Genomic DNA, 72,089 nt, shown 5'->3' on the forward strand with positions numbered 1-72,089 from the left:
AAACGGAGCCTTAGGCTATTTCCAATCGATATCCTTTTACACTATTTCAATATAAAAGGGACATCAAATTTCGGAGACCTTAAAATTTACACTAAAATGGTACAAGTATGGTTTATTTTAAATATAATATATTATTATATTAAATTTATATTTACAAATATTCTTAAATATTATAAATTAATATTATTTAATTTAATTGAATTTATTATGTAAATTTTATATATTATAAATTTAAATTAATTATTAACTTAAATAAGTATATGATTGTATATTATCTTTAAATATTAGTATGTTTATTAAATTATTTCTAATAAAATTATAAAAATACTAATTTTTATTTTCTTATAACTAAAAACATAATATCATAAAAATTAGTTATTTTGTACAATAAAATTATTAATTTTAATAATAATTATTATCGTAATAAAAAAATTTAATAAATTAATATATATATTAAATAATAAATTATAAGATGGGAAAATAGAATATTTTAAAGAATATTTTTTTCAATGTAGGAAATGATATATATTAATTGGAGTTAAAAAATTTTTTTAGTGCTTAAAAGACATTAAATTAATATTGAAAGTGCACCAAAAGTGTAACGGAAGAAATGGTTGTTACGTGCACTCCGTTACTAGCCCGCTAGTAACGGGCTGCCCCGATCCGGGATACGAATTAGTCACGATGATATATTAAACCCAACCATGGAAGATCGTGGACTCCTAGACTCGGAACTGAATCGAGGAAGGGGGAGGGGAGAGACGAACCTGCCTTTAAAACCCTTCTACCTCCTTCCTCTTTTGCTCTGAATCCCGTCTGGATCCCCATTTCCAGTTCTCTCTTCGATTGAGGGATCGATTGGCGTGATCTGCTTTGTTGTATCTTCAGATCGTTTCGCTCAGATGCCTCCTACTGGAAGCGGGTTTCTCCTCGTCCTCTCCCTGTCCTTTCTCCTCTGTTCGGGTCTGGACGCCCTCCGTGCGCTCGGGGATAGGAGCAGAGACGTAGCCGACGCCGCCGTGGAGCTCAACGCCTCCAACTTCCGGAGCTTTCTAAAGGAGTCCCCACTCAAGTTCGCCGTCGTCGAGTTCTTCGCTGGCTGGTATCGGATTACTTCTTTTTTTCCCCTCTTGATCGTTTTGTGGCTGTTGTGGCCGAAAGCGATCTTTTTTTTGTTATGTTCTTGTTGCAAAATTACGCCGACGGCTGGTAAAGATGTGGCTTTTGGGTTTTGTCTAGTGCTACACTAACGGTCATTGTTGATACTGAGTGTGAGTCTTGAACGCGAAAGCTCTTTAATTGGAAATATGGATTCCTGACAAGATGACCAAATTTTGGTTTATCGAGTGTAGTTGCAGTTTCTTCACTTGTCATAATCCAAATAATCCTTGCTGCTTAATTTACGGATCTATGTGATATTGGTCTATGAACATCGCTAATCTTCATGTTTCCTGCTTGATTGTTCAAATTTACTTGACTGCAAAATGATTGCCACTAAAATGTGGGCATAGCATTTCTGTTAAGAATAAGAAATATAGTAATATCTGTTTGGTTTATTACTGTTGTTTCTGGGTTTCAGCTGAGGAAGTAAAATGTTTTTTACTCTAGGACCATGAATGCGTTTTGGTGTCTTACAGTCTCCAACTCGTGGTCATTCTTGCCATAAAGGATCTCTCTGCAGAGATTTCCCTTGAGATAGTGCACGATTTTCAGTATTGTTTCTATTAACACTTCGAGGACATCTATATAAGTCAATTGACCATTCCAACAACATAGGATAATCAGATCTAGTAATAAGAAATCAACTTTTCAGCGTCAATATTGGGAGGACTTAGGCTCATCATCTACTTCTAGCTAAAGTTTTTGAATCACTGTTATTGGGTTTATTGAAATGCTCACATATCTCTCCTATACAGGATCCATAAATCTTTTTTCTTTGTGATAAATAGACACTTTCTCAGCTACAAACCATCTCAATACTAAGATGTTCAAATGCCATGGTATATATATAAAACAAATTAAAAGTTTTGAATTGGGTGGAGCCCATTCCATCCAAAACAACAAGTCATTTAGAAGGGAGGCACCCTCATATGGACATCATTGACAATTGCATCTAAGCATGTAGGACTATCGGAGTGGGGCATACTATCTTCGGCCCATCTCAATTTCAGTAATTCATTACGACTTGAGAATTATTTGTGCTCTCAAACCTTGTTTAAGTGACGTGAAGTCCATTCCATTCCCAAATGACTATTCATTAGGGTAGAAGAGACTCCTTTAATTTATAGATTATAGGCACAATAGACCCTGCATGTCCATGTTCAAGAAAAACCTTGAGCTAATTAAAAAGACTCAGTTGAAGATATCAATGAATGCAATGAAACTTGTATTCCCTGATCTAATTCTTGCTCATATTACTCCACTCCCTCATCAGCTTGGATCATTGAAACCAAAACCTTTAGTTGAAGGTCTACATCTTCTTGTTCTTCCTTATAGGGGACTATGAGGGTGGAGCATTCTATCCTCAACAAAAAGCACATATATTAAAATCAATTACTCTATAACAAAAAGTCAAAAACACAATTAGCTTTCTCAGCCGACATTCTTTTGTTCTAAGTTGTTTTATTGATGCTAGAAAAAATTGATGTCATCTTGTGCATATATACATCAGGATTTTGTGAATACTAATTAATTCTTTGCCTTTTTTTTCTGTCACATATAAAAAAAGTTGTTTCCTTCTATCTCTTCAGTTTTTTATAAACAAAAAATTGTTTTTACAGGTGCCCTGCTTGCAGAAACTATAAGGTGGGTGTGCATGTTGGTTGATTTCTCATAAATATTCTGTTTTGATATTCAGAATGTAATTACCACAGCCTCAATATGAGAAAGTTGCTAGTCTTTTCAACGGACCAGATGCAGTGCATTCTGGGATTATACTCTTGGCACGTGTCGATTGTGCTTTGGAGGTATGGTTTCTGCTTCAAATACAATCAGTTTTATAGTTGATTGAATAGAAGAAATTTCTGCTCACTATGTTGGGGATTCCTCTCATTTTTTTGATAATTATAATTTATGCTGACTAAAAAACTAAGGACTTAGTTATACAGTTTGTTGTAATGACATTTATGGAATTCGGGCGCGCCTTTGATGTCAAGTCTATTTTGTTTGGGTTATTTGAAAAAGTTTGTTCTAAAGATTGGGGGAGGGTGAGTTGTTAGAACAGTGAAAAACTATTGTTTAAAGAGCTTGAAATGATGGTAAATTTTCTCGGTTGTGACCCTAAGTTATTAGATTAGATGGAGAAAATGGATGGAGTATCTGGAAGACACACAGGAGAGCTTGTCTTCAGGTCATAGTCGAATGGTGAAATTCATTTTTTTTTTCCTTGTCAAATGGATTTTATAAACTATTCTGCTGGTAAAACCAAAGCAATGGTTAAGAACAAAAGGCTTAAAAAAATTAAATGAGGTAGGGCCAGGGTTTGAAATGTCGTTCCGTGCCGCCTGACACGGACGGTTTTTACTATTCCGCCGGGCGGCCGAAACCGGCACGGGAGGCGCTCTAGCGAGCCTTCCGGCGCCGCCGGAGGCGTCCGGCGACGCTTCCAGCACCGTTGGACGCTCCCCGCAGGATCGCAGGTGCGATCATCGCGAGCACGATCTCGTGTAATGTGTACGCGATTTTTTTATCTGTTTTTAATAATTATTTATTTTATTTAATTAATTTAAACAATTCCCAAGGAGGATGTGTGATATTTCGAAGAGGCTTTTAGAAACCCTAATTAAATTATCCTAATAAAATATATAAAAAATATATTTAAAATTAAAATAAATTAAATAAATTTTATTAATTAATATTTTGAAAAAAATAATATTTTAAATTTCATTTAAAATTTTTAAAAAATATATAATAATTCTTATTTATATTCTAATATATTTTTTACTATTTTAAATTTCATTTAAATTTTTAAAAAAATTCTAAAATTTTTTTAAAAAATTTAATAAATTATATTTATATTCTGATAATTTTTTTTATTTTTAAAATTTTTTTTACTTGATATTTTTTACTATTTAAAATATATATTATTTAATTAATAATTAATTAAATGAATAAATAGTTAATTTATATAATTATTATTAATATAAAGTAATATTTTGTATTAATTTATATACTTATTATTTGATCCTGTCCGAACCAGAAGTCAACAGACGCTGGGCACGTGACGCTCCAAGGCTCGCTGATGTAGGTCTCCAACTAGTGTCGAGATGCTCCGGCTATCCTGCACAGAAGTGGTTCCCGATGACGACCCTCCGACGCTCAAGTCGTAAATCACGATGAACAAGGTGGCTCCGAGTCTCGAGTACATACCATAATCCTCGTCGAAACCCCGAGGTTCTTTATATAGTGAAAGGTTTGGGCACGCTGCCAAGGTGCATAAGTGTCCTGTCTATCCTAGGTATCGAGCTTACCGTCCTTTCCTAGGTACGCTACGAAAGTTTACGACCCATATCGCTACCAAAGCATGCCTCGATGGGACAGAATCCCCCGTCACAAGATTTGGAGCACACACACGTGAAACCTACAGGTTGTCAGAGAAAGAAATCCTCTGGCCCTTTCCTTTGCTCCAAACTTGTAGTCCGAGCGGAAAGATACCTAAACATCCGACCGGACATCCGCAGTGGTTTACTTGTGCTTTGTGGAGACTAACAAACAGGGGTGCTTTATGACTGTGATCGGTCAAAAGGTCAGCTCGGTCCATGACCTTTTTAACTGAGCGTCGGAACCCCGATTTGACAGGGTGCCTACCAACTATAAGTGCAAACCGGCCGGACCCTTCCGGGTACTCGATTCCATCGGCCGGCCGGCAGTCCAGTCGGACCGGCCATCTATGGCCGTCCGTCCGGTCGGACCACACTCTCCTCTGGGTGGGCGGCTGTTCCGGTGACTTTGCAGGGGGGCCCGCTCTTACTACCGGATCACTTGCCTTCCCTTCAAGTCTAGTCGAAGGAGGCGCATAGTCCGACTGACTGGACTGTGAGTCTAGCCGAACGGCTCTTCCATGCTAATCTTCTCCGCCCGGTCAGCGGCAGAGGTATCCTTGAATGAATCAATGATGGCTTTCGCCGGATCTCCTTGCGTTCTGCGCCAATCTTCGACATCAATGTCGATCATACCTTCATACGGAGGCGGTTGCATGATATTTTGATGTGACCAAGCAATTCGAAATAAACGGCTAGATGTATGCATTGATTCCCGTGACTGATCCGACGGTGGAGGCCGACCGGCCCTCACCCTATAAATTCTTCGTTTCCTTCTCGCCTTCACACGCCTCCGTTACCTCTACTGTTGCTCTCTGCGCTGTGGAGCTCCGGCGATCTTGTTGCTGCCTTCTGACGCTCTCCGGCGCCTTTCCTCGATTCATCTCCCCTCAGTAAGGTTTTAGATCTCTCCTCCTTCCTTTCCGGTATCTAATCCGTATTTCTTCCCCTAGCTCGAGTCTTTGAAATTCCATTCCTTCGTCTTTGGAACTTCCTTTTTGATTTCTTCTGCCCCGATCATGGCCAGTTCTTCTCATCCCGAAGAACAATCCTTAGGCCCATGGTATACTACCATGCGATCTCGTTTCGAACAACGGGATTTTGATATTTTGGCTGACAATTTCGAAATCCCCGAGGATATCGAAGTTCGCCTAGCTGGTCCCGCCACTCGGCCACACAGACCGCTGCGCGGTGGTTTCTGTGTCTTCCGTGACCAATTTAGTACCAAACACCTTCCGTCTCCTCTGCGGCGTTGTCGTTTTGTTCAAGATTCACAACATTCCCCTCCGACCGGAGGTCTTCTTTTATTTCTATTATCCTAAGCAAGCCGAGCCGGGCACCTTTATGTTCCAAGCTCGGCCCGGTTTGGTCTTCTTCAATAAACTACCCACTTCCAATAAACATTGGAAGGACTATTATTTCTACCTCCGCATGCCCAGTCAGCCAAACTTTCCGACCCACTGGCAAGTCAGTCTACCTCCCCCTCCCGAACTGAAGAAATTCAAGACCCGACCGGACTATCTTCACGCCGCAAATGTACTAGCCGGTCTACGACTTGACATCAACAAGCTTCTTCACGAGGGAGTGATGTACATTTTTGGGTTGAGTCCTATACGGACCCCACTTCCGACCGGCTTGTAAGAACTTTGCTTTAGCACTTGCTTTAATTGCTAACCGATTTCTTCTTCTATGATGACATCGTCATGGACTCGGTGATGGCGTTAAAGAGAAAGGCAAGAATACCGGTGGCGACCAAAGAAACGAATACTGGTATTGACGGCCGGTTCTCACGAAGGAGAAAGCGGCACCCAGTGAATCGGCCGCTCGAGCCTCAACAAGATGTGGACGGCGCTACCCTCCAGGAACCAACGGCCCCGAGGAAGGGTCCGCTCGGGAGGAGGATCATGCAAAGAGACGCCAGTGGAGACCCCACGCCACCTCCGCGGTCCAACCCTCCGACCGGCCGCCTCATTGCGAAAGGAAGGCACCGGTGCACGAGACCATTTCATCGACCGACGGGACGAGCCGATCGGCCGAGGCCACTCCGTCGACACTCTCCCCGCCGCCGCTCACCCAACGCTCGACCATCCATTCGCGGTCTTCTGCGCCAGCTTCCGATCCGCCGCACCGTACGGGTTACTCTTCATCTTCCGATGAAGAGTTGCTGCCGCGCACGAGCACACCATTACTTTGAAAGGGCCCTCGCCGAGATGTGGGCTGAACTTAGCCAACAGCCACATGCAAGCGGCTACGGGGTAAGTTCTTCGTTGTTTTTTTTTGTTTTACCTAAAATATTTCCGCTCGGCTTCTAACAACTGCCTTCTCGTTTCAGAGGTGGGTGGAAGAGATAGCAGTTTCCAACCGTCTGGCTATGGCGGAAAAGGCGGCAGGTGGTCCGAGCGGCTCCCAAGGACCTTCCTACTCCGAAATGCAAAGAGTCAAGAAAACTCAAACTCGCGCGAGCGAAGAAAAAAGTGATCGGGCCCACGCCTAGCCGAGTCCGAGCGTGTCAAGTCGCTGACAAAGATAACTCGCCACCACTCGGAAGAACACACCATCTCCGATCCGGAGAAGAAAAGCGAGGCCCGGGCCCTGAGTTGAAGATAAAGGAGCCGACGAGCTCGATGCGGAGAAGGTGCCGATGCGGAGAAGATTGAACGTCTGAACGAGGCCCTGACAAGCTCCTGTGCAACCTTCAAGGAATACCAGGATGCCGAGCCGAGCCGAGTCGCCGCTCTCCGACAAAGTTACATCCGATCGCCCGAGTTCTCGGAGAAAATTTGCGAGCGGATGTACTCGGCTTTCGACCTGGCAATTACGGCCACTATGACCTATCTGAAGTCGAAGGGCCTTCTTCCGGAGTCCACCAATAAACCCACCGGCGATCAAGTGGAGCTCCTGAGCAACATTCCGAGGGACCTCTACGACTACATCGAGTAATTTTTGTAATTTCGCCGCTCGGCTGAACATGAACCTTTTTGTACTTAGGCCACTCGACCTAAGGTTCTAATTTTAATGAAATGCTTTCCTTTCGTGTACTCTATCTTTTTGCACTGTTCCCTGGCTAACACTTGTACGGTCCGCTCGTCTTCTATCACATCATACCTTGGGCATTCGAGGTGCATTCTTCCAGAATGAAGTGTTTTCCCCAGCTCTTCCGTCCGGCCGAATATCAATCTGGGCTGCTAGCCAGAATCGCTCGCTATAAGCCGATCCGAACCTTTTATACCTCGAGTCCGATCGGAAAATAGCTTCGGTCTGAATCCAGTTTCGACTATATTCCGCTCGGATTATTTATGGACGTCTCTTGATTTTAACGACGGAGCTCGTCGCCTTTCACGTTTATAGACGCCGGCTCGTCTCTTGATTTTTAACGACGGTGCTCGGCGGTTTTCCGGTGGCGCGCTCTCGATCTTTAACGACGGTGCTCGTCGGTCTTCCGCCCGGAGGGTTTATAGGCTCGCCTCTTGATTTTTAACGACGGTGCTCGTCGGTACGGATCGGCGCGGCGCTCGATCTTTAACGGCGGTGCTCGTCGGCCTTCCGGAGGTCGGCGCGGCTCTCGATTTTAACGACGGTGCTCGTCGGTCTTCCGCTCGGAGGGTTTATACGCGGCTCTCGATTTTAACGACGGTGCTCGTCGGCGGGGGTTCGGCTCGTCTCTTGATTTTTAACGGCGGTGCTCGCCGGCGCGGATCGCCGCGGCTCTCGATCTTTAACGACGGTGCTCGTCGGCCTGGAGGTTTTCGGCGCGGCTCTTGATTTTAACGACGGTGCTCGTCGGTCTTCCGCTCGGAGGGTTTATGCTCGTCTCTTGATTTTTAACGACGGTGCTCGTCGGTCTTCCGCTCGGAGGGTTTATAGGCCGGCTCGTCTCTTGATTTTAACGACGGTGCTCGCCGGTCTTCCGCCGGAGGGTTTATACGGCTCGTCTCTTGATTTTAATGTCAGTGCTCGCCGGTCGGCGCGGCTCTGCGGTTTAACGTCTGGGCTCAAGGCTAATTTTGACACTTCCGTTCGAGTTGCTCTTCGCCTTTCCCCAGCTGATAATGCCCTCCTGGCCGCACGGCTCAGGATCTACTTCATCGAGTATTTTGGCTCGGATAATATACCTCCGTTCGAAGGGTACGGGGCCTTCGATCTTCGAGCGTTCGGCTTGACCAATTTAATTCCTACCGAACGGCACGGGTTATTTACCACATAAACCTCCCTACCGATCGGCTCGGGGCCTTCGCGCTACGATGATAATGCCTTATATTCGCTCCTTTGACTTTTCATCTCTGCATTTCAAGTATTTAGTTGAAAATGATATACACAGGGTGATTCAATGATACACCTTTCACCCCGCCCGGTACGGCTGGCTACCGTCCGTCCTCATCCTCCAGATAATCCGCGCCCGAGCTTGACTTTCTTCCGGACAAGATCGCCGACTTGGAACGATCTGGGAATGCGCCCGTTGTAGTTTTGCTTCATCCCGTGACGGTACGCCATCAGCCGCCTTTGCCCTCTCCTCTTCTACCAAGTCCAGCTCCATGTTTCTTCGTTCGGTGTTGTCATCATCATAGTTCCGGATCCTGGCCGACTCAACGCCGACTTCGACCGACCTCACCGCCATATACCAAATGGAACGGTGTGACTCCGTCCCTTCTTTGGCGTCGTTCGGATAGCCCACAAGACGCCCGACACCAACTCCTCCCAAACGGTCGAGCCGAGCGAATCTGAAGAATTTCCGGTTGGCGACTTGACCGCCGTTGCCTCGAGGATAGCCACGGACGTGAAATGTTGCTCGATGTAGCTTTGGCACCAATCCTCCAACATCTTCCCTGTGAACTGCAGACGACACCGGCGAGGGATGCCGAACCGACAAATGATGTCTTGCCAGATGAATTTTTAACCATTTGCTCGATGATCTTTGCCAGCGGCTCCACCCACTTGGAGAAATAATCTACCGCCACTAGTAAAATTTCCTCTGCCCGCCACCGGAAATGGACCCACAATATCCATTCCCACCGATCGAACATGAGATGGTTGATGCCTTCATCTCCTCTCGGTGGGAGAAGTTGTGATACTCGGCATGAAAGGCATGTAGATACGTAAGGTTGGCCAAAAGTATCCGGCCAAGAGGATCTTCTTGGCTAACGAGGTCCGGATGACCTCCACATGATCCTTGATGTACTTCTTGGAGTTGAGTCCTCCGAGCTCACACATTTTAGCAGAGGACGCGAGAAAGAAAGCTGATCTCCGATGAGTGTAAATCGACCGGCTCTTCTTCCGAGGAGCCGGGCTGCATATTCATCGGATGGTGTGGTGCCCGACGGAGGAATTCTATAATAGGTGTCCTCCACTGGAAACGCGAGGCCTTGCATCCGGTCGACATGCGCCACTTTCAATTAATTGCTGAATGGCGACCGGCGTTATTGAGCTCGCGAGTTCGGCCAACTCATCGGCTTTCTCGGATAAGCACTTCTCGGAAAGTAGCTTTGAGTTTTTCAAAGGCCTCGTAGAGTTTAAGCCGAACACAGTTGATTTCAAAGGTGCCGGAAAGTTACTGAGCGGCCAACCGTGAATCCGAGTAGAGAGTTACCCGACCGGCCCCCAGTGCCGCCTGTAATCCGGCTATAAGGGCCTCATACTCCGCTTCGTTGTTTGTAGTCCAGTAGGACGGATAGGTGCATCTTTTCTTCTTGCGGTGAGATAAGTAATATCAATCCCGCTTCCGAGTCGAGTGGAAGACCCATCCATATATCTTCTCCAGCTCTAGACCTCGGTGACAAAATCAGCCAAGGATTGGGCTTTAATCGCCGAGCGGGCTGGTCGATGTCAAACCGCAATTGCCGTCCACTGATAAGCCGTCCGGACGCTCGATTCAACAGACTCTTCCGAGTGGACTGCTCGTCCAGACAATGATGGCGGCCGCAGGCGCCGAGCGGCTAGAACCAATGCCAACTTGAGCCGGTGTAGCGAGATTCAGCATCTTCAATACACCGGCTGCTCTTCGCCGTTCGCCCTCACAAGTGCTGAGCCTACAGCATGCTCGGATGACGACAAATACATATACAGTGACTCGCCTCCGATCGGCTTGGCCAGTACAGGCAGGGAATTCAGATATGTTTTCAACTCTTCAAATGCTCGGTCACACTCTTCGTTCCACTGGAACTTAGTAGCCTTGCGCAGGATCTTGAAGAATGGCAGGCTCCGGTCGGCAGTTTGGAGATGAATCTGACAAAGCGGTTATCCGACCGGTCAACCTTTGCACTTCTCTGCAGAGCTTTCACCTTGTTGGGATTTGCTTGATTCCCCGCTCGGTCACTATATACCCCAAGAAACGCCCTCCTTTAGCTCCGAACAGGCATTTCGGGATTTAGCTTGACTCCATATTTGCGCAGTGTTCGGAAGGTTTCTTCCATATCCTTGAAAAGATCGCCGCCCGGACGGATTTGATAAGAATGTCGCCCACGTAAACTTCCAGGTCCGATCTGCTCCTCAATACCTTGTTCATCCGATAGTGGCCCCATTCTTCAATCGAACGGCATCACATCAATATGCCGTTCTGAGCTCACCTTTCTTGATCTTGGCGGCAGCACAGTGATAGCCCGGTAGGCGCCGAGCATGCAATTAACTCACGGTACCGTAGAGTCCACCGGTGATCTATCCGGCAGAGGATAAAATCTTTGGGACATGCTTTGTTTAAGTCCCGAAGTCAATCCACTTGCCGCCCGGCCTGGAGACCAATACCACGTTGGATAGCCAGCTCGCGTATGTGGCCGGCCTCCATAAGTTTCTCTACTTCCCGGATTATGGCATTCGCTCGCTAAAATCTCTTTTTCGCTCGCCGAAAGCGTCGGTCGGACATGCAACTCATTCTGCGCCGAAATTCCGGCAACTCGTGTCGACCAAACAAAGACATCATGATTTCTTTGGAGGCATTGGATCAGCTTCTTCTTCTGTTTTTCCTCTAGATCCGAGGCGATGAAAGTGGTGTCCTCCGATCGGGTCGGATGGATCTGAACTTTCTCCTTTTCATCATAAATTAAGAGGTTTCTCGGTTATGGCGTGTACCTCGATTCGGGGACCTTCCGAGCGGAAGAAGCTTCTGCTCGGATCATCTCTATATAGCAACGCCGAGTCGCTAGTTGATCTCCCCGCACTTCTCGACTTTGTCCTCCACGGAAATTTTATCTTCGGTGGAAGGTTGAGACAACCGCTCGGAATTCGCCGGTCGTCCCAAAATGACGTGGTAGGATGCAACCACCACGAAGTTTGTTGTCCTGGTCCTCCTGAGCTCTTCTCCCGAGGTGGCCGATTGTCCGACCGGTGAACTTCATTGCCGTAAACCCGTAGGCGGGTCGCTATCGAAGCGGCTCGATCGATTCATGATCGAACGCCTTCTTGAATAGTATGTTGACCGAGCTTCCTGTCAACAAATACGCGATGAATGGTGTAATTTGCTATTACCGCTTTAATGAGCATTGGGGTACTTCTACTCCTTCCAAGTCTCGGGCCCGAAAGTGATTTCGGTCCACTTGCCCGCTCTTGGCGACCGTATGGATCTGCCGAACGCCTTTCTTGCTCGGTTGAGTCTCCTCCGGCCCACCAAAGATAACGTTGATTTCGCCCGGAAGTATTGCTCTGTTTTCTTCCTCCGAGTGGATGGTCGGGACCGTTCCCTGGACGTCCGGCGACTGTCTTGGGGTTCTATGCCGATGGGATGTATGGTTTTGTCTCCTCGCTATGCGTGGCCGGTCGGTGTCCTGTGTCCTTTGCCTCGTGTTGAGGGGAGGTGACCGTCGTTCGGTTCTCCGGGGAACAGGATTGGACACAAAGGGAAGGCTTCGCAATCCCTCGTGTTGTGCGTATCCGTTTGGTGGAATTTGCGAACATTGGGGTCCACCTCTTCTTTGGCGAGCGGCATCCACTTCTTGCACGTGCGATCCGGTGTGGGAGATCGAATTGCTTCGACCCTTGGTCCTCTAGGTGGTTCTTGAGCGGAGTGCTGCTCGGCATGAACAAGCTGCTCGGTTGGAGCTTCTTTTTCCGGGCTGCGCTTCTTCCACGCTTATGTATTCGTGGCCCGATGTAGCATGTGATCATAGTCTCGGGCGGCTTTCGAGAGCGACCAAGAAGTCCCCATCAACAAGGCCTTGTGTGGGCGTTCATCATCGTTTCCGATGTGGCTGTTGGGATGTCCATCGCCACTTGGTTGAATCACTGGATGTAAGCTCGGCGATTCTTTTGGTTCTTGCTTGATGGCGAACAAGCTCGCTGACTGCTGGCGAAGTGGTGGAGGAAGGCCGTTCGAAGTCCTTGAAGCTTGTGATGGATCCGTCCGGCATCTACGGAACCACCGCTGAGCCGATCCCGAGAGCGTGGTAAGGAAGACTCGGCACTTCACTCCATCAGTGTATTGGTGGAGCGTGGCGGTGTTATCAAACTTACCCAAATGATCATCCGGGTCCGTTGTTCCATTATACTCGCCGATCGTAGGGGCACGTAGTGCTTGGGCGGAGGATCTCGCAGAATGGCTTCCGAAAATGGTTGGTCCGCTCGGGGATGAGTCCGTCGGGAGCTTTCCCCTTCCTGTCATCCCGCCTTGGCATTTCATCCGAGGAAGATCCTATATCTCTTCGGGCTGGCGTGGCGCCGGGGTGCGAAATAATGCGACGGTGGCTGGAGGTGCTTCCGCTCGGCCCCGACGCGGACGTTGCTGTTGCTCCGGCGGATGCTTTTGCTTTGCTCCACGAGTTTGGCGGCCCTTATCTCGACGAGGCGTCGAGTTCCTCCTAAAGCGTCACGTGTCTTGCCGTCCCCTCGTCCATTGTCTTTGCTCGGATCGGAGGCGTTCCCACGACGGCGCGATTTGATCTGTCCAACCAGTCACCAGGGCACGTGACGCTCAAGGCTGATGTAGGTCTCAACTAGTGTCGAGATGCTCGGCTATCTCGCAGTCGAGGAAGGGATTCCTGACGACCCTCACGCCAAGTCGGGTAAATCACGATGAACAAGGTGGCTCCGAAGTCTCGAGTACATACCATAATCCTCCGTCGATGAAACCCGAGGTTCTTTATATAGTGAAAGGTTTGGGCACGCGTGCAAGGTGCATAAGTGTCCTCGTCCTATCCTAGGTACGGTCGAAAGCTTACTGTCCTTTCCTAGGTACGCCGAAAGTTTACGACCCATATCGCATCAAAGCATGCCTCGATGGGACAGAATCCCTGTCACAAGATTTGGAGCGACACACACGTGAAACCTACAGGTTGTCAGAGAAAGAAATCCTCTGGCCCTTTCCTTTGCTCCAAACTTGTAGTCCGAGCGGAAAGATACCTAAACATCCGACCGGACATCCGCAGTGGTTTACTTGTGCTTTGTGGAGACTAACAAACAGGGGTGCTTTATGACTGTGATCGGTCAAAAGGTCAGCTCGGTCCATGACCTTTTTAACTGAGCGTCGGAACCCCGATTTGACAGGGTGCCTACCAACTATAAGTGCAAACCGGCCGGACCCTTCCGGGTACTCGATTCCATCGGCCGGCCGGCAGTCCAGTCGGACCGGCCATCTATGGCCGTCCGTCCGGTCGGACCACACTCTCCTCTGGGTGGGCGGCTGTTCCGGTGACTTCCACTTGGCGTTGACTTTGCAAGAGAAGGGGGGGCCCGCTCTTACTACCGGATCATTATTATTATTATTATTATTATTATAGATACATCCATTTTAATTTGAATTATTGATATATCAATTCTATTTAAATAAAATTATTTTTAATTATTTTTTCTAACAATATTAAATTATTCAATAATTGAGAACTTATAATAAATCAATATACAACTTATTTTTATATACACAATAAACATATTTATCTTATACTTACTATAGATAAATAAAAAAAATACTGAACTGTATCGGCACGGCACGATACGATATCAAAACCGTATCATTCCGGTCTGAGACCGAAACCTCGGCACGGGTCGAAATTTTAAACCTTGGGTAGAGCTACATCAGACTTTTTTCTCCTTGCATGAATCAACTTTCTGGTCACTAATTGAACAAATTATAAGTAAACTTTCTTCCTTGTCTTCATTTGAACTCCAATCACTAGCATTATATTCTAACTTTTGGAAGGTATACACAATCACAGATGTTACCAAACCACCAAGCCTTTTTTTTTTGCTCCTCAAGTCTTTAACTTAGTTCATTTTGGATATTATCCCCATGTAACCCTAACAGACTTATTAATTATTTCATGGGGAGAAATGCGAGGAAAAAGATGAGGGTCAAGGTTGTAAAATCGAGGTTGTATAAATTATAATGAATTTGTTTTGATCAATTATCGAATCGTGAGTTTTATTCTAAATAGTTTTGATATCTCAAAGCATGGAAAATAATATAATATATTTCATTACATATAATAAGTTGGAAATGTTAGTTGAAATAACTTAATATAAGATAATTTGGTTGACAACAGGAAAATAGCAATTTGAAAATAGTAAGTTTTAATAATAATTTTACTTTATAATGCTATTATATATAATGACATAATAGAATAGATTGAATTTGTTGAAAATATATAAGTTCATATCCTTTTTGATGACAATGTACAAATTATTCTTTATTTCATTAATATTGAAACGAAATGAGCAAAAATTTTTCTCTTCTGCTTTTGATATAGAAAAAATTATAGTCGTCAAATAGAAGATAACTTATATATGGCATGGTTTCTAAGTTATTATCAATCTTTGCCTTCTTATTATTCTATGTATCAAGTGACAAGATTTACTCTTCTCTTTCATTCTTTGTTGTTGAGTTTACATTGATTATCATTAACTGTCTCCACTTGGCATATTTTCTTCTGTGTAATCTCCACCACTCCTTTTTGACTATCATACTTGTATTGCATAATATAAAATTCATTATTTGTTCTTTTATGATACATTTAGATTAACTTTTAGTATAGTGCTTTTGATATAATTTATTAGCGCGTCTGATTTACTTTCTAGTCGGTTAGATTTAAGTTTCAATGAAATTTGTTTCTTATTTTTAGAATCTATAAAATATGATTCATGTTGATTTGAACCAAATCATCATTGTTCCTTTCACTTCTGATGTATAGATAGAACTGTATTGTTTCGTATGCAAATTGTATGGGATCGTATGATATGAATTGTGTATCATTTAATTCATATGATACAAATTGTTACAGTGGCCTATAAGAAAATAATAGTAAATGTCATATTTGTAACAAGCGGTGTTTTGGCACTACATTATTTATTTAGTAGTTTAGTAGAGGAGGCTGATGAATAAATATTGCCTAAGGAAGCTGAAACAACTTGGATCAGAAAGTTAACAGACCCACATGCTGAGTTTAATTTGGGATTCTATCCGGCTTGTCCTTCTGAGCTCCCACAGAAAATCAGGGGAGTGTCTGGAAATCACTGGTATTAGTATTATAGATAGATTGTACTAGTCTAGTTAGTGATTAGTTCATATATATTTTTCTCTAAATTTGGTACGGGAATAGGAAATTCCCCTAATCTCTCTTTGCTGCTGCCACCCCAGCACCTCCATTGTTGCCACAAGCTCCTTGGTCTCTACCTATAAGTTTGAGGGAGTTCTAAAATGAATATTTTTTTATTTCACTTTACTTATTTACTATCAATTGCTATTCTGTGCTTGAGACTTGCCCCTGTATAAATCTCAAATCCTTCCTTTTCTGGCTTTGTACTGGGTCAAATCCAACTTTGTAATTGATCCCAAAATTCATCTTGTTAAAGGTGAAATTAGTAGCAACTTGGATCCAAGATGGTTGTAGCAGATCCTACACAAGCTCTGGGGCCCATGAGAATTGTCCTTCTGTGGATGGCTTTCTTTTCTTTGTTGCTGTTTTTGTAGTCATTGTCTTTTTTTACAAGTGGGTCCCACAAGGCCACAACATAATCAAATAAACATAATATGAGATTTGTCTTGGCTGGGGGTCTCCTTCTTTCTTGCTAACAGAATAGAATTCTAGCTCATTCTTGTTCCCGGTGTCTGTGCCATTGATGATGTAGAGGTGGTGGATGAAATGAACATAGGGGATGGTGAATGGCAGAGGGTGGGAGTATTGACGTAAGGATTCAGTTATACCAAATGACGTAACACAGAGTTGCTCCTATACTAGATTAATACAATACCAAAATCAAACTTTCAAATTATGCAGAAAATTTGAATGAAATTGAGGAAGCAAACAACTATCTAATTTAGAGAAGAAACAATTTCAGGCTAAGATTGACAGTAGAATATTTTAATGATTGAAAGTTGATTAATACATTGAGACATGATTCTTTTTTAGACTAATTCCAGCCAAATTAGAAAAGAAATAGACTGATTGACAAACACAATAATCCTAATAAACTCAACTCCTACCAAACAAAAAGTCTACACTACCAAATCAAAAGATACCCAATAAATCCATACCAAATTAAATGATGTTAAACTTTTGACACCTAAAATATAAAATTACCCAAATCAACTACAATTCAACTGATAAATCAATTCCTAATTTGCATTGCCTATGTAATAAAATCAGTAAATAAAATATTCTTTTTTCTGAGAACATTTACAACACATAATTGAGTTAGACATGATCTGCATGTATAGGAAAAAAAAAATCATAAAAGGACAAAAAGATGGCCTTTAAAGATATAGATATAATTATTAAATGTATGACCTATTGGGAAACCTTTAGCTGAAGAAAATGACAGAGATCATGATGATTAGTTCACTTTAGTTGATTTCTTGCCCAATGAACTCCTAATTGCCTCTTATTGCCTTTTTATCTAAAGGAGCAAAATTTGTTTCTTACCATACATGGTTTTGCAGTCAAGCACCATTAATTATGAAATTTCGAGTGGGCTGTGACCTCATTGCATATATGAGCTTTAGATGCTTTCCGCCTCCATGTTACCTAATGCACCCTCTCTAAATTAAGGTGATATAATCATGCTGATTAAAGATGCAGAGCCTCCTGAGATTATCTATTTAGACTTGATGTGAAAAATGGTGTAAAATACAGTTAACCTTCTGGACCCCATTGTTCTTTTTCCTGCTGATATGAGTACTCTGTTTGTCTCATTGATCTAAGCCATGTGAACTGAAGATCTGATGATCTCATTGACCTAAAATTCAATTTCTGAACACTTTTTTATCAGTTGATGCAGAAATAACAGTAGCCATCTGAATTAGCTCTGACCTTTTGGAAAGTTAACTAGAATAATTTTTTACCTAAATTGCAAGCCCTTCTTTTCAATAGTCATCTCTAATTCCACCAAATATATTTATGTTTTACCAGATTAATTTGATGAAACAAAATGTTTAATTTTTTAGAGCTTCATAGTGGTGATAGTCATGGAGTTCTGCTAGTTGGTGTTACTCTGAATCTACTTTCTGCCTTTTAGTCTATAACATCCTATTATCTGGTATCACTAATTTATTGCCGATCTCATTTTCTTCGGCAGCACAGACAAATACAGATCTTTGTGGTTCATTTTCTGTTTCACATTATCCTATGCTATTTTGGGGGCCTCCAAATAAATTCTCAGCTGGACGATGGGACCCTAAGAAAAACAATGAGATACAATTGATTGATGAGTGGAGAACAGCAGACCTCTTGCTCAATTATCTAAACAAGAAAATTGGCAGGTAAGTTGTGCTTGTGGCTTTCTTTTGTATTATATTTTTTTGTGCTGTTTCCTGAGAATAATTCTGAAATCAGTTAATGAAATAAAATTTAGGTATTGGTTATATGGAAATCAAGCCAGGGAAAGACACCTCCATAATTGTCTGAACTCTTAAATGGAAGTTTGTAGATGAAAAAAGGTGATGTATCTGCCTTAAAGACAGATAGACTAAAAAATCATACAAATAATAATGATGGCAAAAACAATTGATTAAGTGCAACAGATAATTAAGCAATAAAAAGATATTGGAAGGTGATTAGGGCAGGGAAGCCCAAAAAAAGTAAAAGAAAAGGGTGGTTATCTATAGCCCAAAACTGCTAAACCAAACCAAAGCAAATCAATAGAATAAATTCTATTTTTATCAGATTATTTGGTTGGCTTCGCTCTGTAAGCTATGTAAATTGTTTGTTTTAGGTCAGTTTTGATTCGAACCAATGCAAACTGTTGAAACCTTACTAAATCGCTAATGTGTTTGCATATATATAGGAAAAGTTATCGTGCCCACCTCCATGTGCGACAGGAGGGCCAGCCCCCGCGGGGCGCCCGGAAGTGATTCGGGTGCCCCGAAGTGCTGAGAGTCGCGCATGGGGAGGTGAGCATGAGATCACCTCCCTATATATGTGGGTGCGCGCCTAAGGGTGCATGCTCACGTGACCAGCGTTGACTACTGCCACGTGGGTGCGCCCCCTTAGTCGCACACCCATAAAAGGTTTATTGTTTAGCACCTTAAGCAACAATAATTTTATTGTCAATAAAAGTATTGCTTGTAAAGAATTTTTGTTGGCTTTTGATTTATATAATATTTATTTTGCAATTTTCAGTACCAAATAGACAATTTTGGTTTGGTTTTAAGTTTGGGTTCTGTGTTTTCAATCTACAATGTTTCAGTTTGGGTTTCAATTTCTCTTACCAAACCAATAAACCTAACCATGCCTTCAAATGAAGTTCAAATGTAGCACCCTAGGTTTCATTCTCCACAAGTAGTCACCATTGCTTTCACGCTTCACAAGTAGTCAAACAATGAATTTCTTTTTCCTCCTTTTGCAGTTCTTTTACATTAGGCGATGAGAAATATGAAAATGAGAACACACTTGCAAGGAATGCATCTGATCCTGCAGAGGTATTCTCTTATAGCTATTTCTATTAGATACACTTCTTTTTAAACTTGTAATCAAATATTTGTTTAGCAGCAAACTTATTGTGCATTTGGAGTTTTCTTGTTACTGATTTTTCATTGTCAGATTGCTAGAGCAATTTATGATGTTGAGGAAGCAACAGCACAGGCATTTAAAATAATTTTCCAGAATAAGGTATAGACTTCTGGTCCCTACATGGAAACGTGTGATCCATGTTTCAAATTTTAATACTGGATATACTACTCCTGTACAATTTCAGATGATAAAGTCAAATACACGTGGACCCCTTATTAAATTTCTCCAGCTTTTGGTTGTTCATCATCCTTCAAAAAGGTGAAAATATTACATTAATGTTTAGATTTTGCAAATAACCACTTACATTGGAGTTTAATCAATAGATGTAGGAAGGGTAGTGCTGAAATGCTGGTGAATTTCAACAATTTGTGGCCTTCAGATCTTCTTTCAATGAGCTCACAGGAAACTAATCTCTTGGAAGATGGAGATACTTCTACAAACTATCAGATCTGTGGAAAAGAAATTCCTCGTGGATATTGGGTTGGCTGTTTACCTTATTACTCTTTTTCAATGCCTCATACTTCTATTCTGGAGAAAATAATAAATTGGTCCGTTTAATTGCACAACATTCTCATGGTTTTCCTTTGTTGCTGTGTGCATATAACAATAGTGGACATGAATTTTTTAGTGGGTATGATCATGATTGATTGTAGAATATTCACATTATGAAGTGTTTGTGAATGATAAATGAATGTAAGAAAATATCTTCAACTTTTTTTCTTTCCCACCATCCATTTAGCCACCCCCATTGAAGCACAGTCAACTTTCTTTGCACATCCCTTTCTGCCTCTCTAAGTAGTGTTGCAGAAGCATTACAAATGTCTATGACTACTTCTGTACTCTATTTTTGCAACTTCACTAGATATATTGGCATATTGCTCGCTGTCTTAACATGGGAAAGGCTTGAGTCATCAGATTGTCTTTGCTATGTGAAGGTGGGATTCATATATTGAACTGTCTGATCCCTATGTCTGCAGGGTCTTGTACTTCAGCAGTACCCTTTTGACATTTTACACCTCGGACCAAACTATTTTGGGGCATGTTTTGTGTTTATAAACTACAAAGTTTCATGCTCACAATTTAATAACACTTTTCGGCATGTTTTGTTCATCCAACTCTTGTTCCATGGCCATGGTCAGTTACAACATACAATGTTATATTTATTATCATTTCACTGTATATACATTGCCAGAATATATCCAAGCAGATGTTGATGTTATACATTCTTTGATCAAGTTCATCATCCTTTCTTCTGATCAGTTCATTTGTTTTGATCATGAAATTTCTAGCTTTGGATTTTTCTCTTTTCTTGCCTAAATTATCATTATATCCTACTCTTTCATATTGACTTTGCTTTCCATTAACAACTCTTACAACATCTTGCATCTAATTATGGTCAAAATGTTTCTATCCTGTTGACTTAATCACAGAAAACAGCATTCATATAAATTCCTTAAATATGGGGAGAAATTTGATCAGAATGGCTATTGAATAGTGGCTCTTGTGGATAAAAATGAAGTGTGCATGTGATATCTTGTGCAGTATGTAATAGTAGGATCCATATATCTGTTATAATTTTATTTTATTTTATCATTAAGACTATATTAACTTTTTGTTTCCAACTAACTTGCTTGTAAGAGTAGATGCATATATATCTACAAATCATCAGCAATGGTTGGTATGCCTAGTGCCTTATGCGTAGAGTTCTATTTTGCAGATATTTTGTCGTGGGAGCATAAAGGGCACTAGAGGATTTAGGTACTGAATTATTCAATCCATATAGCTATTGATATTTATCATTTTAGTTTATATGACCATGATATTGCAAATGATAATACCCTCAAGAGTCTGAATTTCTTTAAGCATCAAGATCATTCATCTTTCTGACAATGATAAAGCTCAGCCAAGTTCTCAAGTGGAAAATCAAAACAAATTAGCTTTTATCATATTAGATCCATTTCCAATTTTCATAAATTATTTTTTTTCTTAAAAAGTCTCATAGAAGGGGAGCCTTGGCGCAACGGTAAAGTTGTTGCCATATGACCAAAAGGTCACGGGTTCGAATCCTATAAACAGCCTCTTGCAAAAAATAAGGTAAGACTGCGTACAATGGATCCTTCCCCGGGACCCCGCATGGCGGGAGTTTCGTGTACCGGGCTGTCCTTTTAAAAAGTCTCATAGACGAGCTCTTGACAGATTGATCCATTGGAAGTTCAATCTGACACCTTTTTCAAGTGTTGAAATACAGCAACTCTGTTTATGATTTCAAGATGTTCACTAATCGTTATCTATATAACATATACTAAAGCTATTTGCACAACTTAGTTTTCTACTTTGTTGACAAGAATATTTTAAGATTTAAAATCAATGGGCAAGATATCCATGTGTTACCACCATCCAATTAACTGGCTATGTATCTTTGCCATCTAAATGTATGCCGTGTTTCAACATGATTGCTAATTATTAAATGACTAGCTTTTGGGAACTTCTGGCAATCTTTTCATTCTCATTTATTCATGTAATTCCATCCTATTAATGTTTTATCATTGCTAATTTTGTCTGAAGGGGAGCCTTGGCGCAACGGTAAAGTTGTTGCCATGTGACCAAAAGGTCACGGGTTCGAATCTTGGAAACAATCTCTTGCAAAAAGTAGGGTAAGGCTGGTACGATGGATCTTTCCTCGGGACTTCGCATGGCGGGAGCTTCGTGCACCGGACTGTCCTATTTTTTAAGACATATTTTGTCTATACATGTGATTTTCTGTTTATTTTTAATTAAATTAAAATTATGTATTTCTGCATTATACTATTGCAATTTAATTGCACATATTGTTTTGTTCTAACTATTTTCTAATTTAAATATGGTATTATTTTCCTTAATAAAAATTTAATACTAATATTACTTATAAAGATAAATCTTATTCATTTTTTTAAAAAAATTACTCCTAGAATTTGAATGTAATTAACATTCTTTTCTTTGTATCATTTTTTTTTTTCATTTAAGCCAAACCAATTTTAATATAAAAAGACTTTATCAATATGAGAAATTATTCAAAAGTATTGAAGTTTTTGGTCATAGAAATGAGTATTTTTGTGAATCATTTTCATAATATAAGATTGTAAACACTTTAAGATGATAATTTTTTTTGCATTTAATGTGCAATGCGAAGGGGAGTCTTAGCGCAACAATAAAGTTGTTGCCTTGTGAACTCGATATCACGGGTTCGAGTCTCGGAAGCATTATCTTACAAAGCAGGTAAAGCTTAGTACAATAGATCCTTTCCTGGATCCACATTGACGAGAGTTTCATGCATCGGGCTACCTTTTTATTTAATGTGTAATGCATGTATCATCCACATATAATTTACTAGTCAAAAGAACTGCAAGAAACATGTCATGTTAACCCTATGTATTTGAGGTTAGCTAAATGAAACATGGCCTATTCTTATAGCAATTATAATAAAATTCCTTATATGGATTTTGATGCTATTTTATGTTAGTTGGCAATGTTGGAACAGGTTAGGTCGGCAAGAGGGGATGAATTGCTTGTTGAAAAATAAAACAAAATCCTTTTCGATCTTTCAACTCAGATTAGTAGCACAGTTATAAAAAGGAAATTAAACAACTAATAAATTAAAGACACTAAGGAGTTACTTGGTTACAACCTAGGTGGTTGTTAATCTAAGACAGAAGAAAGCATTGAAAAGATCTCCTTCATGTAGACGGAGAAGCCTATTACACTCTTTGAATGCTCAGAAATGTGCTAGGAAATGAATACAAGAGTTGCTGAATTATTTCTAGCTCCAGGGGTTATTTTGTAGCCTCTGGAAAATTCTATTCAAGGCTGGAAGGCGCCTTCAATAGGGTGGAAGGCGCCTCCAGCGTGGCAGTTTTATCCGTGAGAAGATAAAGTTTTATCTTCACTAACGGTCACTGGGAAGACGCCTTTGTTCATGGAAGGCGCCTTCGCACTTCATCGAAGGCGCCTTCCAAGCCATAGAAGGCGACTTCCATAAGGCAGTTCAACTTCTTTTCTCCTCCGTTGCTCCGATCGCCTGGGTGATTTCGTCCATCAGGAATTAGGCTCACCCGGACCCATCTTTTGGCTTTCTCTTCTAGCAAGCTTCCGCTTCGGCTTCTCGTCCCTCGGAAATGCCGCGCGCTTCCTTCTCGCCCGCCAGCTTCCTTCTCGTCCGCGGCACCTCGTCCCTCGGACACACCGAGCCCGTCGACTCTCTCTCGTGTCGTCCTTCTCACTAGCTGAGTCTTTGCTCGACCTCCTGTGCTCCTAAGTTCCTGCACACTTAGACACATGGGTTAAACAACAACTGGGCATAACTTGACTTAGTTGATTACAATCTCCCCTTTTTTGATGTTTGCAATCCTAAGTTAGGATAAAAAAAACAAATAATAATAAGGTAATTAATATCGCAAATAATAATGTTTAAAAAACAATGATACCCTCCCCCTAGATTTAATCTTCACTTCTCCCCCTTTGAAAGATTAAACGTCGAAAAATCTGGATTTATAAAAAAAATACTTTGAAAAATATTTTTAATTGCTGGAAAAAAAAATTTAATAGACATATATAAGCCAGATAAAAATTTTCATATAAAATTGAAATTATTGTAAGCAGAAATAAATCCTTTTCACATTAAGACATATTTTAAAAAAATGCTAAAAAATGGTTATTAATCACGAAAAATCTTTAACTGAGAATGCATTATAACAAGTAACTTCGCAATTTTTTTTTTTTTCAAAAATTTGAATTTTTAATATTAAAAATTTGTATTTGGATAGATAATTCATAAAAATTCAATAATGGTCAAAAAAATTTTTAAAATTTTTCTTATAGATAAATGATGAAATTATTTTTCAAAAAAAACTTTTAATTAATTTCTAACAGAATTTATGCAAAACAATTTATTTGAAAGCATTTTTATAACAATTAAATGCTTAACAATTAGTCAATTAAACATTCATTTCAGAAATTGACTTTCAGGCTGTGGCGAGGTACTAGACCTTCTTGGTTATTGGAATAATAACCACTTCTAGACAAAGCTTTTTAAATTTTTTTTTTTTTTTTTCTGAAAGCCTTAGGTCTAACTTTCAAAAATTTTAATTAAAAAAACAGGACATACAAAAAAAATTTAACCATAATATGATTTTAGAATCCAAAATAGATTCCTTCCTATAGGATTAATAAAAAATTTCTTAGGAATAATTTCTATGATATTTTTCTAATTTGACCCTTATGGTGTTTAAAGTGCTAATTTAATCCATTAGATCTTCTAACTTGTTGAATATGTGAGCATGCACGATTTTTCAACTCTTTTATTTCTGCATTCAATTTTTCATTTTTCATTTTTATCTTTTCGAAGTTTCCTAATCGACAAGATGTTGCTATAATTCCTTTTAATTTGTCATTTTCTTTTTCTAATTTATAGGAATTTGATAACATTTTTATAAACTGAAATAATTTATCAGAAGGTAGAGACCGTACCTGACTTACCTTGTCAATCCCGTAATCTGAAGCTCCCCTTGGAGTGCTGCTGTCTTCTGATGTCGCTCCCTTTTGATCGATGCTCTCGATGCTCATTTCGGACGAGTTTGCTTCGTCTTTATCTTCTTGGTGACTTGCCACTAGCGCAAGTCTGGCGAGGGCTTCGATCTCTGATTCGGACGACGTTTCGTCTCATATCACCTTTAGATTTTTATACTTGTTCTGGGCTGACTTCTTGTTTTTTTTCCTTGTCCTTGTCCTTGCTTTTCAATTTTGGACAGTTATCTTTCACGTGCCCTTCTTCATTGCAGTGGTAACATCTTACCTTTCTTTTTCTTCTTTTACCCCGCACTTGATTAAATTTATTGGTTTTAAATAACTTTTTAAACTTCCTTACCATGAACGTCGTTTTGTCATCATCGAGAGAAGATCCAGAATCTGGTTCGTCTCTTTTTGCCTTTAAGGCGATGTTGTGCTTGGGCTCCTTCAGATATACACATATCGTTTCATGAACTTCAAAAGTTGAAAACAATTCTTCTAGGGTACTTACTTCTAGATCCTTAGAGATATAATAAGCATCTACTAATGATGCTCATTCAGTAGTCTTAGGAAATGCGTTAAGCACGTACCTTAGCGAATCTCGGTTGGTTACCTTTTCTCTGAGATTCGTGAATTTGGTGATGAGTTCTTTTATTCTTGAGTGAAGGTGTGCAACGGGTTCGCCTTCTTCTAATTTGATGTTGCTGATCTGGTTCTGGAGCAAATCTAGTCTCGCAAGTTTTGCCTCTGAGGTTTCTTCGTGCAGTTCCAAGAATTTCTCCCAGAGCTCCTTAGTTGACTCGTAGGCTTCAATCCGATTGACTTTTTTGAGGGTAAGACGCTCAGTAGATGGAACTTTGTCGTTTTCCATGAAGTCGGCTTGCTCCTTCTTTGTCCATTGGTATTCTTCTTTGCCTTCTTATGCTTCAAAACCAAAGTTCATAATTAGTAATAAATCAAAATCGGTCTTAAAGAATATCTCCTTCTTTTTCTTCCAAATCGCGAATTCCCCCTCGAACTTAGGTGGGTTGATGCTCGATTCGGCCATCTCTTGTGCTTCGGTTAGTGGTTAGTCCTTCTAAAGCATCCTAGCTCTGATACCATTTGTTGGAACAGGTTGGGCAGGAAAGAGGGGGGTGAATTGTCTGTTGAAAAATAAAACAAAAATCCTTCTCAATCTTTCAACTCAGATTAGTAGCACACTTATAAAAAGGAAATTAAACAACTAATAATTTAAAGATACTAAGGAGTTATTTGGTTACAACTAGGTGGTTGTTAATCTAGGACAGAAGAAAGCACTGAGAAGATCTTCTTCGTGTAGGCGGAGAAGCCTATTACACTCGTTAAAAGTTCAGAAATGTGCTAGAAAATGAATACAAGAGTTGATGAATTATTCCTAGCTCCAGAGGTCTTTTTATAGCCTCTTGAAAATTCTATCCGAGGCTGGAAGGCGCCTTCAATAGGGTGGCAGGTGCCTTCATCGTGGCAATTTTTTTTGTGCGAAAATAAAGTTTTATCTTCGCTAACGGTCATTGGGCCATTGAAGGTGTCTTTGCACTGTTCATGGAAGACACCTTCCATGGCTTGAAGATGTCTTCGCACTGTTCATTGAAGGCGCCTTCCAAGCCATGGAAGGCGCCATCCATAAGGTAGTTCAACTTCTTTTCTCCTCCGCTGCTTCGATCGCCTAGGTGATTTCGTCCATCAGGAATTGGGCTCACTCGGACCCATCTTCCGTCCTTCTCCTCGAGCAAGCTTCCACTCCGGCTTCTCGTCCCTCGGAAACGCCGCGCACTTCCTCCTCGTTCGCCAATGTACTCTTCCGCAACACCTCGTCCCTCGGACGCACCGAGCCCGTCGGCTCTCTCCCGTGTCATCCTTCTCGCTAGCTGCGTCTTTCGCTCGACCTCCTGTGCTCCTAAGTTCCTGCACACTTAAATACAGGGGTTAAACAACAACAGAACTTAACTTGACTTGGTTGATCACATTAAAATTACCACGGGTGCTTACAGGCAAGACCTAACACACTTGTCAACCTTTCTCTATTGGGGCTTGGAATAAATATTGTTAACCACCAACATAATTGTCAACCTTTTCTAATGAGGCTTGGAATAAACATTATTAACAACTAACAAAATTCACAATCTTTTCTATTTGGGGTTGGAATAAACATTATTTAACAACCAGCAAAATTTTCAATCTTTTGTATTAGGACTTGGAATAAACATTATTAACAACCAGCAAAATTCTCAACTTTTTATATTGGGACTTGGAATAAACATTATTAGACATGTTTAAATAATTCATCCAATAATGACCTCAAGTTGTGTTTGGTTTGGTGGAACATATTTTTCTGTTCCTTGTGAATAGTTATGAAATAACAATTCTTATGTTTGGTTACAAATTAAATGGCGAATATCAACTACTATAGAATTGATATTCTCTTATTTTCTTGTATTTATACTCTATTCTATTCTCCAAGGAGTACATATTCCTACTGGGTTAGACAAGTCAGAGGGACAAAACTAGTCGTTCATAATAAATGAGTTTGATGGGCCAATAGGATAAACCTATCAAGCGATAGAGTGGGCATGACAAGCACCAAACTTAGCATGGGGGAGGCAAGCCAAGCAGGTTGTACAAACTAAGTGGGCCTGGACTATGAGGGTTGAGGTGATTGGGTTGGCTGGCTGAGTGGGCAGTATTAGTGGATTGGGTAGCAAGTGATTCAAATAGGCTAGTAGGACTGGTGAACCAAGATGGGTTAAGTGATTGGTGTATATTGGGTAGATTTAGCTGTAGGGCAAGCTGAGGTGTCTCGATTGACCAAATGAACTAGATGAATGTTACTTGTAATGATAATTTAGTCTCATGGAGATTTTTTCTTATTTGTTATCTGTCCCTTCCCATGTGATGTGACGGCAGTGATGTTAGACTCCTAGTGCAGTATGTGTTTGCATAACGTGCGACGCTTGTGAGCGAGACAAGGACAATGAGTGACAAGTGCAGGTCGCGTCTAAGCTTAGTGAGGGCGACATGTGGGCAAAGTGAGATCAACAAGGAAGATGAGGGTGATCTTGTTTTTTCTTTGCTTCTCATCCCCGTTTCCTCTCTTTCCTTTCCTTTGTTAATAGGCTTGGTGGATTATAGTTCTCTCCTCTTCTTTCTCTTCTCCAAGTAAATTAAGTGTTAAGAGTTAAATGATGTTTCTAGTACTAGAGACTGAAAAAGTGAAGATTTACATGTCCTTGGACTAAGCGTAACATGGGATTTAGTTGTTATTGAACTCTCTCAAATAAGGAATTGTAGATTTATTGGTTCCTCAACAGGTGGAGATATCGATAATGAAGAAATCATTTTTGAGGAAAAAAGTGAGTGTGGTGATGAGGAATTTAATGAGGGCATTTTTGATATTTTAAATTCTAAACTGTAATTTTCATGTGGTAACATGGCACTTTAGTTATTAAATTTGATTGTTATGTTTGGTATTGTTGTAGATTTTTGAATTTTGTGTTTACTTGTAACTTGTTTTTGGATTTAAATTGTTATACTATGTAGTCACATGTTTTGTTGGTTCTTGCAATGTGAAATCCCTTGCTTATTTGTGACTGAAATTAGTTTTATTTTGATTGATTAATACGCGCTGTCGGATGTGTATATTAATCATTTTAATTTAACCATTTTTTAAAGTACGAGTAATGTTGACTATATCTCTTGCATCAGACATGCAAAATGCAATAGCTTCACCACTTGCCATCTGAAAATGTTTTTTAAAATCTTGCAAAGTACAAAAGTATGACTCTTGCTACATGTGCGCTTATTTGGCTCAGAGTTAATTACTTAAGACCATGCTCCTATTAAGCCAATGAAGTAATTAGACAATGCTCCTAACAGCAACTTTTTGGCTTGTATAACTTTCTTGCAGCTGTGGCCTGTGGGTTTTGTTTCACTCTCTCTCAGTTAGAGTTGGAGATGAGGAGAGCAATTTGGCTTTTATGGCGATATGTGATTTTATTCAGAACTTTTTTACTTGTGATGACTGCCGACGGCATTTTCATGTGATGACCTCAAGGTAAAATGAAATTAATGAAATCAAATGCCTTATCATTGCATCTCACATTTAATTTTTTTTCACTGTAGCATCTCAGAGCCATTAAACAAAACGCGTGACCTAGCATTGTGGCTATGGAGTGCACATAACAAAGTCAACAAGAGATTGAGGGAAAAAGAAAATGAATTGAAAACTTTTGATCCAAGATTTCCAAAGATTCTGTGGCCTCCAAAGCAGCTTTGCCCATCATGCTATAAATCTTCCAACGAGAATAATGATCTTGAAAACATAATCTGGGATGAAGATGAAGTATTTAAGTTTTTGGTCAATTACTACGGAAGGACAATTGCCTCTTTGCAGGAAGAATCATATCTTAGCAGCAGCAAAGCTGGGCTATCCCCAACATATGACATTACTCCATCAAATGCGGTTGTTGTTCCAGTTGGAGCCGCACTGGCTATTGCAGTTGTTAGCTGTGCATTTGGAGCATTAGCTTGCTTCTGGAGGACTCAACAGAAGACTCGCAAGTATTCACTTACTACACTGTATCTAAGATATAATTAGTTTTAGGATTGTTATCTGTTACATAAGATACTATGATTTTGTTTGAAAATTGATCTTGTTTCTTGTCCCTGCTATTTTTTCAGGCAAAGAAAAACTTGGAATTGAGTTGCACTAAGAACAAGTAAACCATTACACAACGAGCTAATGGATTATTGTCCGCCCGAATGTCTTTCTACCATTATATAACAAGTGAACCAGTATCTTTTGGCTGTTCACCTGGCAATGAATTGTACAATATTTAATACTACATTTTCCTGATAGGATGCTTGAAGTCATTCGATGAGAAGATAGGTGAAGTAGGTCATCACAAATTGAAAGATGAGAATTTCCTCTTCTAAAATTCTGTAATCAGATCTTCTTACCATTATGCTATCTGAACCATGTATCAAACCAAAGAGATTATGTATTTTTATTTTATTATCATCTTTGTTCACAATAATCTGAATTTTTTAGTCAGGTATTTATTTTTTTAGTCAGGTATTTATTTTCTCTTCAAAATATGCTATATATTATGTTCTTTGATTCAATGAGTCTTTCTATCCATCGAACATAATGTAATGCTACAACTATACTATGGAATTGCATTGATGCTCCTGCCGTTATGCATGTAATGTATAACTCTTGGAATTTATCTGACCCAGGTTCTACAGATGTTACATGCATATCCTCCTGGCCTTCTCTATATTTATTCACAGGTTATAATAATTTTGCGTCTCGTTCATGTCTTTTGAATGAACAGAGAATTTATGGGCTGAGCCAAAGCAAATGGGGCATTAGTAGTTGCAGAATGTTTGAACAATTAGGTTTATCTATATTTATGATTGTTGATGATAACCATGATGACATGCAATAGGAATACACACCACCAATTTCCTTGCATTAGTAAAAAAAGGAGATATTATAAGGAAGTTTTCTTCTCAGAGAGATAAAAGCAGAGGAAGTTTTCTTTTATTGGGTTTATCACAAATTCATTTGATACAACTCATTACATTTTGATCAACTTGAAGCGAAGATGGAAGAAGTTGCAGTGCAATTATGAAACTTACTCAGTATAATTCAAGAGTAACTTTAGCCAAATTAATAATTTATTTCAACCAAGCAAGGCAAGTAATAGATTGAAAGCTAAATAACTCTCTCTCTATATATATACCAACGCAACAATTCTTCAAATTTTCTTTATCCAAAAAAAACAAGAGGAACAAAGAGACAATCCAATAAGATCAGCAATTATGTTCTTCCTCAAATTTCAGTAGTTTAAAACTGACTCATATTCCACGTAATTTTTTCATAGTTTGAAATGGATAATTAAATAACTTGAGGTCATATTTCACTCATTTAATGCTGTTTGGATGAGACGAGGGAAAAGGGAAGAGAGGGGAAGGAAGGAAGAAGTAAAGTATTTTTGTTCCCCTTGTTTGGAAGGGAAGGTTAACATGTGTTACCCTGTTTAGAAAAAAAAAAAGAAAAGGAATAAAGGTTAAATAAATAATTACAAAAATACTCTCACTTCTTAAATTAGGCATTGCTTTGATTTTTAAAGCAAGGATAAAATCAGAACAATTTTTTATTTTTTGGGATTCCCTTCCCCTTGTAAGAAAATCTTCCTTGTCATAAGCAAGGTTAAAGCTTACCAATCCGCTTACCAATTCCTACTTTTCCTTTCCTTTAGCCCACTCCTTTCCAAACAAAGTTCAAAATTCCCTTCCCCTTATTTACCCTTCCCTCACCTCCTCCCAAACAAACCCTAGAGCTCCTAAAACTGTATGAAGCCTCGTCTATATATAAGAACCCGAAGGAGCTCTGATATGATAAAGAATTTAGAAACAATAAAAATAGAAGGGGGGAAAAATGCTTTGTGCAGGTATATCCATCTACATGTGTTAAATCATGAGTGCTTTTTTTAAAGGTTTTGCTAGTGTTTTTGCAGGAAAAGGATCATGGCCTGAGCTGGTCGGAGTTGATGGCGAGGAAGCTGCGGCAGTCATCATAGCGGAGAACCGAGGAGTGACAACAAGGATTGTGGAGATGGGTTCATTTGTGATCCAAGACTTCCGGTGTGATAGGGTTTGGGTTTGGGTGGACAAGCAAGGGAAGGTGGCAAGGGTGCCTATTGTTGGATGAGATGTGTACAACATGTACAAGGTGTAGTATTTTACCACCTTCAATAAAAACAAAGGACTTGTGAAACAAACAAGTTTGTAATGGTTCACAAAAAATGCTAGACAGAAACAAGCAACCAGGATCACAGTCACATAGGCCGCATGATGCGGCGGGGAGTCTTCACGCAAAATCACCCCCCAACAAACATGTTGGGTGATTTCTTCAACAAAAGACCTTTTATTTGCCCATTCTGATGCAACTACTGATATCAAAGATATGGTTGATATAATTTGAAACCATGCGATAGCACATAATGATGACAAACAACTTGAAACATGAACAAGAGATAAATCGTCTAACATAATGCATAATTGTTCTCTCAGCAGGAGTTTTCTTATTTGCCGCCAAACAGTCATGGTAGGTTCCTTTATTAGACATCAATGAGTATTAATACTGCAATTTACCAGCATCCCAATTACCTTCTCAAACACCGCAGTCACCTTCTTCTCCAGAATCTGGATTGTAGAGAGGCATGTTCAGAGCTCCCTCAGCCTCAGACAAGAAACCTGCAGCCATTAAATTCTCGGCTTCATTGTTGCTGCCAGGATTGGCAAAACTGGGTGCGCCCACCATTCCATAATTTCCCATGGGCTGGCCACAGAGCAATGCTGCTTGTTGAGTCTGAGTCTGACAGATCTGGGTCTGGCACATTGGATCATAGGGGAGCAGCAGTGGCTGAGCCGGTTGAGCCTGCGCAACCTGGCCATAGAGCAGCATGGGATTGTAGAGCTGGGGAAATGGCATCTGATCCTGCGGCACTGCAGGTGGAGCAAACACCAGGATCTGGGGGCTCATCTGTTGAGCTTGTTGGATTTTCATGATCTGATACCCTTGTTGCGGCATGACTGCAGCAGGAACAGTGTGTTGAGGTTGAATCAATTGTAGTGGTTGTTGCACAGCAGTGTTATTGGCAGAGTAGAATTGAGGTTGCAGGTACATGTTGGAATTATGCTGTTGGGAAAAAAGACATTAAATCATTCATGAGTCTTATTAGAATTTTGTCCCATGTTTCTATGGAACATCCAAACAAATAGGATCAAAGAAGAAAAAAAAACATTGGGAACATTAACAGTTCGTGTGCACAGAATAAGCTTAGTGAGAAGGAAGGAATAAGTAATAATCTGTGTTATTAAAAGTATTCATCTCTGATCCATACCTGGGCATCTACCAAACGTTGATTATCTGCAATAGCAGCGAGGAAATCGAGGTTCTGTTGTAGCCTATCGAGATTCCTGCATAAAAATACACAAGGAAAATAAAAATGGAAACATAATTTTTTCCTTCGATTGTGTAGCAGAGTAATATGCCTCATAGAAGTTTGCACTTACCGAGCAGAGTCTTCCAGCTTGCCTAGATTCTGGTCATTAGCTATGGCATTAATGAGTCTATTGTTTTCATCCAAATACTGCAATTCAAAGGTAATTTAATCACTTGAAAGAGATCGAGTAAGAATCATAGCTCAACATACTAGAAATAAGTGGCACGCTTAAAAGAACAGAAATGAGCAAATACATGAATCCCTTCCCCCAACTTCCCTCAATAAAGAAATCCACAGGCCCCTTCCTTTGTTGAATGGAAGAATAAAAAAGGTGTATTTTAATGATTTTTATGGTGACCTAGGGCTTTAAACCTGAAATAGGAATGAGGGACAAACCAACAGGATAGTTGTTTACTTGGCCAATGAACAAATGGCAAATGGGATATAAAATTTGAAGGATTCCATCAAAACCTACCCTCTGGACTTACAACTAGTAACATCTTATGATAATGTTTTGGATGTTTAGTTTCTCACTTCCGCTCCTCTCCACTCAAGAAAGCAGATCCATTCATCTCGCCTTTTCCTCCATGCCTTTCATTTCTCCGTCCGCCCAAGTAAACTTTAGCAATTCTCCCCATGTTTACCTTTCCAAGAAAAAGAAAGTAGTTTTTTGGGCATATTTTCTTTGAGAGACATGGAAAAAAAGAGAGGTTAAATTAATTTCTTACATTCTCTCCTTTTGGTCCAAGAAAACATGACACAGTTGAACATGTGAAACTGTAGACGGTTTCAATCTTGTTAATGTGTTTTGAGGATACTGAATGAAATATAATAGTATTATGTTTAGTTGTGTATAATATCAACTATTACAATATAGCTTAATTATTAGAGACCCAGCCATTGATATCAAAATTATGTAGGATTTTTGTTCTAGTTCTTTTTGTGAGTCTGCATCCTGACTTTGGGAATGTCTTGTCCATCTTGAACCTAAATAATACTAGGCTATTTCTAAAAATTTATAATGGATAACGATGTAACCCTTGTTAAGTGATGGATGATTCATAGCTTCAAGTGCTGTGAAGTTGTCTCCCATGTCGTATGACCATTATTTATATTGGTTGTGAATGTTTTTTTTTTATTTTACTTTTTGCTGGATTTTCATGTTTGCATCTTACTAGAAACTTTTGTTGATTACTCATCTTAATTTACTACTCCATGCTCTTTTTCTTCCATGGCTACTTAGTTTTTTTATTCTCAATTTGCATTGTTCTTGAGCCTTTTGTTCTTTGTATTCATCCATGCTTCCTACTCATCACATCAATCAATTCATCTTTGGATAAGAATATATTTAGGTATTCTACAACACCTAAATCTGAGTCCATCCTTGTATATATGTACTTAAATTCAAACCTCAACCAATCTGTTATTTGTGAAAGATTATGCTCATCAAATACAAATTTGACACAATTAGTAATATGTTCAAACTTAAAACAAAGACACTTATCTTTATGAAAACAATGACAGAATCCTATGGTCAACCTACCTGACAAGATTGTTGATTTGAAAATGAAAAGAAAACATGACATGGCATGATAAAATGAATCAAAGTATGTGCAATAAACATCAATCTAGACAAAATGTTTAGAAGGATCATACTTTAGGGAAATTAACCCAAGTGATGTTTTCAATAAAATATGAGCATAATCACTTTGAACCCTTGATGCATGTGATGAAATTAATCCCAAAACGATGAAAACTGAACCACTTGATGCATATGATGAAACAAATAATGATTTGAAAATGCAACTGATAAAACCAAGAAAAGGAATTGCTTTAGAAACAACAAATCTATGAGGAAATCTAATTATATGAATCCAAGTAAAGGGAAAATAAGCCATGAGGGCCAACCAAAGCACACGCTGACCTAAATTTCGTGCATAGGAATTTTGGCCAATTGGTTAAACATCACAAACTTAATGTACCAATTCACTCATTAAGTGGATTATAACACTTTTAGCATACTATGTACACGACAATATGAGGTGTTGTTCACTTTGGCTAACATCTGTTATTGGAACTACATACTTAAAGCAAGTTACATGGATAAGTTAGTTATATTTCACCTTGCTCAACAGACTACCTCATTGCACTTCAACACCTCACAATTTCTAAAATTAAGTGGCTTCATTTATACTTATAAATCTTTTTATTAGCTCATGATTTACATATGAAATTAAACTACATATCACAATATCCCACTTAAGTATTGACGCCCATCAGGACCTATAGTCTAGTTCATGGCGTCGAATCATCCCTAATCAATGGCATCAAAGACCTAATGGTGACTCAACCATCACGTAGGCCACCCTTTCTAACAAATAGACATTCTAAGTTTAGGTTCTCTTGATACCAATTGTCAACATGAGAAAACTAACCCATTAATTGACACGGCCAACTATCAACCCAAAATGTAAAGCCCGAGTTAATAGTCGTTTAGTTGTATAAGCTTATAAACCCCCTTCATCAGCCTACATCTCTCTATGGGAGACTATGTGTGTCAAAGTTTGAGTTGGCAAATCTCCATCCAATACCAGATTTTAAACACAGAAAATATAGCACAATCAACAAGATAAATTAGTAGTGCTAGCTAATACTTTTTTAAGGAAACATAATTTACATGAAAAAGGGTTGAAATTAATGGAGAAATATATAACAACATAACCTGGATGTAAAATTCTAAATATTTACATTTGTGATAACTCATATAGCAAGAAAAACATTAAAATTCATACAATCACTTTAAATGTACAAATAAATTGATTAAAGGGTAGAAAATATCCCCCAATGAGAAGTACCATGTGCCCTAAGAAATTAACGAAAAGTCATTAAGCACCCCTAGTTGATGATTGATCGACCAACATTGCCGGTCAGACCCATAATGCATGGTTGTGAACAATTCACACTAGTCAAGATTCATTAAGATCCACTGCTCCTACATTTAGCAGCCCTCAACTACTGCAGGGAGACTTCCCTCATTGATGATGCCTCACACCCCTGCTCTAAGGCAAGATATCTTATGCTCCTGAGGAATAGATCACTCACACAAACCACTGAAAACCCTTAGGCAATCATCATCACCCCATAGGCCTCTTGCAACCCCAAAATTGTATCACATGATCAAGCCCCACACAACAATTATGGAAAAGCCAAGACTGTGTCACATGTTCTCATCTCCCTTTGTTTTCCCATTCATGTGATCCACCTCTAAGGGAGCACCTTCCATTCTACCTTGCTAAGAGACCTATTATCCCACTTATAGGTCTCTTAGAAACAAAAACTTATTCCAATCTTCACCATCTTAATCACAATGATGACCAATGCCTTGTTGAAATTGACAAATAGAAACTCATATCATGACCCTCCCAACGTGGTCAATGTTTTGTTGAAAGTCACAAACAACAACTCATATAGTGACCCATCCCAACTTGTGACGTGTAGCATGACTGAACAACTTGAGAGAGTGAGAGAATGCATTTGGGGAGAGCAAGTAGGATGGCATATCCCTGAGGCAAAGTCTGATGTCTAGAAGAAGGAAAGAACGTTTCAAAAACAAATAAAAGACTCGAGGATACTAAAGCAATGGAGTGTTGTCACATCAAAAGAATAAACATAATTTGTAAACAGTCACCTGGAAGCTTTAGCAAAGCATACAATAGATGTTATCTCACAGGACACATCTACTATGAAAGAGGGAAGATGATAGGATGAAACATACCCACCTAAGGAGAAGCACCATGTTGTAATTGTTTAGTGTCATTAGTCATCCATCAATTGGTTCACAATACAGTTCAACCACATAAAGATAACACAAAAGTGTAGACAACCTGGAACTAGTAGGAACACTCCGCGAGCCCTATGGCTTAAGGGTAAAACCAAATTGGGATCCGTCCTGAAATGATTCAGATTACAAAAACAACCAGAACATGTGAACCAAACTAAGACTTGGGAAGTAGGGAGGGAGGGGGAACCATTTTCATTTCAGTTTGGGTCCAGAGTTTTCAATTATATCACTATGACAACCATCATAGTGATATATCACTATGACAACTATGACTTGAGTTTTTCATGTTTATATCACTATGACATATATGATGTGTGCACTTGTGATACAAGATAAATTTGGGTTAATTATGATTCCTCAAACTTCTATATTAAAGTACAAAATCCATCCTTGACCCAAATTTCAAAATAAAATCAAACAGAAATCATCTAACTTCTAAATCTCTCTCATCTTCTCGATTCTCGGTAGAACCCTTGCCTTTTAGAAACTCTCCAACCATCATGTCCTTGGCAAACAAGAATGAGCCTCGCATGATAGTTATGGGAAAGCTAGGATAGTGCTAGAATTTACCACCTCCTTTGCCTTCTCAACAAGCAGCCCATTTCCAAGGTGACACTTCCACTCTGCTTTAGCTCCATCAACCCACTCCCATAGGATGTGGGTGACATGGGAGCAGAGGATGATCAAGATTTTGATTACTTCTCGGGTATATAAAAAAAGATGATTTGCATTGCTGGATTAAACTTGAAGAGATGCTTCAATTCAGTCATTGCTTTCCCAATTCCATAATAGCAACTTAAGACTTGGATGAACCTTTGTCCAAGGTATTCGCCATGAGCTTTTTTTCCTTGAGGTCTGACAACTAGACATTACCCTCTGTTTCCTTGGAACAAAATGGAGGGAGGGAAAGGGCCAAGGGAAAATGAAGGGAAGGGAAGGGAAGGGACAGAAAGAGTCCAAGAATCATTATCCAACTATCTCTAAAACTACTGCTCAATTTGGGTAGAAGTATTTATAAATTTATTTTTGAATATTTTTTCAAATAAATTATTTTTAAAAAAAATAAAATAATCTTTTTTTTTTCAAATTTATTTTTGATTTATGCTTTTTATATATTTAATAGACAAATATTTTATGTTTAAGTTTCCTTGTTCCTTACCTCTAAGGAAACACTGAGAAAGGAAACTATCACACTTTGTTTCCCTCCAAGGAAATACAAACTAAAGAAATATTCTTCTATCCTTTCCCCATAATTTTTTTCCATAGCCGTCCCCCTCCCTCATATGAAACATGGCCTTAGAGAGAACTCCTTTGCATGTGATCATGAGGAACAAATTTTGGGTAAAAAAAATATAATAGTATGTTCTGTGAGTATATTTTGGCTGGTTTAAGTATTGAAAATGAAGCAGAAGATGCCAGAATGATAGATGCGTATTAAGGTTCACAGGTAGAGTAGGTACAATTACGGTATGTTATGTACAATTACAAGAAAGAAGTTATAATAGATACTATAGCATGTGTAATTTAGGGAAGACATAGAAAGATATACAAACTTAAATTACTGAGAAATAGAAACTAAAGGAAAAATAAATCTAAGTTAGCAGATCATAAGAAAAGAAACAACAAAAATATTGGAAAATGAAAGAGAGAATGATAAAATTATATTCTGCAGCAAAAAAGAGGGTCCATGCTCAATTTAATAAAAAAACTAGTTTAAAATACAATCTAAGAAATTGATTGTCTCCTCAAGAAACAAGCAATTAATTTGGATACATACAAATAGCAAGGATTTTGCCAAATGATATTGAAAGGAGGAAAAAAACCTGTTGAATAAGATCCGTAGGCATGGTTGTTGACAGCAAGGAAGATTGCATAGCTTGTTGTTGCATTCTATCGCGGATATTTCCTCTACATCACAATTGCCCTAATATTATTATGTAAAATTTTCTCCCTTCTCCTTATATTTTATATTCGTTCAGAAGTAGGCGATAATGTGGTTGGATAATTTGGAAGAAAACTCAATTAAAGTTCTTGCCTTAATTTTATAACGACAAAATACTTAATGAATTCATAAAGTAGTAGGAAGAAAATGAAACATGAGACTGCCACGTTCGTAAAATATAGTCCTTACTTCCATTTACATACTTAATTCAAAGATTATAATGGTTAATCATAATTGGCACCCTAAGTAAAAGTAGTAAGAATATTGTCATCTAAGCTAATTAATAATATTTTTATATATTTTATATTTTTTTAAATTACTTATTTCCTTAATATGCTTACGGTTATGTACTGGTTATAAACACTTGATTAAAAAGTAAAGAAAATAGTTTGTATTCATTTCGACGAAGACATGCCTTATACATGAAGTTGTCTTTCCATAATTAATTGTAGAATTCTACCAACTTTGAAGAATTAGTGAAACTGACCATTGAGCACATATGGAGCTAAATAAAAGGAAAACAATTTTCTATGAAATAAAGTATCCTTGAAGGGAAAATAAAAATAATATAAATACCAACAAGGAGGAAATAATTAGCTTGCAAGAGAATATAAAAGGAAAGCGCTTATACTATGAAATAAGTTTGTGTATTGTAAATCAAAGGTTTCTCTTCTATCAGAGAGTGCTATGATTTGGTCATCAATTTTTTTTGTTTTTTTATATTTTTTATTTTTTGCATTAGTATAAACTTAAATTATTTTGAGTTCTGTAGGAACTTCACCAACTTCAATTTATTTGATTTTCATATAATTGAACTTGTATTACTTGGTTTCCTTCATAATATACAAAAGTGTAAATTTATAAGATATCAATTTTGAAGTTTGAATAATTTTTTTAGTCAACCATTAGTTATCGTGCTAACAAGCAGCAACATTTGCTTCTGAAAGAATTCATCTCAAATTATGTAAACCTAAAAGTTCCCTAAATGAAGCGTATCAAAACACACTTCAAGTCATCTACTATGCTCAAAGTCAGTATTTTTCTTGTAGATATTACCTAATAGCTGCATATTAATAAGTAAAATCATGCATATGCAAAATTAGTTATTACACTGTAATGAGATCACTCACCATTACAATAATTAGAGATTCAATGCAGCCAAATACCTTGAGAAGGTGACAATACTTGAAATCAAGGAAGTTGGCTCTTTAATCATTCTCATGGCCACAAACTTATTTTTAAGTTGGGCATTTATGACCTTGATGTGCAACTTATCTTTCATATATTGATAATGACAAATCATTAGGACTAATTTTGATTTGAGTGAGCTGTTAAATATTATCATGAAAATGAATAAAACTTGATCACTCAAATCGAACAAAGTAACATTGAAGCTCATCAATAATCAAAGTGTGAGAACAAGAAATATTAAAACTCAACAATAATCAAAACGTGAAGAGTTCCATATGCAATGATTAATCAATGACATCACTTCTCTAACAAGGTTGCTCCAATGGATTTAGCCCTCTAGTCCAAGCCTTCCTGACTAACCCAATTGATCGAACTATTCTGAACTGAACTGGTATGTCAATGGATAGATAACAAAATGAATATAAGCCTATAAAACAAATTCAGCATAATATGATTCAACATAATGCTAACATCAAATGCTAACAACAATAAGAATAGACATATATGACCAAAGGTGGTACTAAGAGCACAATAAAATTAGAAGTCAAATAAAAGAAATAAGTTGTTCAAGGATTTTTCATCCAGCCAAATTTAACTGAAATCAACCCAACTCAACCATATGACACTCAACCCCGGACTCATCAGAACTAGGGCAAGTTAGAATTCCAAACTAAAATCTAGATTGAATTTACCATTCTTGACAATCTATTCACTTGGGTTAAAATCCTGATAATCACTTCTATTCCATTTCTCTCACCTAGAACCTCATTTGGCGTCCCTTCTTGCTTCTTGTCACTATGACGTACATATAGAAACTACATCAATATTCTTCCTCAAAACACATCCATATATACAACTAAATGCATTTCACCTAGATCATTGTCACATCTCACACAAGTTCACTTGAACCATCAGACATCAACCAATTAATAAGACAAAAATATAGCCATAGAATCTTCTATCAGTCATTCACACTGCTGCTCCAAGACTGCTCCAATGCATTGTAAATAACAACGATCCAATGCCTAACAAGCACTAAAAATTTTGCATTTACAAGATATTTAAAATGCACTTGTCAGAAATGCCTTGCAATGAGATTTTGAGTCATCAGAATCTTGCTGTGTGATGTCCATCACAAATACTGGATCTTATTATGTGACATTGCAGTTGCAAACTAGCAATCTGATCACAAATATAATGTCTTCTGAAAAAGAAAAACATATTTCCAATGGCATTTGCCATAATATTGTTTCGTAAGGTTTGGATTTAAATATAAGTTTAATTTTGGACAAAACCAGTTATGATTCATTGTTTGATTTATTCTCCCAAGATTGATCCTTTAGAGGTGTATTCCATGTCTATCTTCTTTAGCCCCTCCTTGGTCAATATCCCAAATTATTTTGGTTTGTAACATACCACCCATCTACATTGTACTTGTCTTCAAGCATGAGGTTTGTTTCAATTTGATTCCTTAGTTTTTGTTTTTTTTTATGAGTCTTTTGTCGGCATTGATCCCTTGGTTGTTGAAATAGATGATCATTCACTGCTACCAATTGATGGATACATTTTTGCTTATGCTCTAGAGATATTGATAGTGGTCATTATCGGACCACTTGTAACTTAACTAGTCTTGTTTTGTGAACTCTATGTCATGGTTTTGAAATTCAAGAGGACAACACCTAGTGTGATCAACCATACAGTTTAGTACCAAAATAAATTTTATGAGGAAGATAAGGAAATCGACTATTATACCCTGCATCAGCTCCCCATTAGCAATCACAATAAATTTTTATTTGGAAGATAAGAAAATCAACTATTATTTCCTTCATTCATTCCCCGTTAGCAATCACAATTGAGAATTTCAGTTCCTCATCTCATGTTATCTTTAGTTGGCGATTAGTTATTCGCTAGTAAAGTTGTTTGTGGTTCCGTAGTTAATGAAAATCAAACTAGGGTGTGACTTACAGTCAAAACTTGGAATATTTGATCCTTAGGAATTCCCTGGATGACCATTAGTGAGTATTTAAAGGTTCTTTGTCTCCTTGTCTTTTCATCCACTCCATCTATCATAAAAATCATGTATACATGTGCCAATTGAAAATGATTCATTGCAATTGAAGAAATGCAGATTGGTGGTGAGCTTCGATTATTGTTTGGTTGTGACTACTGAGGGATTTAAGCCTCCATTTGTTGACTCATTTATCTATGCTAGTCGGGTTACACTGAATAGATTCTTTAGATAATGTGTCTTTATCTCTATCAACAAGGCTAAGTACTCTGGATATAAAAAAGAATACTCCTAGGTAGTTGTCAAGGTTCCTGCATGAGTGAGAAGTTTCTTGAATTCATGTAAGTACTCCTTGTCCAATTTGCATTATCTCTCTAGAGACCTAAAGTAGGCATAACATAGTTCTTGAAAGTCATCCCATGATAAGGTTGGGTAATCTCTTTTGTTCTTTAGGAACCAAACTCGTGTCTCCCCTTTTGGGTCATTAGAAATGACGGACATCTTTTCTTCTTCCCTACTCTTCTAATGTCAAAAATAGTGCTCCAGACCTAAATAACCAAGGAAGAGGGTCTTTAGCATCATCTTACCAGGGAAACTCAAACTTTGAAGGTTGTGGTGGTCTCCATCTGTATTGTCTTGTATAATGAGGAGCTCCAAAAGGGAAGACATGAAATCTTGTCCTTTCAAGTGCTTTACTCGTATGGAGAGGATAGTTGGTGCCATGCCATCTTCTCTTATTGTCTTGAGGGTCGCTCGTAGGGCCTTTATCTCCTTTGCTAGTGATGTGGCCGAAAAGCATATAACTTTCCTCATTCCTCCTTTTCACGTGATCAATCAATATTGGTTTTTGCTAGCTCCTTGATTGTTTGCTTGGGTGCATCAAAAGTGTTGTGAGTTATCATCACCCATGGTCAACTCTAATACTAATTTGGTATGGGCACATGTGAGGAATTGAACCGACGAGCTAGCAACATTCAAGTGCAATTGGAGTTGATTGAGTGATTCCACTTTTTTCCTCGGAGGGCCACCTTCTACAAGGGAAAGCAAGAACCACGAAAGAAGAGAAAAGTCAGCGATAGAATCAATTTTGGAGAGAGTTGAACGATTGCAAAGTGAAGGAGAGAACAAGAGAGAGTGTGGAAGAGGAATAGGATTTTATTACTAGTTTGATGTCATTACGATTAGTAATCCTTTTATGGACTCTCAATTTGACCTATTTTAATAACTTAATCTACTTATTAACTGATTTAATATTTGATTATCCGTCATTGATTTATTCTCCCAAGACTAATCATTGGTTCAATGTCTATCTCCTTTAACCCCCTCTGGACTGTCTCTCCAAAATTATACTATTCAGCTAGTAACAAAGACATCTCTGTGGATATTTTTCCAAGCCCTATCCCTAAGGATACAAGACATTAGTTGAGGATTTAGGCGTGAAGACACAGCAAGAAACTAGGACAAAAACAGAAAGAAAAAAAATCACTTTTTCACATCACATTAAAATATTTCCTGTGCTACTGCAGGATTGCTTCAGAAAGTTCCAACCCCCACCATGGTAGTGAAGAAAGAAAGGAAAGAACATGGAGATTGGGTAGGTGAAGATGCAGAGAGAGGTGATACTTTGAACAGCCTCTGTGATTTACTGCATCCTTTCTCCTTCCGGAATTCTTCAAAACAGAATGGGTTAAGGAGACTTGAAGAGAAAGTGTCTAGGTTGCAGTCTTTGTACTACTTGTGAAGGTTGCAACAAAGGAAAAGAGAAGAGAAGGTGAAGCTAAAGCAAGCGGGGGAAAGTCGAGTGGTCAACACTGAAGGAGATAAGGAAGGACACAAGATCAAGATTGGGATTGACAAGGGATGAAAAACTCATTCAATCTCATTTTAAGCTCAAATATATAGTTAAATCGAGTTTCAAATTGCATTTAAATTTTACATATATAATTTAAATTAAAATGCATTATGACAAAATAATCTAATATTTGATAATTATTCACAAATTTACTTTATAATTTTCTTAACAATAACAATATAATAAAAATTTAGGATATTGTCAAGCAATTGACAAACTGTGTACCATTCATGATTGATGTTTGAAAAGGCCCTTAAGTTTATATTACTTATCGTTGTTCATTTGAATCTCTTATGTTTCTTGCTTGTATGACAATGTAGTTTCATTTTGTTTCTAACAGACAATACCCAATTTAATTTCTTCTGCAGCTGCCCAAAAATACCCAACCAATATTTTCTCTCTTTTTATCAATGCGCTTGCTCACGAATGAAGAAAAAAGAATTGTGAATTATTGTTAACATTTGTTTCCTCCATAAGAAATGAGGTGTGAGAGATTTTATTTCTTTTGCTACTGCTTAAAGGTGACTTCAAAATACTGGTAGTAGCACATTTGCTTGCCTTCGCCATTTCTTATTCTATAATAGATTTGACTAATTAGATTAGTGGGAAAAGAATGTTAATTGCCATTCTTAAATTACTGATCTTCAAATGCTCTGCTGAGTGGTGGACTAAGATCATCATATTTAAAATTTATCTAGTTGAGATAAGATGGATTTTAATCATATGACCACGAAAAAGATTTTTAAAATATTAAGAAAAAGAGATCTTTAGAGGTCATAAAAACTTTAGTCTCATATTCATATTTAGAGGATGGTTGAGGCATTTAACATAAAATCTCACATAAAACAAGGGTTAATAAATTAATATAGTATAACGTCAGACATTTTCTCAAATTTAGCACATTATTTAATTTTATTTTTTAAAAAATAACATAATGTCCATGACTCCTGTGAACAAATAATGGGTGAATTCTCTATTTTGTGAATGTCATTATAGAACTTATAAAACAACTCTATGGGGTAACTTTTACTACCTAGGCATTTTTTCTGGTTTCTTGCACTATGCTTATAGTACGGCATTCAACTCTAACACCATTCATCCTCTCTCTCTCTCTCTCTTATATAAGCATAACTAGATGAAGGACTCACCCCACCACCACTTGCCCTCTCGGCTGCCGTGATTTACCTCCCTCGTGATGGCCTGGGGTCAGGTGCAGCGGGGACGCTGGGGGCGAGCGATTTCACCTTTTTGCCACATAACTAGATGAAGGGTGTCCTCTCAGGACGAGCAGTTGGCTAGTACATGGGGGTGCTGCCACTATAAGGTCTGGGGGTCAATTCCTGGCTAGTAGCCAAGTTCCTGCCCTCTCCCATGAACTGGTCACTGCTCGACCACCCGTGATTTACCTCCACATAACCTGGGGACGGGTTATGAGGGGTGCCTAGAGTGAGCGTTATCACCTTTTGCCACCATAACTAGAGGAAGGGCTCATGCTATTAGCGTGGAACCATAATAAGAATCTCAAAATTGCAATATGACTATATCAAGTATCGAATTATCAATTTTTTTTATCAACTCAATTTAACTAAGAGAAATGACTACATACAATCACAAAATCAACCCTCACTTTCACGAATAAAAAATTTGAAGGGGTCATCGACCTCCTCATTCTCTGTCCTATGCATTTTATCAGGTTCAAGTGATAGAATTAGAATTTGACAATCAAATATACAACGTATAATCAAAACAGAATATTATCAATTAGAATCATAATTCACTTTCACCAGAATATTATCAAGATTTAGAACTCCAATTGTTATACAGAAAAAAGCAATCGAACTTACATCCATGGTCGACTTATTGCTAGGGTTATTTTTCCTTAAACGACTCCATAAATTCTTCCCTACCAAAACCAATCAATCAGGAGATAAGCCAACCGATCATCACAGAAATGAAGAGAATTCCAAAACTTCAAACTTACATTAGAAAGAGAAGGCGTCGGGAGACCTCTTCGACCTGTTCAAATCTGAAATTGCCCAGTCTAGTTCACATCCATAGCATCAAGAACATCAAAGGATTTTGAAGCAAAGGAGTGTCCTTTTCTGACTCCTACGACTTGATGAGGATAATGCATTGCTCCGGCGGGTAAGGATGCATCCAAGACTCGGAGCTGGCGCTGGCACTGTGTCCATGCTCCTGCATCATGCCATCCATTATCTCTTCTGCTTGGACGTTGAACGCCAACCGGCCCAGCTCATTGTCGGGCAGGGAGTGAAAAGGGCACCTCGCTTGCCGAGTAGCGAGAGGAGACGGAGGGTTAGGGTGGTTCGCAGCGGCAGGGGAAAGGCGAAGGCAGCGGAGATGGAGAAAGGGAGGTTAGGGGCCGCCGATAACCACGAATTGAATTATTATAAATACATTGGCATGCATTAATTAGTTTATAAAAATAGTTAATTTTAACTAATAATTAAAGATTAAACATTTTAAATTTGTATGATAATATTAAAAATCGAATCCATCGAACTATCTCTCAAATCGAATTAATTAAATTTGGGTACCGACTGTTGGCACCGAAATTATTTTTTTACTACAAAATCGAATTAATCAAACTTTTTTTATTTGGAGACAATTAAATTTTGCTATTCTGTTACAAAAATGATAAATGAAATGGACTTTTAAAATAATAATAATAATAAATACAACTTTTTAATAAATACTTAATCAATTTAATAAAAATATTAATATTTTCATTATTTAATAAAAAAATTAATTTAATTCATTTAATGTTTAATCATTTTTAAAAATTTAAAGTTGGAGTGATTTAATATAAATAACTATTATTTTTAAAAGAAACAATTAATTAAATTAAAATTTTAAATTAATTTAATTTGATTATTTCGATTCAAAGTTTTGCTCACCCTTAAATAATATTGTTAAAATTAGTTTAACTTGGTTGCTTTTGTCTTCACTAAAAATTATCTCACATACATGCACTAAAAAAGATAAATTTGTTTATCAAACTTGTTTATTTATTTTAAGAGTTTGTTTATTTATTTATAAATTTGATAACAATTTTATTGATAAATATGATTCATAAATATTATTTACGAATATTGTTGATGAATAATTTATAATCTTTATTCTGAATATTAATAAATTAAACATATATATTTAAATTTTTTTATTTAATTGACCTTTTATAGATTAGAAGTGTAAGTAAATTCTTATCAAACACTAAATCACGAACATTTAATTCATTTACCATCCTCATTCTATTTAGCTCCATTTGATTCCATTACACACCTACACCATCCCTTCTATTCCCAAATGACACCTTTACCCCTCTTCCCTCAAAACCCGCTCGAAGGGTATCTCTGACATTTCCCATCGTACGTCCCTTCGGATTTTATGAAATATGACACTTTTTGTGAGTTTGATTTTTAAAAAACAGTCCGGCTGGCTGGATCGGTTCAGTAGTACAACTCTGATCATATTAGCGAATCGAACTCAGTCTGGATTTGATAACCATGCTTCATATATTTACATGACTTTTTACCGTAAGCTAAGTTTATTAAATATTCAAATCACCTAACTTAACTTTTAAAATACCAAATTAGGCATCCTATATTCATTTTACCCCTTCTTATGTATCTCAAGTCTCAACCGTATAGCAATCGGCTAGGGTAATTTTTTAAAATAGACAGATATATTTTTAAAAGACTTATTTATATTTAAAAAGTTATTACTTTCAATATTATACTATGTTGTTAAATTGATGTTTAAAAGATGCTCAGTCATGAAATTAAAAAACTCCAAATTTTTGCATTTTAAAAGTTGAGTACTTAATTTGAATATTTAGAAATTTAGTTAGGTGTTTGAAAAGCTGTTTATATCCGCTTGGGAATTAAACGGATCGGACTGACCTATAAATATATCAAATGCGAAGTCTCCCACGTTAATTACACGTCAAGATCTCTTTGCCTTGAAACGCCTCCAGGAGACGCATGAAACGGGTTCTGCCGACCAAAGTCCTCATAAGTTACACGTCGTAAAACAATAATTCAAACCTTAGACCTGACCACAAACACGGTTCTGCATGCCTCGAACACATGAAGCCATAAGCATGCAGTATAGCTTGTTTGAAGGGCAGGCAAAGCTTTACTCGTTCCAAGTCCTGCTCAAGATCTTCCTGACCAACAGTTGACGATCGAGCTCCTCCTTCGTACAGTATCTATAAATAGTCATGTTCATTCCTTAGTCATACATACAGAATTAAGGAGAAAGCAGTGTGCAACAGGAATATATAGCCATGTCTTGTTCTTCAGCAAGCAGAAGGGTGGTGCTGTTTGCTACAGCGATGCTGTTGGTGAGCTGTGTGCTGATGAGTTCTCAGCCTGTCTGTGCAGCGAGGCTGCTGCTGGGGACGACGGAGATGAGGAAGGGTTTCATCTTCCAAGTCCTGCAGAAGGGCCCGGTCCCCCCTCCGGGATCTAACTGCAGCGATGGATCAGCAAAGATTGACGGAAAATGTCCTCCAACGACTAACCATAATTAAGTAGCAGTAAAGAGAGAATATATTCTTCTGCATATATATATAATATAAGCATGCATCGAGAGTTCTTCTAATTTTGTTATTCTCTAATTCTTTTGTTTGGGTCGATGAAATAATATTGTTTGCGTGTAATAGATTTGAATATTCTTTTGGTTAATAAAGCTAGTTCAGTGTTTGTTATATAAGTAACAGCAACTTCAATAACTTTTTTGTTTATAATTGTTCTTTGTATAAAAAAACTAAGTTATTCCTTTTCTAGCTAGGACTTATTTAATTATTCATTAAAATTTATTCGTGAGAGTGTACTTCAGTTGATGAACTGAACCCGGTTTGAACCGTCTTCCACTTAGTGAAGAGCAATTTGGCAACTAACTTAACTGTCATGGTTCTGAGACCAACCATCGGTTTTACCCTCATTTCCACGTGGCAACATATCTTTGAATCACCAATCTTATTTTTTTAAATATAATTATTGGCTTCAAACAATTAAATACAATGAATTTATTTTAGACAGATGTATCGAACGTAGACATTAATTGCTAGCTAGTATATTGAATCATATTCGTGCATTAGTTTACAAATTTGGGCATTATATGGTTCTTTTGAGTATTAAGATACATTGAACTTTTGCCCACTTGTACTTCCTTTTTGTTATGGTTGTTGTTATTGAAATGACAGGTTTTAATTTTTTAGATATGAATATTGACATGGATATGATTTAGGGTAGGGAGGAATTAGGAAAATAGGGAGGGGTAATTTGATCATTTTATTGTAGCACCTCTATTTAGGTTTCTGTAACATGCAAACCGGGGGGGGGGGGGCTTCTTCCGCCGCCAACTCCTCCTTCTTCCTTCTTTTGCTCCTCGCCGGAACCGACGCCGATGCCGACCTTCGCCTCTGCCCCTCTCTTTCTCCTCACCGTCGACCGCCACTCCTACTCCTCTCCATCTCCTCCCCTCGATGCCACCGCCGGGAGGACCATCCACTATTCCTCCTCCTTCATCTATCTCGACGGCACCACCAGCAGGAGATGCTCTGGAGGGAGGTCGACACCGACGAAGTTGCCGGCACTGCATCCCCCCACCACATCCCTCTCTCTCCGTCTCGCAGCCCTAGCCACCTCAGTGCCATCCTCTCTCTGTTCCCCTCTCCTCTCCTCTCGCCGGAGACGCCCCCCAGCAGTCTCTCTTCCTCCCTCCTAGCGGCCACAGCGGTCTCCGTAGCCATGTTCATCCGATCGCCGCTGCGACGGACCGCCCCTCTCTCCCTTGTAGCTCGCGCGGCAACTCCAGCGGGTAGCCCCAGCGCCGGCAGCCCTTTCTCCCCCTCCGCGTCGACGTCGTAGTGTCGCCTTTCTCCAGCGTCGCAACCCCTACACCGACTCCCCTCCCTTCCGGTCGCCATCTCCGGTGGCAACCCTCGATGGGCCCATTATCTCGGCCGATCTGCTGTCCTAGCCGACCCATGGTTTTCGCCGGCCCACGACCTGGGCCAACCGTACAACGTTATTTTCATTGTTGGTAGTCCACGCGTCCATGACGTCCCTGATGCAGCTTTGTGTTGTGGTTGCGTTCTTGCCTTCGAGCCGATATATTATCCCGGCCTACATGCCGAAGTCATATCCCGGCCTGCTTGCCGATATTTTATCCGGCCTACATGCCGATGTCATATCCCGGTCTACGTATCGGTGCCTTATCCCGGTTTGCGTGTCGGTATTATATCCTAACCTGCAGCTCGTCTTCCGAGTCCGTACCTCGTTCAGCTTCTTGTCGTCAGATCCAGCTCTCCATCCTGATCAAGCGTCGTCTACTCTTCCGGGTCCCGACAACTCGCACCGCGTCCCATCCGAGGGCGCCCCCTTGGGCCAGGGTACATTCTCTGTTCATATTCTTGGTACACATTTCATTATTTTACGACTTAGTCGGTTACTTATATATTCGTTGGATCTACCTCGAGTATCGGGGTACCGGGGGCCGGGTCAACCCGGTCACTAGCTGCAGGTAGCGTTGACCAGAGGACTTTTGAAGACTTGATCAACACTGAAGCCATTTCAGCATACCCCCCTCCGGGACATCGCAACTCAGTCAACATTCCATCCACCTCACCCGGCGGTCCGTTTGACTCAGATTCCGGACAGGATCAAATTTGGCGCCATCTGTGGGAACATCCTTCACCTGTTCTGGAACGTGAAGATGGACGACGTCGGGAGGTTCTCTGCTATTATCACAATCCCGGAGGATCTCGACGCATATATTATATTCTATTCTCACTCCACCGGTATTCAGGAGTCGAGGGATCGAGTGAAGCTTCAGCTGGTTGACAGGTTAGTAGGGCTGAGCATTCGGTCAAAACCGAACCAACCAAACCGAATAGACCGAAAACCGATTTTTTTTTCAACCAACCGAACCGATCGAATTCTCTACAAAAATCGAACCGATCGAACTGATAAAAGATCGGTTAATTCGATTTTTGACCGAATTAACCGAATTTTAAAAATTTATTTGATTTTAATTAAAAAAAGAAGAGATTTTATTTTATTTATTATATTTTTAAATAAAAATAAATTAATAAATATTTTTATTCGGTTTAATCGGTTTAACTGAATTACAAAACTTAAAATCGAAACCGAACCGAATTCACTGAAAACTGAACCGAATTTTTTTTAAAAAAACAAAAATCGAATTAACCGAACTGAATTCCTAAATTCGGTCTGTTCGGTTCGGTTAATTCTGTTTTACCGAATTTTTGCTCACCCCTATAGGTTAGTTTTTCCATTGTATTTTTTCCCTGACTCCACGGGTATTCGGGAGTTAAGGGACCGAGACAAACCCTTAGCCGGTTGGCATGACTTCCTGATCAGGTACGCTACAAGCTCTGCTCCCTTTTTATGATTATAGGAATTGATATAGCTCCCTGATAAGAGAGTAAAATCCTAGTTCCTTGATCAAAGACTAGGGCCTTCGATTTTTGATCGGACACTAGGGGCCCAGCTCCCCGCACATACACTTGGGACACAACTCCCCGCTCATACACTAGGGACACGGCTCCCCGATCATTGACTCGTAGTACCACTTCCCGATCAGGATCTAGAGGCCTCGCTCTTTGATTGCAGGCTAGGGGCCTTACTTTCCAATCAGGGACCAGAGTTCCAGCTCCCCGATCAGGTGTGTTATAGGCTCTGCACCCTTCACCATGAGGCTTTGCATCCTCTTACTGCTACAGACTTTGTACCCTTCACTATGAGGCTCTGCATCCTCTTATTGCTACAGGCTCTGTACCCTTCACCATGGGGCTTAGCATTCTCTTGTTGCTATAGGTGCTTCACTTTATTATTATTATATGCTTTGCATCCTTCACTTGTTGTGCAGCCTCTTACATCTACAGGTGTTGCTCCCTTCACCCACGGTGCTCTGCTTCCTTCTATGGCTATGGGCTCTGCTCCCTTATATCGGCTTCACGCCCTTTATCTTCTCCCCTCGCACTACAGGTATTTGGGAGTTGAGGGGCCGAGACAGATCCTCAGTCGGTTGACACCACTTCGCAATCAGGTATGATAAAGGCTTTATTCCCTCATATTGCTACGGGCTCCACTTTTATGGACTTCAAGGCTTATCCTCACTCGGTCGGGGTCGAGTTATTGCCACTTGTCTCCGACCAGAGTATCACCACCGGTCTCAGATCGGAGTATCGCTAACGATCTTTCGGTCGAGTTTCCAGACCAATTCTCGATCGGGCTACTAGACCAATGCTCGGTCAAGCTTCCAGACCAATTCCTGATCAGGTCTCCAGATCAAGTCCTGGTCTGACCTCCTGAACATTTCCTGGTTAGGTCTCCAGAGCATTTCTTGGTTAGGCCTCCAGAGCATTTCTTAGTCAGGCTTCCAGACCTTTTCTTAGTTAGACCTACAGATCAACCCCTGGTCAGACCTCCAGATCAACTCCTAGTCAGATCTCCAGAACATTTCTTGGTCAGGCCTCCAGAGCATTTCCTGGTCAGGCCTCCAGAACATTTCCTGATCAGGCCTTCAGAGCATTTCTTGGTCAGGCCTCCAGAACATTTTCTGGTCAGGCCTCCAGAGCATTTCCTGATCAGGCCTTCAGAGCATTTCTTGGTCAGGCCTCCAGAACATTTCCTAGTCAGGCCTCCAGAACACCTTCCGGTCGGGTCCCAGACTCTCATCTCAGTGCGAGTTATAAGCGAGCACGACTCTCACGCCCAACGACCTTCCCGGTCGGCTGTCCTAGACTCTCGCCCCAGTGCGAGTTATAAGTGAGCACGACTCTCAAGCCCAACGACCTTCCTAGTCGACTGTCCCAGACTCTCGCCTCAGCGCGAGTTATAAGTGAGCACGACTCTCACGCCCAACGACCTTCCCGGTCGGCTGTCGCAGGCTCTCGCCCCAGTGCGAGTTATAAGTGAGCACGGCTCTCACGCCCAACGACATTCTTAGTCGGCTGTCCCAGACTCTCGCCCCAATGCGAGTTATAAGTGAGCAAGACTCTCACGCTCAACGACCTTCCCGGTCGGCTGTCCTAGACTCTCGCCCGAGTGCGAGTTATAAGTGAGCAAGGCTCTCATGCTTAACGACCTTCCCGGTCGGCTGTTCCAGACTCTCGCCCCAGTGCGAGTTATAAGTGAGCACTGCTCTCACGCCAACCCGCAATGACCTTCCCGATCGGCTGTCCCAGACTCTCGCCCCAGTACGAGTTATAAATGAGCAAGGCTCTCACGCCCAACGACCTTCCTGGTCGGCTGTCTCAGACTCTCGCCCCAGTGCGAGTTATAAGTGAGCAAGGCTCTCACGCCCAACGACCTTCCTGGTCGGCTGTCCCAGACTCTCGCCCCAGTGCGAGTTATAAGTGAGCAAGGCTCTCACGCCCAACGACCTTCCCGGTCGGCTGCCCCAGACTCTCGCCCCAGTTCGAGTTATAAGTGAGCAAGGCTCTCACACCCAACGACCTTCCCGGTCGGCTATCCCAGACTCTCGCCCCAGTGCGAGTTATAAGTGAGCAAGACTCTCACACCCAACGACCTTCCCGATCGTTTGTTCCAGACTCTCGTCCCAGTGCGAGTTATAAGTGACCACTGCTCTCACGCCAATCCCCAAAGACCTTCCCGGTCAGCTGTCCCAGACTCTCGCCCCAGTGCAAGTTATAAGTGAGCAAGACTCTCATGCCAAACGACCTTCCCGGTCGGCTGTCCCAGACTCTCACCCCAGTGCGAGTTTTAAGTGAGCAAGACTCTCACGCCCAACGACCTTCCCGATCGGCTGTCACAGACTCTCGCCCCAGTGTGAGTTATAAGTGAGCAAGGCTCTCACGCCCAATGACTTTCCCGGTCGGCTGCCCCAGACTCTCGCCCCAGTGTGAGTCATAAGTGAGCAAGGCTCTCACGCCCAACGACCTTCCCGGTCGGCTGTCCCAGACTCTCGCCCCAGTGCGAGTTATAAGTGAGCAAGGCTCTCACACCCAAGGACCTTCCCGGTCGACACTCATCACTCCACTCACTTGCCGTTCTGCCCGGTACTCATCATACTCGCCCCGCTCACCGCTCTGCTCGGCACTCATCATACTCACCGCTCCGCTCACCACTCTGCTCAGCACTTATCATCCGCGTTTCGCTCATCGCTGTTGCCTGGTCGTCGCTCACCGCTTGACTCGCCCTTTGCTCGGTATTTATTATTCACGTTTCACTGTCGCTCAGTCGACACTCGCTCAGTCACGATCATGGCTTTGCTCGTCCGTCATTCTCTTTATTGCCGGGTCACGATTTACTGTCGCTTGGTCGACACTCACTCGGTCACGATCATGGCTTTGCTCGTTCGTCATTCTCTTTATTGCCAGGTCATGATTTACGGTCGCTCAGTTGGCACTCGTTCGATCACGCTCTTTATTGCCAGGTCACAATTTACTGTGGATCGGTCGGCACTCGCTCGGTCAGCACTTTTTCTCGGTCGCGATCCCGGCTCTGCTCGTCCCTCATTCTCTCTATTACTCGGTCACAATTTATTGATGCTTGGTCAGTATTTTTCTTGGTCATGCTCGTAGCTCTGCTTGTCCATCATTTTCTCTACTGCCCAGTCGCGATTTATTATGACTCGATTGGCACTTTTTCGGTCGCCCGGTATTGATTTATTGTCGCTCGATCGTTTTACTCAGCATCTCTCGACCGTCTGCTCGATATCGCTCGACATTCGCTAGATCGCTCTTTTGACACTCGCTCGGTATGCCTTTTGTCGCTTGGTCGACGCTTATTCTTTTCGTCGCTCTGCCGGGTACTCAGCATTGCTACAGCTACTCGTTCGACGCTCATGACAGGCCTCGCGATATGATTCTGCATTCAGTAGCGATTCCGTGTTTCATTTGGTTGGGTCTAGTCAGTCGGACTGGCGCCTCCTTCGACTAGACTTGAAGGGGAGGCTTGTGACGTGGATATGGTTTATGGCAGGGGAGGAATTAGGAGAATAGGGAGGGGTAATTTGGTCATTTTCCTGTAGCACCTCTATTTAGGTTACTGTAGCATGCAAACGAAGGGGGGGGGGGGGGGGGGGGTGCGGGGTGGAACTTCTTCCGCCGCCAACTCCTCCTTCTTCCTTCTCTTGCTCCTCGTCGGAACTGACGCCGACGCCGACCTTCGCCTTTGCCCCTCTCTTTCTCCTTACCTCCGACCACCACTCCTACTCCTCTCCATCTCCTCCCCTCGATGCCACAGCCGGGCGAACCGTCCACTATTCCTCCTCCTTCATCTATCTCGACGGCACCACCAGCAGGAGATGCTCTGGAGGGAGGTCGACGCCGACGAAGTCGCCGGCACTGCAACCTCCCACCATATCCCTCTCTCTCCGTCTCGCAACCCTAGCTGCTCCAGCTCGCCGGAGCCGCCTCAGCGCCATCCTCTCTCTGTTCCCCTCTCCTCTCCTCTCGCTGGAGCCACCCCCCAGCAGTCTCTCTTCCTCCCTCCCAGCGGCCATAGTGGTCTCCGTAGCCATGTTCATCCCATCGCCGCTGTGACGGACCACCCCCTCTCTCCCTTGTAGCTCGTCGGCAGCTCCAGCGGGTAGCCCCAGCGCCGACAACCCTTTCTCCCCCTCTGCGTCGATGTCATAGTGTCGCCTCTTTCCAGCGTCGCAGCCCATACACCGGCTCCCCTCCCTTCCGGTCGCCATCTCCGGTGGCAACCCTCGATGGGCCCACTATCTCGGTCGATCTGCTGTCCTAGATGACCCATGGTTTTCGCCGGCCCACGACCTGGGCCAACCGTACAGCGTTATTGTCATTGTCCGTAGTCCACGCGTCCATGACGTCCCTGTTTCAGCTTTGTGTTGTGGTTGCGTTCTGGCCTTCGAGCCGATATATTATCCTAGCCTGCATGCCGAAGTCATATCCCGGCCTGCGTGCCGATATTTTATCCCAGCCTACATGTCGATGTCGTATCCCGGTCTGCATGGCGGTGCCTTATCCCGGTCTGCGTGCCGATATTATATCCCGACCTGTAGCTCGTCTTCCGGGTTCGTACCTCGTTCAGCTTCTCGTCGTCAGATCCAGCTCTCCATCTTGATCGGGCGTTGTCTACTCTTCCGGGTCCTGACAACTCGCACCGCGCCCTATCTGAGGGCGCCCCTGTGCCAGGGTGCATTCTCTGTTCATATTCTTGGTACGCATTTCATTATTTTACGACTTAGTCGGTTACTTATATATTCGTTGGATCTGCCTCAAGTATCGGGGTACCGGGGGCCGGGTCAACCCGGTCACTGGCTGCAGGTAGCGTTGACCAGAGGACTTTTGAAGACTTGGTCAACACGGAGCCATTTCAGCATACCCCCCTCCGGGACATCGCAACTCAGTCAATATTCCATCCACCTCACCCCGCGGTCCGTCTGACTCAGATTCCGGACAGGATCAAATATGAATAAATAGTTTGATATATGTGAATGGTAAAGAGAGGGAGAAGAAAAATGTTCCATTGCGATTTGTGAATGAGTCTCATATTGAGAGTTTCTAGAGTTGATTTATATTTCACAAACATTTATATTGTGAACAAATATATGAGAGATGCTCTCTTTCATTTGGATTCTAGCAAATCAAGTTTACTTGTGTACGATGACTTATGTGTCAAATGTAAGACCAATCAAGATAAAATTTATCCAATTTGAATAATTCTTTTGCTTATTATGTAATGGATGAATTAATCGGTAATTCGTAACCGCTGAGTGAAAGGCTTCCACTGAACCAAGTTGATTTTGTGCAAGCATGACTTGCATGTCAAATATCGAACTGTTTGAGATAAAATTTGTCCAAGTTGAATAATTCTTTTGCTTGATGCTGATGTGTAATGAATGAATTAATTGAGAATTTGTATCTGTTGAGTGAAAGGATTCCACTGAACTAATTGAATCATGTGTGAGCATAACTTGCGTGTCAAATATCGAACCAGTTGAGATAAAATTTGTCCCAGTTGAATCATTTCTTTATTTGTTGTTGATGTGTAACGGATGATTTAATCGAGAATTCATAACTACTGAGTGAAATAGTCGACCATTAGTGGTTGACGACTAACATTTTCAGCTTAGCGTGTAATGGCGATAAATGATATTTATTCAATCATTTATTGCAGTTAGATTTGTCAATGTGTTGGACCCATCGAGTTGGTTTGTCCTTCTAAACAATTTAATCGGGTTGAATTAAAATTTTATTAACCCATTTAAAAGTGGATCTAACTGGGCCGACTTGCCTAGGCCCGCGACTAACGTGGGACGACCTACAACAAGCTTGGGTTGGCCCATAGGTTTAGAGAAAAAATCTCTAAAGAAATTTTTCTTAAATAAATAGAAGAAGTCAGAACGAGAGATTTAGAGGTGTTCCTTTTGTATAATTAAATTTTAGAAAAATAAATATGATTTATACACTTCATTGAAAAAAAATTAATAAATCATAACCAATATATAATTTTTTTTGTGGCTCGTGGGTTGGCCTACCTAACCTGCAACTAGTCTTGAGTTGGGTTGAGGATTTCTCAACTAGCTAAGATGACTAATCAACCCGCCCCACCCCATCAAATGGCAGGCCCACTATGGGCCGACCCACCCCGTTATAAGTCGGCCCATCTAAGAACTCTAATTGCAGTAGAGGCATGACACTCCTATATAAGGAGGCCCTCCATAACCTTAAAAAAGAGAGACACAACAACCAAAAAATTCCTCTACCTTCATTCCTCCATTCTTTAATTTCTCTTTGTCATACACCCGTTCAACAACTTTACCCATGATAGCATTCGGGTACTCACTCAGTTCGCTATGAACAACCAGTACATTATTGTCGACGTGTTCTCCCCGTTATATCCTAGGAAGCATTTGTCCATTATAATCTCAAAGCAGTATCAGAGAGGGACGAATCTGTTTTAGGGAAACTGTGTCAAACGCAGACCTCAACATTAATTTTGCTTACTCTACTATCTTGGTACTCAATTGTGTGGACATCTCGGTACTCGACTAATTCAGTTGTCTTTGTGTCTCGACACTTGACTGTCTTAGTGTCTCAGCTGTCTCAGTGTCTCGACACTCAGCTTTCTCAATGTCTCAGCATGTGGCTGTCTTGGCACTCAGTTGATTCGATTGTCTCAGTATCTTAGTACTTGACTATCTCGACACCCAGCTGACTCGACTATCTCGGTCTTGATCTTGGATACCTCGATCTCTGCCTTGAACATCTCAGCCTCAGCCTCAGCCTCAGACACCTTGGTCCCGACCTTGAATATCTATGCCTTGACCTCGGACAACTCGGTCTCAACGTCTGACATTTTGGCCAAGTCTTTGAGGCAACCCAGCTTTCGAAGAAACTCTTTCTTCCTATTTGGCAATATGAGATAACTCAAGTCAACTCAACAAGTCTGAAGTTGATTTTAGAGTATTTTTTAATTCAACAACTATCCATGTAATTGCCAACGATCAATCTTCATTGTGGAAGAGTGTCCAACATAAATAATTTTTATTCATTTTTTTAGAGAATATTTTTATCATATAGAGTCTTGAAAGGTCAACTACAAGAAAATCGGTTTGCAGAGACTAAAAAATTCATCTCTGAAAGTTATTTTTTATCTAAAAAAGTTTGAGACGAAATATTCCATTTCTAAAATCCGTTATTAGACCATCCACATCAGCTTCGCTATCTAAAATACATAATTTAGGCTAAAAAAGTTACTTTATTAAATTTGGATATCCACTTTTTAATACATCATATATCAACTTCCCTATTTCTTCTCTCTCCTCTATAATGTTTAGGGAATGGAATCCATTCCCTAAATTTAGAGAAGTACTGTTCATAAATGCATAATTTAGGGAATCTATAGGGTAGCTGATGCAAAGATTTTTTAACTACTTTATCCAAAATTTAAGGTAAAATCTTTAAATAGGATATCTGACATCTCTAATTTAGAAATTATTTAGAAAGTCGACCAAATGAAATTAGTTTTAAATAAAAATTTTGTCCCTAAATTTTATTTTAAATCCATTATTAATCTATCTCAAATAATATATCAAATATGATTTTAATTTGTTTATAAATCCATTTATAATTCTATTTATAAATCCACATATAATTTCTTTTTCAAATTTATAGCTAATTTTTTTTATTAGATTCTATTACTATATTTCTCATCTACATATTTTTTTTTATAAGAACCAATCTCACATTTCAAATAAATTAAAAATAACTAATTTTTAAATCCAAAAGTATCATATAATTAGCATAAATAAATATTCACATAATTCAAACAAATTTAACTTATTAATCAAACTATAATCATATAAATTTTAAAATTTCATCATAAATAATCAAATTTTTACATCATTTATCATGACCGAAGACAAAATCCTCTTGGATATAAATAACTTGTGTTCCACCTCTGCTTACTTTTTGTGATACGAGTTCCAATTTTTTTTATTTTCAATAAATTCTTCCTCCATCCTCTTCATTACAAGAAAATTCTTATTTAATAATAATTAAAAGATAAAGAATTTATGTCAAAATCATTATTTTTTTTACAACAGTTTAAAAAAAAGTTATTTTCAACTTTTTTTTTTTCAACTTTTTTAATCAAATACAATGGTTTATGAAAAATCGTTGTCGTTGAGCAGTTTTTTGAGGGCTACGATAATGATTTTTGAAAAATGAAAATTGTTATCTGTGTATATTTTTTTTTTGAATTTTTCCCCCTTCTACAGTTTTTTCCTTTGCTTATTTTTTTGCCGCCACATGTTACTTTCGTTCTCATTGAATTTTTATGCCAAAACCCTAAACGCCTTCCCTTCCTGAACCCAACGCTCTCCACCTACGATCTATTCACATTGCTGAAACACTAAGCATCATCGTCCAACCCCTCTCAGTGAACCTATCCTCCGAACTCTTCTCTGCCTAACTCCTCTATGTCGAATCCCTCTCCCGCTGAACATCTCCGCCGAACCACCCACCTTTGTTCTCTCTTCGTTGCAGGTTGACTCGGCACTCTTCGTTCCTGGCCTCTCCGTAGCGGTCTAGCTAGGCACTATTCGTTCCCTCTCCATAGTGGTCTGGCTCAGCGTTCTTTCATAGTTTTATGCACATAAGTTTTTATTTATTTAATTAGCTAAGTTAATGTGATAGCTAATCAGCATCAATTATTATTTATTTTCCTTATATTGCTTAGCATAGTTGCGCTTGCAGTAGCAAACAACTTATTTTGTTAAGTTATTTGGTAATGATTCTTGACTATTAAAGGAAAAGAGATAGCTGAACTCCTAATCATATGCAAAGAGAGACAGAGTTTTGTGTAGTTTTTTAATAAGGAATTTTTAAATTAGTTTTTTGAACTATTGCTTGTTCTTTTCTGTATGATGTCCTTTTCTAGGTAGATTCTCCAATTCCACCATTTGATAAGATTGGTGTAAAATCTGTTCAAAGGGAGAAAGAGGAAGTAATACCCATGAAGACAATGAAAATGGCATGGGTTCCATATATTCCACTTGAAGATCGGTATGTGCTAATCTATTCAATTTACATTTGTTCATTTCCAAACTGATATTGCCTCCTATCTGAAGTCAAATAGTTAAGGCATTTTAATATTTTTTTCTAGTCTAAGTCAAGTTGATAGATTGAAGACTAAAATATTTAATATGGCTTGCACTCAAAGAAGGTAATGCAATGAATTCACTTTCTTGTTGGATTTTTTTTTGTTTAACTGTGGTGTTTGTTTAGCTGGGCTACTTACTGGAATGTTTGTACCACTACTTTTTATTCTTTTTGGATACTGGTGTCTAAGAATGTATTGTCTCTGCTGTTTCAATCCTTTTGGTTTTGCCTTTCTTTTTTTATTATCTTAGCTTCCCTCATCTGTCTCCTACACTCAAAACCTTCCTGAACTATATATACCATATATTCAAGGCACCTTTTCCAATTGTCTCCCTCTTTTTTAGTCTATAATTTTTTGGTGTCTATATACTGACCAACTGTCCCTACTTTATGTAAAACCTTGGTTTCACGCAATGTATTACCTACATGGAAGATGTTAAGTGGAAACTTTTGGTCATACACAAATGGTTTATTTAAACAATATCTTAATTGCTCCTAATTTTATGTTGCATGTATATATATGTCTTTTTTCAGATGGATGAGAGATGCAAGAAGGAATTGGTTTTGTTTCAAGATTGCTTTGCTAATACGGAGAAGACATTTTATACGTAATGAAAAAGTTGATTTATAGTTTGATAGTACTAAATTCAGATGTATAAAGTTAATTTTATAAATCTTAAATTATTGTGTTGTGAAAAGTAATTAAATTATTATAAATCTTAAATTCATATGTGTATAATTAATTTTATAAAGCTTAAACTGTTATTGAAAGTAATTAAACTTTTATAAATCTTAAATTCAGATGTGTTTTGTTAATTTTGTGTACAACTAATGTGACCATTGATTTTAAACTGTTATGAAAAGCAATTAAAGATAACTATTTTAAACTGTTGTCAAACACCCACCTTTTATATGGATCACCTATCACATTCTTCCATAATTTGAGATTGAATGAAAGATAAGTGATCATTATTGGTATTCTAAAGTAGTTTTGATGTGATCAAATACGTTAAGTTAGGTCCTGTTATGTTTAACCCTGTGTCTAAGTGTGCAAGAACTTAGGAGTACAAGATGTCGAGCAAAAGACGCAGCTAGTGAGAAGGATGACACGGGAGAGAGTCGACAGGCTCGGTGCGTCTGAGGGACGAGGTGCTATGGAAGAGTACACCGACGGACGAGAAGGGAGCGTGCAGTGTTTCCGAGGGACGAGAAGTGGGAGCGGAAGATTGCTCGAGGAGCAAAAGACGTAGCTGTTTGAGGGACGAAAAGCTGTGGAAGAGTACGTTGGCGGGCGAGAAGGAAGCAAGTAGCGATTCCAAAGGACGAGAAGCCGGAGCGGAAGTTTGTTCGAGAAGGCCGGAAGTTGGGTTAGGGTGAGCCCTATTCCGGATGATCGAAATTACCCAAGCGAGCGGAGCCGGAGCGGAAGATTCGGACCAATGCGAGCGGAACTGGAGCAGGAGACCGGGACCAAAATCAGCAAAAGTTGATTTTTGGCTCCGGGGCGCCCGGACCAGACCAGGGCGCTCGGAATCCGATTCTTAGTCATTTCGACGTGGCGTTTGAACGTTACGTCGGGGATAGAATTCTATCCCATTCCAGGCGCCTGGAACCCTTGCATGCACCTCGAGCAGGGCTATATAAGCAGTCATGCTCTTAGAAGCTAACAAGAATAATAAATACTCAAGCAACACTTATAGACGCTTTCATTTCTGTTTAGCTTCATCTTTTCTATGCTTTTATTGCTGTAAAAAGGCTTCTTCACATGAAGGAGAAATTAGTACGACTTCACTGCCTTGGATTAACAACCTTTCCGGTTGTAACCAAGTAAATCCATGTGCCTCTGTCTTTTAGTCCTTTTTATTATTCTTATTTTTTAATTAAGTTATAAGTCAAGAAAGGTTTTTTTTTGCTTAATTTGTGCAGGGGCTATTCACCCCCCTTCTAGCCGACCGCCAAGGGTCCTAACAAATGGTATCAGAGTCAGGTTGCTTCAGGAGGACTAACTGTCAAACGAAGCACACGAGATGGTCAGACCAAGCATCTACCCACCAAGGTTCGAGGGAGAGTTTGCGAGCTAGAAAAAGAGAATAGAGATATTCTTTAAAACTGATTTTGAATTGCTTTTAATAATGAAGTTCGGTTTTTTAGCACCTAAAGGTAAGAAAGAATAATAGTGGACAAAGAATGAGCAAGCCGACTTCGTGGCAAACGGAAAAAGCAGAGTTTCATTTGCTGAGTGTCCTATCGCCACAAGAAGTCAACCGGATAGGAGCTTACCAGTCTACCAAGGAGCTCTGAGAAAATTTCCTGAAACTTCACAAAGGAACCTCGGAGGTAAAACTTATGAGACCGGACTTACTTCACAACCATATCAACAACCTCGGATCTTTTTCCATACTATGCCAACTTAAAGAAAATCATAAGAATTATGGATTCAATGGTTATTTCAAACTATAAACTATTCTACGATCAGACAGACATGTTGAATAAATTAATACATGAAAACATATTCTTGTTCGAAGAGAAGCCAACTCAAAAATAACGGTCTTACTTTTTATTTCTTACTCCAAACCCTAAATTGCAAGACTTTGGCTTATTACTGCTTTCTTCAAGAAGGGTCGCTGCCTTTCGCCATACACGCGTCTAGCTCGCGCGATCCACTCCAGCCGCCTCTGCTGTGACCATTGCTACAGTGCTTTCAGGCGGTAGCTACCCAACCGCTAGAGTTTGGACACGTGCGCAATGAAGTCAGTGGCCACGTGAGCCTGTCATGCACATGTCGAATTCGAGTGACCACAAGCGCGATCCATTCCCCGCGGCAGCGGGCGACGACCACACCAGTGGTCGCACAACGCGATTGTGCCGACGGATGTGGCAAGTGCCGCACGAGGCACTGTCAACAGTAATCAACAGTGGATGATGGTGAAAAAAATAGAGATGCAAACGGTAGAGAGGGAAAAAATAGAGATGCAGTAGGTGATCATTCAATCCATAAATTAATTAAATTAATTAAAAACTAATTTAATATTGACTAATGAATTGAATCAAAATTTTATTAAAATCAAATTAACTAAATCAAATTAAAAATTAATTATTTTGATTAACACCGAATTAACTGAACCTATTTAAAAAATAATAAAAAAAAGTTATATAAAATTAATAAGAATTAACTGAATGCTCAATTTTGATTAAAACTCTGTGTAAAGATAAACGAAGAGATTAAAATTAATAAATTAAAGAATAAAGTTTTAGATTATTTTAGATATTTTGTTTTATTAAATAAAATACAATTTATAATTACAATATTTTTTTAATTTATATAAATTTAAAATGAAATTTTTTCTGTTTAAAATTTTTTAAATAAGATTTTTTAACAAATATAATTTTGTTTAAGATTCTATCTATATTTATTTTTTAATAAAAAGTTATTTATAAATTCATCTATTCATTTTAAATTCGGTCTTAATTTTATTTCATATATTATATTTTATTTAACTGAACATATTAGTAATTATATAGTAAATCTATTTCTAATTTATTAAAATTTAAAATAGATTTTAATTCTGCATTTATAAAGTTCTATTTTCTCGTTACTTAAAGAGTCTCCAGCAGATATAAACTTCAGGATATTGTCACTTAAAAATTGGGAAAACATTTTTTTCCATTTTTTTTCTTTCCATTAATTATTTCCCACAAAGTCATGAATTGACTTTAACTTATATGACCTGCCTGGGAGAAAGTTAACTTTGTAAACTACAAGGAAAAACATTTATTGAATGTCAAATATTGAGCTTATAAATTTAGACCCTCCACACTTCTCATTCTCCCAAAAGTTTATTCCGGTCAAAATTTAGTAGTCAATTCAAATTGAAGAAGAAGTCAAAGTCAATCTTATTCTCATTGTTGACTTCTAAATTGAGACCCCAATTAACGGGATATGTGGCGGAGCCAATCTAAATGATTTATCTGAGTTGTGGGCTTTGAGTGTCGATGTCAATATCGTTATCCTACGCTAGCCTCCTCTTTCTACCGATGCTAATATCATCATCCGAGCTAGCCTTCTTTTTCCATCGATATCGACCTGGGCTAGTTTTTTCTTTCCCTTGCTTTTTTCTTTCTACATAAATCTCTTTCTGACCTCCATTTGGCTCCCCGGCTACAACTCGGGTAGCCACAAACTTGGCTTTGACCTTGGACGGGATAGTGATTAATTATCCTATGAACTATGTTGAATCCGTTGATTAAACGGTGAACGTCAGAAATAATATTCTAAAACTTGTTGATTCGGAAGAATACCAAGAGATAGGAAAATAAACGGCACTGCTGAAAATATTATTAATCCAAAAATTTCTTTAAACATCAATTAACAAACACTTATATAGACCCAAAATCCTAAATTATAATACACTAAATAATAAAAAAATTGAAAAAAACTAAAATTAATAATTTATTAAAAAAAAATCTAATGAACCGCCTTGGGATGAAAAAACTCATTCCCGAATTTAAAATAGTGTATGTAGTAGTCCAAGAGGAAAATCATCTGGCATCAACTCGATAAAATCTACTAGCAATTACTGGACTTTGGGAATCGTCGTTGATCTACCGACGAGCACGACATTGTGGATCCATCTTCGTATCCCTCAAATCCTTCTCCACCGACTCCATGTATTTCTTGAATGAATCCATGTTGAGCTCCTCAAATCGAGCTCAGGTAATCGTGGTGTAAAAGCCCATGAACTCTAGGGCTTCTTGATAAGTCATTATATTGATACATCGTTTCTCAAGATATTTCAACTGATCCTCCTTGAGGGAAAGAGTTATCTTTGTTCCTCTTCTGTGATTTCTTAACAAGAATATATATCATGAGTTTTGCTTTCATGCTGAATAGAAAGTTTGTCGGCACTCCTGAAGCTAAGTTAAATGCATTGCAAGAGCATGATAACAGATCGTGGTTTAAATATGATCAGGACCGAAGCCATTCATTCTTTTTCAATGCTTCATGCAAATAAGATTGATGCAATATCCATTGGAGTTAGCGGAAAAGAAAATAAAGATTGATCATGATGCACAACACTCATCAGACACCAGACTAACTGTCGAGGAAGCTAAGAAGATGACTAGCTTAATTGATCCATCGAAGTATGAAGGAGGAAGCTTATGAGACATCACCTTTTAGATGGTGAAGATGAAGAGCTTCTTTGAGACGGATTGGGACACAATGATAGTGGTGGAAGAGCCATTTGAAGTCCCAAATGACAAGAAAGGGAAGAAGTTCCGACCACGATATTGGACGGAGGAGCAAACCACACGATTGAAGGCAAATGATAAGGTAATATTAATTTTAATTGATATGTTGCCTTCTAATGTGATGAGTTGTGTAGGTGAGTACAAGAATGCCCATGAGTTGTGGATCAAGGTAAAGAAGGTTTTAGGAGAAGATCTCATGCCTACAAAAAGAAAAAAGAAAATCCGAAGAAAAGGATGAAGTCACTCAAGTTGAGAAGGAGCCAATGGAAGTTGAGTCATGCTTAACATCCGAGGAGGAGAAGGATGAAGAAATGCCATCTGTAAGTGTGGATGAGGAAACATCTGCAAAGGTTGAAGAAGCCAAGATGGATGAAGAAGAGGTCTTGGAGGTCAACCTAGTGAGAACCTCCACCGAAGTGAAGTCAAAGGATCGCATCACTTGCTTTAGGTGCAATGAGAAGGGACACTACAAAAGTAGGTGTCCAATGGGTAAGAAGAAAGTAACTCCTAAACTCATTCAAGTTAATTTGAATACTAACAAAGGTTGTAGAAATGAAGAAGCCTAAAGAAGGAAAATATGCATTGTGTGCTTCACGTGTGGGGAGAAGGGCTACTACCACACCAAATGACCCAAGAAAGGGAAGATCAAGAAGCTAGCGCATTCGAAGAAATGAGAGAAGAAGAAGAGAAACTCAAGTCAAGGGGGAGCTTCAAGAGTAAGGGAGGTATACCCTAATTTGAATCGTAATTCAAATGTTTATTCTCCCATTCATGCTAGGAATAATTTTCATTATATGCCCATGCAAAAATTTAGATTTAAATATTATGATAGGAATAGAGTTAATGTAAATCAAAATCCTAAGAAATTTATGCATGATAAACCTAGACATGTTAGATTGTCATTACCTAAGGAGAAGAAGGTAATGGAGAACCTAGGCAGAAATCCCAAGAAGGGGAGACACATGCCTAGAAAAATGGGTAGATCTAGGAATGCCTATGGTGGACATGTTGACTCTAGGTTTATGAACCTAGAAAAGGAGAATCAAGCTTTAAGGAACAAGCTTGATAAGTTAGAACAATTCCTTAAGAGATTCAATGTTGGATCTAAGGAATTAATTATGGTGTTGGTTAGTCAAAGATCCAACAATGATAGATCGAGTTTGGGATACCGATGTAGCACCTCCAAGACCAAAAAGAGATCATATGCTAGGGTGGCAAATGATCATGGCAAGGGAGAGTTATCCAAGTCCAAGAAGAAATATGGTAGGGTTGCATATGACTATGGCAATGATGATGTGTCCAAGGTCAAGAAGATAAGGAAATCTTCTAAGAGACATCATTGTGGTTTAGCTACAATAGATGAGTCACCTAGGAAGGTGACTAAGGTTAAGAGCTCTAGGGGGAGCTCTAAGAGTCAAATTGGGACCCATGACAAATGGATCTCAAGTGAGTTTTACTTGGGAGTTTAGAGGAGCCATGGAGTGTGCCAAATGGTTTGGGGACGAACTTGAGTCTTAAACCTAGAAATTTGATAAACATGGAATGTGTTTCATGCTTGGAAATATGACATTGGGGTTATATTGCATGATAATTAGTTTTGGATGTATAGATGCCATATAAACCAATGCTAGGGATGCATTGTGGGTAGGTATGAGCAAATACATCAAGAGGAAGCCAAAACTAGGACTTTAGGTCAAGGTTCAATTGAACCATTTAGATAGTTTTGGGGTTTGTGTCAATCTTGGGATTGATGATAGATATATTTTTGAATGTATTTTTTCCAATTAGACATTGGTAAAATAGACATCTTCACAAAATTTGAAAATTTTTGGAGGTCTGTGAAATTTCTGGTGTATTTCTAAAATCGGGTTAGAAATATTAAAATTTGCAGAAATAGGGTACCAGCCAACTGGTGTAGATATCAGTCGACTGGTAGCAGTGGATTTCGAACACAAAATGCTTCTGTGTGTTGATTTCAATAGGGGTAGTCGACTGATACCAAGAGGCAGTCGACTGATATCAGCCTGAAAGTGTTTTTAGTGCTGATTTAGACCGTGTCAACTAGTTTAGATGTATGAAACCTATGGGGGATAAATACATGAGTTTAGGGTCAGTTTGCATGACAAGTTTTCAATAATTGGGATATCGTTGGAGAGCTTTTTAGATGTTAGGCAAAGGGGGAGAAGTAAGGTTTAGTTAAGAAAACCTTAAGTGCCTTTGCGTAGGGGGAGCCTTGTGATAGGTTCTTAAATATCCCTATGGGGAATTCCTAGCTCAATGGAGAGCATAAGTGTAGGGAGAGCCTTGTGGTAGGTTCTTAAATAGCCTTATGGTAAAATTCTTAGCTCAATGGGGAGCATAGGTGTAGGGGGAGCCTTGTGATAGGTTCCAATGCATGTTTGCATTTTCATTCAGCGGTGTAAGTCCAAGTGTGTAGCCTTGGCAACGTAAGTCCATTCGGTGGTGTAAGTCCAATTGCGTAGCTTTGACAACGTAAGTTCATTTGTTATTAGCATTGTTAATTGCTATTTATTTTCCCTAACTTAAACGTATTGCTAAACATCAAAAAGGGGGAGATTATTGGAGCAATCCCAATGGTATGTGATACCATGTGTTTTGGAGTTTGGGCAAAGGGTTTAAGTTAGGATTACCCTCATTATTTGATATGTGTATGTGAGTATGCAAGTTTGCATGATGCACATATGACCCAGCTTGATGGCTTCGGGTCTGGTGAAGGATGGAGCATCTTAGGGACCGTGTATAAGGTAGTAAGTACAAGGATCAAGGGAAGCGACTTTGAGACATACGTGAAGGATGACATTGGGGATGAGCCGCAGACTTGAATGCATCCAAGGAACGAGAGCCAAAGGAAATAGGCTTGAAGGCAAGAGGTCATGGCTGCAAAGAAGAGTCAAGGGAGTCGTGAGAGTCTGAGTGCGAGAGAAATGTACTCGGGATGGGAAACCCTAGGTTTAGGGTTGTACCAGTTGACTGGTACTGGGATCAGTCGACTGGTACTAGGATCAATCGACTGGTGGTGAGCACAGAGAGGTTTTGTGCGCAAAATAGCTGGGATCAGTCGACTGGTCCATGGACCAGTTGACTGATAAAGAGTCGTTGAGAGAGTCGTTGGGTTGGCACCAGTCGACTGGTGTAAGGACCAGTCTACTAGTACGGAAAAACAACAGTGCTGTTTTCTTCCAAGCTCTATAAGAAGGAGTTTGGGATGTCCGATCAAGGTGATAAAATTAGACTTGGTTAAAGCCTAATTAGTAGTCACCAAAGTGCTCAAGGTTCTCTTGTGTCCAAGTGTTATTGGTTGGTGTTGTACTGAGGTTTCTCCACCCACAAGGAGTTACTTGAGCAACCAGAGTTTGTCGGGGGCTAATCCATCGAAGGATCGGGATCATCCACCTCAAGGACAGCCGTGGAGTAGGAGCCCTAATCTCCAAACCACGTTATATCGACGTGCATTGGTTTGCTTGTTCTCTTTCATTGTCTTTAGCTTTCGTATTCATATTATTATTTGTATTTCTGCTTGTGCACTAACGAATACGTAGGAAGCGAGTAATTGGGGGCGTCATCCATTCAACCCTCCTTCTAGCAGGCCTCAAGATCCCCAACAAATGGTCTATGCAAACAACTAGCTTTTTATTTTGTTTTCTAGTAAGAAGCCATACCCTCACATAGTCACGTCACGTAAAACAGAGCACCATCATTAGAAGCATCTCCTTCATAGCAAGCCACAACAGCAAACTTCGGATAGTAATAGTCTATAGTGTTAGTATATGATAAATTATTATTATACAAGGTAGATTAGTCTTTTATTATTATTTTTATTGTCTATTTATATTTTATTTTCCTTTGTATACCTAAGTTTTTGCAATACAATTTACTAGCCTCCTTTTTGCGGCTACCTCTTTATCTCCTTCGCTTTGTTGTCTTTTACACTCTATTTGCATTTTTTTGTTTTGTTCTCATGGTATCAGAGTCAATCCATCTCCTCATCTCCTCTCTTAGTGAATCGTGGAATAGTTTATTTTTAGAATTCTTTGAGGCAGTTGTAGAAGAATTGTATTTTCTTGAGTTTCAACCGTTGGATCTCCTTGAAACTTTGAGAGAATGTTCCTCATATCCAGGGCTACATTTTGAATGGTGGAAATTGGATTGAGATTTTTAAGTCCACCTGACAACCAAAAAAGTGACTATTGAGTTTTTGTTGCGCGGAGATGTTGACCTCTACAAATCCTTGATGCAAGGATGACTTTTGCAAATAGAATTGGTGATTTCTTGAAGAAATCTATAACTTCCGGTTCATTATTGCAAGCAACAAGGTGGATGTCATGCTCAAAAGTTTTTGTTGAACTTTCATACGGCACAGAGGATCAAAGTTTAAGAAGTATTTACTAGTTTTGGTGAAGTAGTTGAAGCTTGATTTATCATGATAGGGAAACTGGACAGTCCAAGGGGTTTGGCTTTGTGACATTTACTTATAGCAAAGAAGCCTCTGCTTCCATTAGTGGCATGGATGGAAAGAATGTTCATGGCCGGATGATTAGAGTTAATTATACTACTGATCAAACGGGTGAATTTCATGGTGGTGGTTATGGAGGCAGCTATGGTAGTGGTGGCTATGGTGGCGGGGGTGGTGCTTTTGGAGGTGGCTATGGTGGTGCTGCTCTTATCGAACAATTTCAGAAGTTCCTTGCATCTCAACCACATACCATGTCTGTCTCTTCTCACATAAGTTTGCCCTCTAGTGGTATCTCAGATATACATTTCCCTATTTGGATCCTTGATTCTAGAGCTTCACATCATATGTCGCATAATGCCAATTCTTTTATATCTATAAATTTATCACCTTCTGTGTCGGGCATAACCCCTGATGGTTCTCTCATGTCAATTGCTGGTGTTGGCTCTATTTGTACGTCTAATTTATCTCTGTCTAATGTATATCATATTTCTAATGTTACTTTGAATCCTGCCTCAGCCGGTCAATTATATGACTTTGGTTTCTTAGTTTCTTTTATTTCATCTTCTTGTTATATGCATGATCCGCGATCCCAGAAGCTGATTAGGATAGGTCGTAGGCAAGGGGGACAATATGTATTATAATAGTTGAAAGTTCCAGATGTTACAACTTCTAATGTTAATTTATCATCTTTTCGATTAATTTTTGGAAACTTTTGGAAAAAATAATTTTAAAAATAATTTTAAGGTTTTGAAAAATCTTGATTTTTTTCAATAATAATCATAATTATTTGAAAATATGATAAAAAATTCAAGTGCAGAATATTTTTATTTTAATCGTAATAAATATTTTTGAACAAATGAAATTATTTTCAAAACTATTTTTTTAAAAAATATTTTTCCATTCCTAAACATTTGGCTAGATTTTATACATATTTCTAATACAACAGTAAGTTTCTAAAAAAAATCATGTTTTTCAAAATTTATCTCCTAAATAATTTAAAATTCCCTTTTTTGATGAAAAATTCATAAAAAAATTATAATAATCTAAAAATCTATAAAAAAAATTTATCTAACATAAACAAACTTTATTATTACCAAAAAAAAAAAAAATCAAATTTTGAAACATTTTTATTCATTAAAATTTATTTTTTGAAATAAAAATTTTAAAAACTAATATAATGGTCAGAAAATTTTAAATTTTTTTATGTTATTAGATAACATCTTTATTTTTCACATAGAAAACTTTTAATACAAAGCAAAAAGAAAGTATGTCAAATAATTAATTTTGTAAACAATATTAAAAATTAAAACAAATTCAATTTAAAACATGCATAAAAGTTAATATTAATTAATCATATTAAGTATGATTTAGGAATAAAAATAAATTTCTATCTACTAGATTTATTTAATATTTTCTATAAATATAATTTTTATATACTTTTATTATTTATTATTTGGCCCTTATGATGCCTTAATCACCAACCAAGCCTCTGATTATTTCTAGAATATGAAATTCATGAGAAATTGGAATTTAAGCATGCTTTTTAAAAATTTAATTTGCTCTTTTAGTTTCGCATTTTTATCCTTAACTTTTTCAAAATTTTCTACTAAGGAATCATAGTTCTTTTTTAACTCTAAATATTTTGACTAAGTTTTGCATAGAGATTACTTAACATTTTTATACCCTGTATAATTGATCGGAACATATCTTACTTACTGTGTTGGGCTCAGAGATAGATGCTCCTCCTTTATTATTGCTCGCTTCTAAAGTGGGGTGTCCGATCGGATTTGGCTGATTTGCATGCGTTGATCCCACCGGACATATTACTCGAGCTTGACCTACCT

General features: G+C 39.3%; 2 protein-coding genes across 3 annotated transcripts; one reads left to right on the forward strand and one right to left on the reverse strand.

Annotated features, from left to right (window-relative positions):
• The first annotated feature begins 722 nt into the window (after positions 1–722).
• On the forward strand, positions 723–30,054 carry LOC121970774 (sulfhydryl oxidase 1-like). Its single transcript, XM_042521725.1, has 12 exons — positions 723–1,102; positions 2,781–2,805; positions 2,874–2,966; positions 18,032–18,210; positions 19,296–19,368; positions 19,490–19,558; positions 19,644–19,717; positions 19,783–19,939; positions 21,177–21,217; positions 28,926–29,072; positions 29,141–29,578; positions 29,699–30,054. Exons 1-12 carry the CDS (start codon positions 903–905, stop codon positions 29,718–29,720), a joined length of 1,518 nt encoding a protein of 505 aa, XP_042377659.1. The 5' UTR covers positions 723–902; the 3' UTR covers positions 29,721–30,054.
• A 118-nt stretch (positions 30,055–30,172) lies between these two features.
• On the reverse strand, positions 30,173–46,258 carry LOC121970775 (GRF-interacting factor 1-like). 2 transcript variants are annotated; one of them, XM_042521727.1, is made up of 5 exons: positions 45,849–46,258; positions 45,712–45,765; positions 33,104–33,180; positions 32,932–33,007; positions 30,173–32,726 (listed from the first exon to the last, which is right to left on the reverse strand). In XM_042521727.1, the coding sequence occupies exons 2-5, from the start codon at positions 45,715–45,717 to the stop codon at positions 32,199–32,201; spliced, it is 687 nt and encodes a 228-aa protein (XP_042377661.1). In that variant the 5' UTR covers positions 45,718–45,765; positions 45,849–46,258; the 3' UTR covers positions 30,173–32,198. The 2 variants fall into 2 exon arrangements, with proteins under 2 accessions (XP_042377661.1, XP_042377660.1); XM_042521726.1 differs by having other exon boundaries at positions 45,712–45,770.
• Between the last annotated feature and the right edge of the window lie 25,831 nt (positions 46,259–72,089).

Source organism: Zingiber officinale, chromosome 4A (assembly GCF_018446385.1).
Source record: "Zingiber officinale cultivar Zhangliang chromosome 4A, Zo_v1.1, whole genome shotgun sequence".
In the NCBI taxonomy this organism is placed as follows: Eukaryota; Viridiplantae; Streptophyta; class Magnoliopsida; order Zingiberales; family Zingiberaceae; genus Zingiber; species Zingiber officinale.

Coding starts and splice junctions, on each gene's coding strand:
- LOC121970774 (XM_042521725.1), top strand. CDS start 903: ATGCCTCCTACTGGAAGCGGGTTTCTCCTCGTCCTCTCCCTGTCCTTT. Junction 2,806..2,873: donor CTGCTTGCAGAAACTATAAG/GTGGGTGTGCAT, acceptor TAATTACCACAG/CCTCAATATGAGAAAGTTGC. Junction 21,218..28,925: donor AAGGGCACTAGAGGATTTAG/GTACTGAATTAT, acceptor ACTTTCTTGCAG/CTGTGGCCTGTGGGTTTTGT.
- LOC121970775 (XM_042521727.1), bottom strand. Junction 33,008..33,103: donor AAGCTGGAAGACTCTGCTCG/GTAAGTGCAAAC, acceptor ATTTTTATGCAG/GAATCTCGATAGGCTACAAC. Junction 32,727..32,931: donor AACGTTTGGTAGATGCCCAG/GTATGGATCAGA, acceptor TTTTCCCAACAG/CATAATTCCAACATGTACCT.